The 72,089-nt window shown below is 41.3% G+C and overlaps 2 protein-coding genes across 2 annotated transcripts; both read left to right on the forward strand.

Annotated features, from left to right (window-relative positions):
• Nucleotides 1–9,982: 9,982 nt before the first annotated feature.
• LOC131251968 (metacaspase-9-like) lies at nt 9,983–12,601 on the forward strand. Its single transcript, XM_058252944.1, has 2 exons — nt 9,983–10,405; nt 11,919–12,601. The coding sequence occupies exons 1-2, from the start codon at nt 10,048–10,050 to the stop codon at nt 12,431–12,433; spliced, it is 873 nt and encodes a 290-aa protein (XP_058108927.1). The 5' UTR covers nt 9,983–10,047; the 3' UTR covers nt 12,434–12,601.
• A 32,233-nt stretch (nt 12,602–44,834) lies between these two features.
• Nucleotides 44,835–48,109, forward strand: LOC131251048 (metacaspase-9-like). The gene is made up of 2 exons (XM_058251510.1): nt 44,835–45,254; nt 47,390–48,109. Exons 1-2 carry the CDS (start codon nt 44,906–44,908, stop codon nt 47,989–47,991), a joined length of 951 nt encoding a protein of 316 aa, XP_058107493.1. The 5' UTR covers nt 44,835–44,905; the 3' UTR covers nt 47,992–48,109.
• The last annotated feature ends 23,980 nt before the right edge of the window (nt 48,110–72,089 follow it).

A 72,089-nucleotide genomic window follows, 5' to 3' on the forward strand; every position in this document is an offset into this window, starting at 1 on the left:
GAAATTTTCGCTGCTAAAAGTGGAACGAATATTTTTAGTAGCGAAAATTTTCACTGCTAAAAGTCTTATAAAGTTTTTTTAGCGACGAAAGTTTTCATCGCTAAAAGTGGACCGAATATTTTTAACAGCGAAAATTTTCGCTGCTAAAAGTCTTGGAAAGTTTTTTTAGCGACGAAAATTTTCGTCGCTAAAAGTGGAACTTATATTTTTGGCAGCGAAAATTTTCGCTACTAAAAGCCTTATAAAATTTTTTTAGCGACGAAATGTTTCGTCACTAAAAGTGGAACGTATATGTTTGGCAACGAAAATTTTCGCTGCTAAAAGTCTTATGAAGTTCTTTTAGCGACGAAAATTTTTGTCGCTAAAAGTGGAATGTATATTTTTGGCAGCGAAAATTTTCGCTGCTAAAAGTCTTGTGAAGTTTTTTTAGCGACGAAAATTTTCGTCGCTAAAAAGATTACCTTTGGCGACAATTTAAATTTTTCGTCGATAAAACCCTTTTACGCCGGTGTTTTAGAGACAAATTTAGCGACGAAAATTTTCGTCGCTAAAAGTGGAATTTCTTGTAGTGTGAAGTGTAGTTGTGATTGACCATACTTGCGATCTAACTGATATCACTGTGTATCTTTTGTCTTACGAAATTTGACAACCTTATGTGTACTAAACATATAAGCACTTACAATTAACTTATTTAGCAATATTTAAAACGAGTCCGAAAATCAACTTCTTAGGGCTACAACCTATCGAATCAACTCATTCCAAGTCAACATTACATGTCCTCTAAAACCCTATTATGCAACAATAACCAACCAAGGCATTCTTGAGTTTCTGATTTCTAAGTTCGAGTTCAAAACTTACCAAATAATCGGAAGTTCACTCCTAATGTCCAATGTCACTAGTTTCAAGGTCCTAACTACGTCAATGAATGTAATATGGAAAGTCCATAGCCCACAGTCTAGTTTAATTATAAATTCATGCTCTAATACCAACTTATAACCCCCCGAATTTCAGGAGTCGAGAACGAACTCAAGCCTAAATATTCCAGATGTCACTTTTGCTTGGTGGAAGTATGATTTAACTATACTTTTAACCTTCTAAAAAATTATAGAACGAAGTTAAATAATGAAATATACTTTGATCTAAATGTGTCTAAAACAAGCAACAGACTAAAATAAACAAAGTACATCTATCCAGAGTATGAGAGTCCACAACAAGGACCCAATATACAGTTCCAAAATAAATAAATAAAAATGTGTCATGATCATAATTTATATATATATATATATATATATAAAAGAATTCCGCCAAATCCGGCTGAGCAGTGAACCGAATACAACTGCCTGTCAGATAACTGGAAGTAGAACTCCTCTGAGTCGATGTACGTGTCCTCTAACGCAATCACATCAACAACCCATGCATCTACAACAATGTCTGGTTAATGTATTAAAAAGCCATCCTAAAGTGGGAGTGAGTGATCAACTCAGTGGTTTCATTAATTCTAAGTTGCACATGTTATCAACTCAATTAGTATAGGTAATAATAGAACATGTAAACAAACACTTCATATCTAATCTTATTAGGTGTACGAATGTTATAAATGATGCATGACCCTTGTAATCCAACAGTCACTTATAAGCAACTTCAACACCTATTTTGCAAATGCCAACACTCTCTCATAATGTGACTTTAATTCTGATCGCAATAATCTATTTTAATCCAATGTGATTGACATGTATGATTATCCATGTACTTATTAAATTCTATTCAATTAGCATATTGGGGAAGCTAGAGTACCATCATTTTATCATGAGTCTCAACTGGATCATTAGGCTTGGAGTAGCCATAACGGCTTCTCAGCCATGTCCCTTGATCTGTTTTGGATTCACCGCCCTAATCAATCACACATAGTAGACAAATTATTTTCATCATTGATCATGGACACTATGGGGAGGCTCATCACCCCAGCATAGGGCGACAACTCAAACACGGTATCTCATACCACCATGCCAGGTTCATGAGTCTTGTAAGATCATAAAACTAATGATTATAATTAGATTTATTCAAGGGAAATGGTGGAGTAACGCCCAAAAAATCGACACATGAGTACATAGACTCCGATCCCAAGTTACAGGGTGTTAGCTTAATAAAATACATGTGTCCTCATTCAGATTCACATTTATTTCATACACAAGTAATCAAAGTAACACATTTCAACTTAGCGAAACCAAAGCGAGCTAGAGATTTCGAAATCTAGAAATATATGGCTAAGACACAAAAGTTATAGTTCTAAAAGTGGTAACCACTCATATGAGAATTATATGAATCATAATAATTGCAATAGGAATAGAAGAACAACTACGAAGTGAGAAGAAGCTAGAGATCTACTAGGTGCCCCGCGTAACCCCCGACTGGTCCTATTCCTGAGTTATCTACATATGTCGAATAGGAGGCATCAAATGCCAACATAGTGAAGAAATATGTCTAAGAATGTTACATGGGACATTTTAGTGAATAGAAGGTTCATAACAAATATATATTCATACATGTAATATACTTAAGTATGTTACCTTTAATGCACAGATACTAAGCAAGTTACATATATTATTACCATAACCAAGTGCAAGTAATGATAACATAACAAACAAATAGTTTTCTGATTTACTTGGTAGGTATATTAATATTATGATGAAATGATGCATGCTCCTTACAATCCAACACTCCCTCACAAGTGACTTTAACACCTATTTTGTAAATGCCAACACTCCATCACAAGTGACTCCAACGCTAAATAGCAACTTATCCTATGATATGAATGATTAACCAAGTGATTATCAGTCTCAGTTCATCCAACAGGTTAGTGAATATAAGATATCATTGTTATATCATGAGTCATTATTCGGATTGATTCACATAGCTCATTGCGGCACGTGACGACTCTTCACCAAGTATCCCTTGATCCAAACTAAAGCACTAATATGGTACGAGTCATTACCCTACACCGAGTATGAACAATCAATTCAGAGGTACTGGATTTTCACTGATAATTAAATCAATACAGAGGAAAGGGCTCATCATCCAATTCCATTCATGCCTGGTCGTTTGAATAGTACTCTAACATGGAACTATTGGCTGGGTAATTTGACGGGGGTTATTTAAATAACATTCTATCACCTTAATCAGTACTCACTGGTCACTATGGGGAGGCTTGTTACCTAAGCATATGCCGACAACTCGAATATGGTGTCCCATGCTACCATGATCGGCTCATGAGTCTTTGTGGGATCGTAATGCACTAATAATTATGATTAAACTAACTTAATGGTAATGGTGGTATCACATATTCTATTGAATGTTATACAATCACCAAGCATCTCGTGTAGTTCTAACTAATGTCGATTGTTTGTGTTCAACTTCAGTCTGCTGTATAAGTCTAAGATAACCTCCCTAAAGCGAGCTATCTACATATTTAAATAATTTGCGAAGCTCAATCTATCACTATAATAATTCAAATTTATCCATTACATAAACATGATCGCAAGAAAATTCAATACGTCACCATAGTATATCAATCAAATACATGTACAATTCAATGTAATTCAATTTACATTAACACAATTCAATTATGTTAACATTTTTTTAGCATTCGACATCAAAGAGTTCTAATATTAAGAGTTTAATATCATTCAAGCATTTCATTGAGCATGTTATATTTTTCAAATAGCAAACAAACACATTTTATTATTCTAAAATATTAGATAGAAGTTTAAGGGTAGATCTTCACCTTAGATTTGAAAATCCTCGATTCGGATGCGGCTCTAGCGTCAAAAATTTAGAAATTTTGCTCCAAACCCTAATTCATTTGTAACTTCATCGTTAGTAGTGTGAATTATATTTTAAATATATTTTAATTAAGGGTTAAGGGTTTTACCTAACTCAGTTTGAGTAAACCCCAACTCGATTCGATGAGTCGGGGGTCCGGAATTGGCGTACCACGGTATTCACACAGGGCTACACCTAAATATGGCTTCCACAATAGTATGAGTCGTTCCTATTCAATTGTTGAAACCTTAAGTCATAGCATAAACTAACCTATAGTTAGGGTTTTTAAGATATGATGAAATGAAAGAGGGTTTCTAATCTTAGTGGCTCAAAAATGTAGGAAATTAAAGATATAGGTAGAAGGGTAACAAGGGAACCTCTTACCTAGCAAGGGGTGACAAATCAAACCCGAAATCATTGAATTTTGGCCATGGAAGACGTGAATCTGTGTGTATAGGCGAGATCTTGTAAGATCCAGCGAGCACGGGGATTAGACGGTGTGATCCGACACTGGACCCCACCATTTCTACCATTTCTTCCCTCTTCTCTTCTTCTTTTTCTCATATTTTAGGGTAATTTTATATGGGGAGAGGGGTAGTGAAATAAATGGGTATTTATAGTGTCAGATTTAATGCAAATGGTCATAATGGATATGTACTTACTATGAGAGGTAGTTTATACCTTTTGAGGCCAACTGGAAGATGTACGAGTCGATCTATTGCATAGGATTTTTTTCTAAGTGACAATTTATGCAAGACTTTAATCGCCCTGTATATCAGAATCATCAATCAATGGTTATGATCAAAAGTCAGTTCGACGGTTATTAATCATCAATCGGAATCATAGCGTGGACTATTCGTAATTAAAGGAAATGATGATTAAAGTCTAATCACCCTAATCAAGAACCCTAATTCAACTATACTAGAAACTACCCGAATTAGTATAATATACTAAAAATAGAAAATCATAATTTAATCATATAGCATGATTTCATGATTTCTATTGTGATTAGAATAAATTCCTAAGAAGACACCGAATATAAGAACTATAAAATGAAAAAGATATGTCCAGCCCATTAGCGACATGTAGTTGAAGAAATTTTTATTTTCAATGGGTCTATTGATTATATTTTTTCTGGTAATTTTAGTTACTATATTATTATTTTTTAATTTTTATAGCAATTCATCATCAAATTTAATTTATCCCCACCAAATTTCATTCTATTTCCAAAAAATTTATTAAAATTCTAAAAGTAACAGCTGTCTAAAACCTATGATTTTTTGTATAATTTTTAAAATATCCTAAAATCAAATTCTTTTTATTATTATTTTTTTTTTATGAAACTAGAATTATTAAGCTTCCTTTTAGTTTTGAATCACCTCAATTGGAGTTGTAAAGAAGAAGATACATATTTTTAAAGTTAACTATCTAAATGAGGGTTGACCCTCAATTTTGGGGGTCGACCTTCGACTTTTAGACTCTTTTTTTTTCATTCATAAAATTGAGGTTTTTGTGGACCCAAAATCACTCCTGATGATTTCAAGTACGAGCGAATACACACACGAATATGCACGCAAATTGAGAAATTAAAAGTAACGTCCAAGGACATCCAAATCTCAAGTTGGCAAAAACCTAGGGCGTTATAGGTGATATCCTAGATTCAATCAAACGTTATCATACATTATGAATATAATATGATCAATCATGCATTAGGCCAATCTGATTGACATGAGAGAAATCCAGTGTAAATGGCATTAGGTGCAAAGAATCCTGCGTAGTCCAGCTACCGTTGGTTGTTCGCGTTCAACCTCGGTCAATTAAACAAGCCTTGGGTGGCCGACCTAACACGGGTCACCCCCTAACTTGAACAATTTGCCGGCTAACTTCACGTCAAAGACAGTTCTACTCATTAAGCTAATAACTAGGTAATCATTTAAGCAATCTCATAAAGTTAAGCACGAACCCTAAAATCAACATTCTTATTCATCCAGCCATTTCATTGAGGATGCAAATAATCGATAGAAAGTAATAATAAGATTTGAAGAAATAAATATGTAACAATGTTATGCGATAAAAACCCTATTCAGAATAAGGGTTCATTAACCGAGACCCTCAAGTGTTGATAAAATGTAGCCTATGAGTAATAGTCCCCACCTTGAGATGGTTCGCTCGACTTAGAACGCTCCTAGGATTAAGGTTTTAGGGAAAGATTACTAAAACTTTGAAATACATATAAGCCTTCATAAGATTTGAGAGACGACTTATCTTAAAATATCTAAACTTGGGAAGTATGACTCAAATCTTACCTAAAATTGCCAGCAAAAAGGCTCCTACGAAGTATTCGAGAATGGCTAGCATGTAAATTGAATAGGAGAAAGTCAAACCCTCTCTCTCTCTCTCTCTCTCTCTCTCTCACTTTTCTTCTTCCCCTCTTTCTCTCTTTCTCTTTGAAAATTAGGGAACAAAATTCATACGGGCAATAGTACCAGAATTGGTGCAAATGGCCCCAATGGCTAGTTATTAGCTATATTACCCCTATGGAATATCATTTTTAACCACTAGGACCCACCAAGAGGTTTATGTGCCAATTTAAGCCATGGGGTAGTTGTCCCACTAGGAGATTCATGTTTGGATACAACCATCTGACGACTGGATATGCCAATTAACGAGGAATGTACAATTCAGTTCGACAATAACTAAGCATTGATCAAGGTTACAATTATATGAATGTATGTAGGGTAATAATTTAGATTAGTTTCCTAAGTTGATCACCATCAAACGGTCCAAAAGTCACAACTTTAGCGAAGAACGAATGGTGAACATTTCTCTTAACTTTAGGTTATCACCTAAGGCAATCGTACACTCCCATGCACTCGACCTTTGGGACCAAGTTGAGTTATCCTAAACACTATCTCAGCCCAATATCCGCGATGGACATCAAGCCCGATACGAGGGATGTCTAGCGGACCACGAACATATGGTCTAAAGATATTTCGATTAATCGGGGCATTTTTGGAATAAGTTGCACGTCAAAATTTCTTGCAGGTGATAGTTAGTATTGAGATTAGTTAAGTTCATGACGTTACCCATTCACGATTAACGAAACTGGGTATTCAACTTTAATTATCCTAAACCTTCAAATGCTAGTGTAATTAGGGCATTTAGTGGGGTTAGTACCAACTTTTGATGGTTCTACTCGTGGACATATTACAGTTTTCGTACTAAATTTTACAGGACATTACATACAGTTTCATGTGATACGGCCCACCTGCACATCAAATTTGATTGATATTTTGAGGTCTACCTTATATCGACCTTAAAAAAGCAATGAACCGTGCGAATCAAGCCCCACATGTACCAGTGAGCCCAACACATTTTTCAAGTAAAAAACAAAAGAAGCCTCTGCAACATAGTTACATAGGTGTTTTGCTTCTTCTTTTTTGTTTTACATGTGTGAGGTGCACTAAAGTGCACTGTATATGTGCACATCAATGTTACATGTGTGCATGGGTTGGTCCCATGATAAATTCGAACCGACCATCATGTGGGCCCCATGCATAAATCCTATTATAATAAAAAAATAAATAATAACAATATAAAAATAAAACACTGATATTTTTGTGAGCCTTCTCTTTCTCTCTCACTAGCACCCACCCTCTCTCTTATTTTCTTATTCGAAGTCCCTATAGAGAAGCACGCCCCTCTCTTAATAAGGGAGGACGGTTCCTGTACCGAAAGGATAAGGAAGAGGAAGTTACAACCACTGGTATCAATCCTTCAACTTATTTTAAAACCACAAGAGTCTCAACCATTAAACTAATCAATTAATTATATTAAAATATGGAATTATAAATATAAGAACTAACACATTTGTGTGAGTATGAAAAAATAAGTGTTATTACATCACCCGAGTCTTCTCATATCCGCCATTCTTGCAGACCAGATAGTCCGCGACCTGACCATTTGCCATTACTCTACCGCTCAAACGGGTGCAACCCTTACTCAAGTGCCATGTCGACCCACTGTCGGCCCAACTAGCCCTGATTACAAGAACCCATTTTGTTGCCCTTATTTAGGGCCCCTAGTCCTCGTTGTTCCTTTGTATTTCTTTGGGCTCTTGGTTGATAAGAAGAGAGTTTTCTCACTTGCTTTTCTAAAAAAGTTGTTGATTTAATTTTATTTTATTTTTTAAAATAATTTGATAAATATAAAAATAACAAATTTTAATGTTTAAAATACTATTAAGATGATTAAAAACTTTAATATTTCAAATCATATTTTAAAATAATTTCTATAGAGAAGATAATGAAATCTGCAGGTTTTAAAATATATATATATATATATATATATATATATATATATATATATATATATATATTTGATGATGATATGGACCACTGGATGGATGATTAATAATTTCAATACATAAAAAAGATAATATAAAAAAATTATAAATAATTTCAATACATAAAATGATAATATATCTAATTTCTAAAATAAGTTAACATGGGAAAAAAAAAAGATTCCAAACTTAAATAAATAAATAAATAAACAAAAAAAAAAAATCTATAGAGAAAAAAGATAAAGAAATCAGATATTTCTTTAAATAATTGGATGATTCAATTTTTAGTTTTCTTAAAATTAAAAATTTAGAAGTACTTTATAAAGAGAAAAAGATAATAAATATTATTTTGAGAATAAATTTATTATAAAAAATATATTTAAAAAAAAAAAAAAAAAAAAAAAAAACCTGGATTCAGTTTTCATAATAAAACAGTTTTTAATAAAGAAGACGTGGAGTCGGACCACAAGACTTTTAGATCCTGCTGTCTCTCTCAACTAAGTAATATTGTTAAATTTAATAACAGAGTAAGAATGGATGCGGATTGCATCCTACCTTGGTGTGGACGGAAAAGGAAGGGGCTCTGTGGGGCCACCATGATATATGGGTTTTATCACCCCTATCATCCATTTTTCCATGTTATTTTAAGCTCAAAAATGAGGGTGATCCAGGACTCAAATGGACCACATCACTGGAAGGAAGCAGAGGTGATAATATCGTCCACTGTTGAAATCTTCATGGCCCACTATAATGTTTAGATTTCTTTTGCACCTTCTGGTGTAGAGCACGTGTCTACGTATGCCTATGCGCCCAAAAGCACCAGTGAGATCTACCATAGCGCCGGGAGCAGATTGCCCGGTGTACCACACACCACCTAACTAGCTGCTGTGTTGAGGTCACCCTAAGTTCTGTGGTTCTCACTCTCAGGTATATATTTTATCAAAACTGTCCGTACATCTGGGGAGTTCGTTATAAGGCTTGAGCCAAAATAACGCAGATTTAAAGACCAAGTGAACCACGCTACAAAAATCAGTGGGGATTGAATGTCTACCATTGAAAGCCTTTTGGTGGCTACAAAAGTTTTGAATCTATAAAATTTGTTTTTCCTGTTCATCCAAGTATGAGTAACCTTTTGAACTGATTGGATAGAAAATAACTATTATGGTGCGCGTTATGAATGTTTTAACGGTGAGAATCATTCTCTCCGCTGTTATTTGTTGTGTGGTCCATTTAAGTGGTATGACTCATGTTTTGGATAATGCTCTAAAATAATCTCCGCACGTGGGTGAACGGTGTAGATATAATAAATGCATGATAATTGGCTGTATAACTTTGGTATCCTTTGAACCGTTGAACAGCTCAGAGTTCAAGGCACGCTTCTCACGACAGGTAAACACACCACCTAAGTCGGTGGTGTGTGGTACACCAGCCCATCCCTTCCCCCTAGCGCGGTTCATTTTCCTTATTTTATAACCGTCCTTTTTCTAAGCCATATGTGAATTGGTTAGGATGGCCTAAGAAAAGTGACTCTTTAGGTTGATAAGAAATCTATGGTGGGCCCTAATAAATAAATTGATCAAATTGTAGATTGGACCTATGCACCGTCCATATTAAAGGGTGATGATGATGGGGTTGTAAATGCCAAATTGATATAAATTTGCCTGGTAGCACACGAAATGTATATTAGACCTAATGGATGATGGTTTACATCAGTCAATTGGATTCCATTTAAGTGTCTATGTCAATAGAGTCGATGACAGGTGAAGGCATTTAAGTAATTTACCAATGAGAATGGTCTATATAAGCTGATATTGTTAGAGATATGGATCCGGAGAAGGTGTGTACTAGATTTTAGATCAGTGCATTTTATCAAAGTGAGGAAAATCATGGCGGTTACGAATAAATTGGCCCTGTTGGTGGGATGCAACTACACCAACAACCACAAGGTACCGGTAGAAAACAAGCTGCATGGGTGCATTAACGACGTGAATGCCGTGCAGGCCCTGATCCGTCAACGCTTCGGCTTTCAGGACAAGAACATTACGATCTTGACCGAAGAGACGGAGATGAAGCCCACGTCTTATAATATTATGTATCAGCTTAAAAGCTTGATCGATGCAGCTAAGCCGGGAGACACATTGTTATTCTACTTCAGTGGGGGTGGGGCGGTGGTTAAACACACGGTTAAGAATAAGATCACAGACATTCCAGCGATCGTTCCTTCCGATCTCCATCCCATTACAGGTTAGGATGAATGAAATTTGAGATATGTTCTGAGAGTGGATGCATAGTCGGCGTTCCACCGTCCATTCCCAAAGGACAAAAGATGGTGTGATATTTTCTATGGGAATATACGGTGGCGATTGACTATACATAGAACGATGGTGTATAAATGATTTCTCTCGTTTCATGTTTAGAGTTCTGTATCATTGACACAATGGGCTCACAGTACATGTGTGATTGCGCAGAATCTCAGGCGTGGCCACTAGGGGTGTACACCGAGTCGAGCTGGCCTTAGCTCGACTTGGCTCGGCCACTAGCTGACCCCTGCTCGAACTCTGCTTGGCTCAATCCTCAAGCCTGACTGCCCAGCTCAGCTCAGTTCGATCAGCAGCTCGGGCCAATTCGAGCCGTGTTCAAGCCTTTGCGACATTTTCACATACACATGTTGCATGGGGACTTTCAATTTTTTTCTCATTGTATGTAAAACAACAGTAGCTGTTTACAAGTATTTCAACAAACACCTTATAGGCAACATCAAAATCAAGAAAAAATGTTATTTGTTTCATATATCAAAGTAACTGAGTCACCAAACTAGTTTGATTCGAGTTGAGGTTTGATCCAAGTCGAGTCGAGCTTAGGCAAACTCGAACTCAGTTCTAAATTTTTTTGAGCTCAAAAAATCAGCTCGACTCGGCTCGAACTCAACTTTGAACTAAGTCGAATCGAGCGAGCTAACCGAACTAACTCGGTTCGTGTACACCAGTAGGGGTGGGAACCACCCGGGTGGGTGGGACCCTGACAATAGGGCTCACAGTGATTTATGTACGTTAAGTCCACACCGTCCAACCATTTTAAAAGCTCACTTTAGTACATGATCCCAAAAAAGAAGTTGACCCATATCTTAGGCGGACCACACCATAGGAAACAGTCTTGATTGAATCCACACCATTAAAAACTTCATGGATTCCACTGGAGTGTTTATTTTCCATCCAACATATTGATAAGGTCACGAAGACCTAGATGAAAAGACCACACAAGTATCATCTTGATCCAAAACGTTTTTTAGCCCGCAAAAAGTAACTACACTGTTTCCTGCACCATGGTTCATCTGAGTTTGGTTCTGCTTCATTTTTTGGATCATGCCCTACAACACCTGTTGTGGCGCACACACGAGCTCTGTTATGGGTGTGACCTACACTCCACCCCCATCAATGTGTGCCTTCTAATGTTCACCGTACATCCCAAAATGCAGCCCCGATACAAAACAACGATGGGCCACACCGCCTGATGAACGGGTTGGATGCAATATACACACCATGGTGAGCTCCATGCAAACCTATGGTTGGTCGCCCACCTCAGTTGTGGATGGGGCTGATTTTTTACCTCGCGTTCTAACTTAGATCCCAGACTCACAACACAACACGTACAACAGGTGTTGTAGAGGATTGGATCCGTGCATACGTTACACCACTCGTGTTTGAAATACCCTTTTTGTAAAAATACTGCAACTAACATGAACCGAATCCCCTTCCAGTTGATTTCATCCTGCCTAAACTCAATCTGTTGCCGGACGGGGCATTCTTCACCTTCATATGCGACTCGTCATACAGCGGCGGCCTCTTCCACAATGAAGTTCAGATTGAATCCAATGTCCGTGATCCCGGGTCCAACTTCCGCCGGAAAACCATTCCCTCTAATTTACTTCAGTCTCACAATGTTTTTGAGAACTTGGCAGCAGGCATCTCACTCAACAATAAGTTCCTGTTCAGCAGCTCGAAGGCGAACGAGGAATCGGTGGAAGTGTATCCAAACGGCGATGAGTCAAAGGCAATCAGCGCATTCAGCAATGCGATCCAGACATTGTTGAACTCGCCCCAAGCAGTGAATCCGTCCGTAGCAGGGAATCATCTCAATGCGCTGTACAACATTTGGGAGGTAGCTGCATATACTAAGGCAGTGTTGGGCATTCTAGGGTTCGATCAACACCCGTACGTCAACTACGGTGACAATACTGCGGCTGCATCTTTCCTGGGCGGCTATGTGGCCTAGTGGGTGATCTGCACGTTGTCTATCTATTGTATGGAATAAAGATAATTGTGTGTGAAGGTTTGCATATTAGTTTTCTACCTAGGTTCTCCAAGCGTGTAGCGGGTACTACTCTGCACGTTATCTAGCTGTTGTGTGGAATAAAGAGAACTCGCATTTGAAGGTTTGTATATTGTTGTATATCCACTTTCCTCAAGCGTTTAGCGGATAGCCTGCACGTGTACACATTTGTGTTGTGACTCAAAGAAAAGGGCAAACGTACATGAACTAAATCACAAATATCAGCTTGATCACATTCAATCACCACTGTTAATTGCGGTGTGGTGATTGAATGTACAAATTATGGTCCCAGTTTGCATGTATCTTGAACCAAAAATTACATTTATTTGCAATGGTCGGTGCCACAATTAAGTCGATTTCATTTGAGTTAATGGCTGCCACCTGTATATCAAGCATGCCAAAGTATTAAATAACTCTCCCCTTTTCATTATATGATGCAATCCATATATATCTTAAACATGCAACAAATACAGACCCAAATGGAATTAATCATCTTAGCTTGGAGAATTCGAGCATGCACTCAGCAAGCACGAGGAATAAACGAGGCTAGCCCCTGACTTTAATCCAATACTAATTACTTCAACTAGAAAACTCTATAACAACAAATAAAATCAATTTTTTAAGGTGTGTTTGGATGCCATTCAGTTTAATCAAGAGGACAATGACAATAAGTAATGATTTTTGCTATTATCATAGATGAGGGATCACCTAGCTACCACCACCTGCAGGTTCAATCAACCTACCGCCCTTTTTTACAATCATTTTCTATTGAATATATGGTATTTTCAACAGCAAAAATGGATGCAAGAAAATTTCTGACTGTGTGAGAGATTGGTTGTATTGTACTTCCAGCCACTATCAGGTGATACAACCCTTTTCTCTAGACATCCTAATTGACATTCCTAATGCAATCTCCAGTATATTATGACACTCATTCATAGGCATAGATCCATTTGATTGCAGGGATGGCGGACTCCTTACATGACTATATAGGACACTAATATCTTGCATAGGGTCAGACATATCAGAAGAGTTGCTGCTATCTAGAACGTCATCAAACTCACCCGGCCGTGTATGCAAAAGGAATAGAATTTGCAGAATTTTCCTACGGGAAATGGTATGCTCAGATCTGAAATGGCTATAATTGCATCTCCCAAAGGATTCAAGCAATAGGAGTTGTATGATCATCAACCTGATACTACCGGAACCACCACTAAAGCCTTTTCCGGTGGTCAAGTAAGCGCAGTAAAGGTTGCGTCGGTAAAAGCTTTGCCAGCGGTCAGGGACCTATACTGGCGGTTGTGCTGGACGTCCCTAAATCGTCAGTTTTTGCTGTATTACCAGAAAAGTAGTCAAATGCTATGGAAAAAATTCGTAGCTAAATATGGCTACGGTTATAATCATTGATACCGTAGCCATAGCTTTTTAAAGATATAGTTACGGGTTTACTCCGTAGCCATAGAACTTATGGCTTCCAATAATCCATAGCCATAGACCAAAGCTTTCTCATCAAAAGTTTAAAAATAAAAATAAAAATACAAAGAAGAAAGAAAAGAAATCTTAGCGATTATGCGAGTGAAGCACTCAACTGCTGCAAGGGAATGGAAACAAACCCGTTGTTTAGGAGATTCTTCAAGGGAAGAACTCAGCCTAACCTACAAAACAAATCTTAGCCATTATCCACTGTTCCAAGTTATTCCATAGATACATATGCTCCAAATATCAATCTTATGGTAAGAGATGATTACAAACTTGTAAAAAAAAGTTCCACATGAATTTATATCCAAAAGAAAAAAAGACAACTTTTAGTTATCGTGAAACACAATGGAACCACATGTTCCCACTTCCAGCATTCTGAAAACTTCCACATGATTTCATTAAGAAAATTTTAGATTTAACCAAGACTTGAAAAAAGGAAAAAAAAAAAAAAAAAAAAAATCAATTAAGTCACAATTCAGTCAAGACTTGTTCAAGATTCAGTCCACTTGACTAGTCAAAATTCATAAAACTTGAAAAAAGAAAACTTGATGAAACTCAGACAAAACTTGAATATGCTCGCAACGTCTCCAAAACAAGAAAACCAAGATAGGAAATAGAGATTAAAACATTACAAAGAACAACAACCTCACTTAGAACCATAGATTTTCTATCAACAGTTTCATGTTTTATTTTTTCACCATCCACACATCTCTTCTACTCCATGAAAAATTCTACTATCACCCAAATAAAGAACACTAAGTGAACTGCCATACTGATAACTAGTAGTATCATATCCATGAAAGCTTATGAGCATGCAAGAACCCAATTTAAAGCAAGAGAGATGTTTTCAAAACAGCACAAAAAAGAAGATTTTGTGGAAACTAAGCATAAATAGCACATGGAATTAGAATCGCATTTGAACCGACATGTTAACGTTCTTCTTTTATTTCCCATGGAAAGAAGATTTTGTGCAATATAAAATCTCCTTCATATGAGCCTGTTAGCAGAACTGTAACACCTCGCACCTCTGGTACGCAGGTGTTACCATTTAAACCTATATCAGTAGGATTTCAAACTCAATTAATAGGCAATTTTGATTCAACTCATACAGGAAGGGGCTTCCACTCATCATTGAAGTCGTCCATTAGAGGCTCTATGAGCTGAGAAGGACACTACACCAGCTATGAGGGTAAGCCATGCTGACCATCTCAGATCAAGTAGGCTTAAATCATTGGTCGTAGAATAACTAGGCACTGATAACTTGGAACTGTCAAACCACCGACTTAGGGTCCACGTTTCAACCCAACCATTGAATCCACCCTAGACTCCTCAAGGGATGGGAGTGCATGAGCTTGGGTAGGTGGCCGACACTGACTATCCTGATCAGATATGGGATCCCACAAAGGGGTGGGCAGATAATTGTACGTCCCTACACAGTGTCGGGCTATTGGAAGCAGCCCTGAAGGAAATAACCGGGCCAGAGTGCACCAAGGGCCCTTGGAAACCACTTTAACCCTCCACAATCCAACCTGAAATGGTCCGACGCTCGGATCGGTTAAAAACTATGATTGGACGATGAATGGCCTACCCAGACTTTGGGTCAGCCTGATCAACGGCCCAAGGCCCACTAGAGGGGGCTCCCAAGGCGAATGGACGGAGTGGATTTATCACAAACATCACGGTGGACCCCACACAAGGTGGGGGTGCACAACACATGCACGTGCACGGGACGGCAGTGGCTGGTTGACCAGCGCTGACCCGATTTTTATAATAAAAAAGGGCGAAAAACGGGCGATCTCTCGACTGTTTAAAAATTCAAATCGACGAACGTCAGTTTTCTAGGTAGGCCACCTCGGCCAGTACCTGATTGATCTGGACCGTCCATCGGATTCGTGGGGCCCGGCCGACCAAAACCCTACAGTCTGACTTGACCCATGCATCGCGACATCGATTCAGGATCGGGACCAACCAAAACGATGTGAATGGCTAAGATCATCTGATGGTGGGCCAACATGTGGCCACACGAGCGATCTAAAATCGGTTTGGCCAAGCAATCCCAACCGTCCACTCGCCCGTTAGAGAACACACCCTCCTATTGCCAAAAACAGTCGGGCAACCGTCTACTGCAAGAAAAGCAAAAGGGGGCTTTTCCCTTTCGGGAAATGAGTGCTGGCGCAATTCTGGCCATTCCTTGGGCCACGTGGAGCAATCCCAGCCCCTCCCTGTAGGGCGGTACGAGATGAAGAAGAGAAACACCTCATCTCACGAGAAAACAACGAGAATTGGAATATCTCGTGAGATATTTCGAAACTCACTTGAATGGCCCAAAAAGTGGGCCACCCCGCAGTGATCAGCAGTACCATCTGATCCGCTCAAACGGACCAGATCATGTTAAAATACCCTAGATGGTGATTTGTCATTGATGGCTACTTCATCTTCTCCGATAACCCATCCGAACCATGATCATGAGATGGACCTCACCAGGGCTAAAAATGCACTTTTCTGGTGGGCCATTGGTAGTAGAAATCCATCCCCAGAATCGGATGGACCCCATGCATAACGGATCTTCGATAATGGCCATTGCAAGTAGACTTTTCTTCCCAACCGTTGGATGATCCTCTGCCACGTCTATAAAAAAAAGCTATTGTTGCCCTCGGGATTCACACCAGAGCTAAGGGAGAGAAGGTGAGAAAGGAGGGAGGACGAGTGAAAGAGAGTGGGAAGCAAGTAGCTGCGCGACTCGGTGCCGCAATGCACCAACTCAGCCCACACAGTTCGAACCGAGTTGGGTCAGCACGGACATAGCACCATGATTAGAGGGGACAGGTAAGGGAAATCTAAGGAAGAGAGAGAGAGAGAGAGAGAGAGAGAGAGAGAGAGAGAGAGAGAGAGAGAGAGAGAGAGAGAGAGAGAGAGAGAGAGAGGAGGGAAAGTAGGGAGGAGTGATGGGGAGAGAGTGGGAGTTGGTCGCCAAGTTCCTGTGGGCCCTACCAGGGTGCATCAGCGAGTCAGACACCTAACTGACTTTGTGGGTCATCAGGAGAGGACTGACCCGATCACAGCCCCACCTCGAGCAGCAAATCAACGACTGGATCTCCATTGATGTGCAGTTGGCCATAACGGATCAATTCGAGATCAACCGTGAGATCTTTAGAGCGACGCTGTTGGGCCTCCTTGCAGCTGTGCAACCTTCCAGACCCAGGAGCCAGAATCGGGACCCATCTCCAACAGGTAACAGATGAAACTCCTTAAGTCAGGCAGGCCCTGACTTGTTGCAAGTGTTGGGCCAAGCTCTGGCACCTGAGTCGGTCCATGATTGAGTTCAAGCTCAGTTGGCGACGCCTTGCACCTCTATTGTGGGCCACAAACAAGTACGAAATCAGGCCTTCATCAGGCCATGAATGGGGCTGAAAATGTCCCTCAGTAGGGCCTTCATTTGGGCTGCAAATGTCCCATCATTGGGCCTTGAATCAAGCTGAAAAATAGGCCTCAATTGGGCCATGAGATGAGTTGAAAACTGGCCTCAGATGGGCCATACAAAGAGCTGAAAACAGGCCTCAGCCGGGCCATGAAATGAGCTGAAAACTGGCTTCAGGTGGGTCGTGGACATGGGACTAAAAAATGTCCCTCACATGGGCCTATTGCTGAGTTGAAATTGGCCCTAAAACTGGGTCGAAACGAGTCCCAGAAATAGGCCAAAATCGGCCCACGTCCAGGCCAAAAACCAAGCATAATGGGCTTGTGCAAAGCCCAGGTCCATGGAAGTTCCAGTTAGGCCGTCTATTTTTGGGCTTGGATGGCCAGCCCAGCCCAACTTTGGGCTTGTTCTTGGACCTAGTAGACTAGGCCCAGTTAGGCCCAGTTCAGGTCTTGTTTATGGAGGGATTCCAGGCCCAAATTGGGCCACTTGTTGGACCAAAATCTGGTGGGCTTGGTCACTCTAATGCAGGCCCAAATAGCCCTATCCATGGGACCTTTCAAACCCACATAACTTTAACGTATTGACCTTGGGAATATTTTACTAATACAGACTATAACCTTAGGAGGTTACTTGCGTGATTTGGGCCGCAAGGTATATACGGGAACGTGGATCAAGGACAATAATACAACTCCACAGGTGATGACTTCTCCCCTTGAGAATTTCCATCTCTAAACTAGACTAAGGATAGTTTTTATAATAACTACGAACGATAACCCAGAATTGGTTTATCATTCGGTTAGTTTACATGAATACCTGTCTTAGAAGTGATTAAATTACTTGATTAGTTTACTTGAACACATGTCTTAGAATTGACTAAATCTCTTGATTAGTTTACTTGAATACATGTCGTAGAATTGATTAAATTACTTGATTAGTTTACTTGAACACATGCCTTAGAATTGATAAGTTATAATCATATGAATGTTAGGCCTTGATTACTTAGGTGACTCATCAATTGTATAGATACATGAGTTCTACTTTGATTATTGAATTATGCCTTAGTCACTTCAGATAGTTCGCTACTTAATCTCCATTATTGTATTGGTTGTAAGACACTTATGACTCGAAATCTCCCTAAGGGAACCTCTATTTAAAGAGAGTCCGTACTTAGGGTGTAACGAGATTGATTGTGGTAAGACTAGACCCTCAACATGGAAGTTATGCTAGTGGCAATTTAATTCATGGGATTTACCATCTATGGAGTGATTCCACCTATCTGGCTATGGAATGGACTTTTCAACATTTTATCGGCATTGTTGATTCGCTTTTGAATTATACATACTGACTCATTTTAATTGCTATATTTAATATCTTCAACACTTCATTCATATACAACATACGATGGTAGTTTTCCATACATTGAGAATTGATTGGCCACGTGTTGATGGGTTCTATCCACACCCTAAGGCGATAGACTCATGGGCCGGGGATGGTGGTCATGGGATACTATGCCCGAGTAGTCGACCTACGCTGGGCGATGAGCTCCCCGTAGTGACCGTGAGCTTCATTAAATCTGTTGATTGTAATTGGATTAATAATAGTCTGGCTAATCATGCATACATGACATATTGACGATGACGGGTAAATATTTTTGGATGCTGTAGCACGTGCCTCCGAGTTATTGGGGTATCACTTCGCTAGCTGTCAGACTATTAATTATCAATTTACGTACGTGATGTACGATAGACAGTCAATATGTGGTATGTGATGACGCATGTAATGTGCTTCGCTAATGGCTAGCTTTTGCATGGGTGACGAGCCCAGCTGCCGAATGGATGAGCATCCCCAGGTCGATGACTGCATTCACGCATCCATGCATATAATAAGATTGCATTTGTTATATTTTGTTTTGCCTGGTTGTGTTCATGCTATACTTGTCTAAGGTGGTGGTGTGTAATCTTGAGGGGAATTCACACTGAGTTGGCCACTCACTCATCAATGTTCAACCGTATAGAGGACGCAGGTGCAGGTGTGATCGATTATGGCATGGATCTCGGGACTACCGCGGCTGGAGCAGATGAGGAGTTGTACAAGGAGGAGCCACATCAGGAAGCGGCTGAATACTTTGGACTGAACCAGTAGATTTAGATGTTGTTGTTTGTTTAGTATACTTAAACTTGAGGTTTTATATTTAGGTCCCCAGCTGAGTGGACCAGGATATTATTCTTATTTTGGTTACGGCTTATACTACGCTTGATTCCCATTATTTGCACTTTGATTTTATATTGATTACCACTTAATGATTGGTTAACTCCCGGGTTTTCAAGAAGCGAGTTGTATACTCGGGTTCTGAAAACTGGGGCGTTATAAGTTGGTATCAAAGAGGAGTCTGAGATAGCCAGGCTATGGGATCAACATACAAAATTCTTAAGGGATTAACTTAGGTGAAACTTAGGAATTTTTCCTTAGGAAGTAGCTAGGATGAACAAACATAGAAACAAAATACTTAGGCCTCCTCAAATATTGGTAGAATGACACAATTGAACCTATGAAGAAATTTTCACTATCTAAGAGGAATTTAGAGTATGAATTGAAGTCTTAGGTTCCCTAAACAAGAACTTAGGATCCCTTAGGAAACATTAAGTTAGTCGTCTGAATCTAGAAACAGAAACCTTAGTTCCCTTAAATTATGACCAGGAGTATTGGTTAGGCTTAGGAATTAAATTTGTACGCTATAAAAAGTCGAATGCTCACCATAACGCGAATGCGGCAAGCAAGATAGCAGACCCCTAACCATGGTATTATTTTGTTACTAGACTAAAATCGCTTTTTTCTAATGCCTAAACCATAAATTTTTGACCTCATAGGGAGCCATGCCACCCGTTCTACGATCGCAGCGGGCCCACACGATTGACATTCACCCCCTTCCATCGACAGAGCACCAGCGAGAGCGCAGTCCCATGTACACACCAGGGCTCCCTCCTGGAGTGGCAGACCGGGACATTGAGTCCAAAGCTGTAGGAGACTCTCTCCCCCTCAGGCTATTCCATCAGGGCTACCCTCAGAGTACTTCGAGCAGAGGATGCCTTCAGCTGATGCACCTACAGATTCACAGACCGGGGCCGCGGCTTTCGCAACCTTCACACAGATGGCCACGATCATGCAGCAGTAGTAGGATAAGTTCGCACGGCAGCAGCAGGATGTGCACACACTGATGATGGAGACTCTTCGAGACAAGGACCGCAGGGTGGCATCCCGAGATAGAGATGTCAAGGGCGCAGACATGTTCGATCGCTTCCAGAGGCTGCGACCACTGACCTTCAGGGGAGCACCTGACCCAGTTCAGGCGGAACATTGGTTGGCGAGGATCGCCAAGATGACGAAGCCACTGGAGTGCTAAGACGCTCAGATGGTGGTCAACTTGGCCACATATCTGCTGAAAGGAGAGGCCGAGAATTGGTGGCAAGGAGTATAGGGAAGCGTGTCATCTGGGTACGCTTGGACGTGGGCAGGCTTTAGGACGAAGTTCCTGAAAAAGTATTTCCCACGATCATGTCAGAATGAGGAGATCGTGCAATTTCTGAAGCTTAAGCAGGGAGGCATGGCTGTCGCCTAGTACGAGGGGCGATTCGACGAGCTCTCCCGATACGTGCCCAAGGCCCTCGAGGATGCAGAGTATAAGTTGCAAAAGTTCAAGGAGGGACTCAAGCCAGGGATACAGTCATGGTTGTGTACGTGGGATTTTGGGGACTTCCCGGACTTGGTGGACAAAGCGATGAGAGTCGAGAAGGACTTCGAGCGCACTATCAGGTCACATCCCCCAATCCAAGACGCCCCAAGAAGATCGAGACAGGCACCTCCTGCTCCACCTATTCCAGAGAGGAGGTTCAGGTTGCTACCTGCGAGAGCTTCGCCCATGCCCCCCGGCAAGAACTACGACTACTGTGGTAGAGGAAACCACATTGCCCGAAACTGTTACAAGAAGATAAGAGATGAAGGCATTCCACTACCGGAAGACCATCCCCAGCAGAACCCAATGGCAGCCAGAATAGCGCCCAGGCCCCCACAGCCCAGACAGGGACCCCCGGCTCAGCAAAGGATTCCCCCAGCTCGGATGTATGCAGTTGCCGCTACGGAGGCCGAAGAAGACCCTCTCCAGACCATTCACGGTACCGCTCACATCAACAGTACCCCTATACTCACTTTGTTCGATTTTAGTGCAACTCTGTCTTTCATTGATTCTGCTATCGCATCTCGACTAGAATTGAACACAACTCAAATGCATGCCCCCTTACTCATAGCATCCCCTATGGGTAAGTTCGTAAAAACTGATAAAGTATGCAAGGTGTGTCCCATAACTCTCACAAATCGTGAAGTAACAGTGGATCTGATCATCATGCCCGTCAGATGGTTTGACGTCATCCTTGGGATGGATTAGCTTACATTGATACGAGCAGTTATGAACTGTTGTGATAAGATAGTTACTATATCCGTCCCCGGGCAGGCCGCCTTCACCCTGAAGGGGAGGGATAGGCGCGAGATGTTCGAGAGCTTGTAGGCTCTAGGTGAATCCAAAACAGTAAAAGCCACGATCAGTCAGATACCAGTAGTGCGAGACTTCCCGAGGTGTTTCAAGACATACCAGGGCTGCCCCCTAGGCGAGTGGTGGATTTTTGTATTGATCTCAAGCCAGGGACTACCCCCATATCACTGCATCTGTTTCACATGCCTCCTTGTGAGATGGAGGAGCTGAGGAGTCAGATTGATGAGTTACTAACCCAAGGCTTCATCCACCCCAATGTTTCTCCCTGGGGAGCGCCAGTTTTTTTCGTGAAAAAGAAGGACGGGTTGATACGTCTCTGTATAAATTACAGAAGGTTAAATGATGTGACGATAAAGAACAGATACCCCCTTCTGCGCATCAACAACCTATTCAATCAGTCTCGTTGTGTGGCCTCATGTCCCCAAGTTTGGAGTAGGTCCAAGCTCTAGGTGGGCCACGCCATCAGCCCACATGGAGACTACATTAGTTGTTAAACATGTTACCGAGAAAAATCAGTTATGTGCATTACACGTGAGATTTTAAGTTTGATTGGGGTGAAAGTGGGGTCCACTGTAAAGTTTGGTGAGCAATTCACTCCGTTCACCATGGCTGCAGGATTATTTTATGATATAGGCTCGAAGATGAACCAGATCTGAGCCTTGAGTGGCCCACACATTGTAAAACATTCGAGTGAAACACACGTAAAAATTCGCATGCAACGCTGGTTGTGTATTAGAGGATTTATAAATACAAACTTTCCCTTCTCCTTTGTTACGACTTCTGCTGTCCGTATCTTCAAACTACACCATGCAAATGAAATGAAATTTTCACCAATGCTTGTTATTTTTCATGCTCTTTCTAACGCTTAGGTTTGAGCCTCGATTGCCTATAGATGACTTATATATCTTTTTAACGGACCATACCGCTCTAGGGTCTAAAAACTATGTTTTATACATCTAATAGGGAAGTTAGCCGGTAATCTTAGCATACACCTTAAGATTTTCAAAATGACCAATTTATCATAATATTCGGGTGCCCCGTTTGGTAAATCTAAACATGATGGATGGTTAGATGACATGCTAAAAATATGAAGACTTGATGGTTGGTACTCTAATTGTGTATATAAGTATATGTACGATTAGTTTTGTAAGCAGAAAAATATAAAGTGGATTTCTAGAGTTATTAGGCATATAAGTCAATGGCATTTTCATAATTATTGTTGATTTAAGAGTTTTGTGAAATCTAATGGTTCTATGTGGTTGTATATACCTATCTAAACAATTCTTATAAAATGCCTTACACCTAAATCATTATGGATGAAGAGTTATTTGCCAATTTCATTTAAGGGAAGGTACATATGTCAAATCACTTAATGGGTGGTCTTGTTTTAAAACCAACAGTCAGATGGCCTGATCTATGAATGAAGATTATTCCTAACGGTCAAATTCATGTTGGAGAAAGAATATAAGGTTAGGATTGCTAAATTGGTATCGTACACATGTACATAATAAGTTATATTTCATTATAACACTCGAGGACTTTAAATACTCGGTATTGAAAAGTTCGGGGTGTTACAATCTACCCTCCTTAAATATAATTTTGTTCCCGAAATTTATTTATTTGATCTATTTACACTGATCCGTTATGTTTAATATCTCACTATATTCTTCGTAAGGTAGATGCATACGTCTAGGTGTACATGTAATCGGCTGCATGGAAATTGGGATGCTTCAATCTACCCCTCTTAAATAAATAATCTCGACCTCGAGATTTGGTACTTGAATTAACTCGCGCAAGCCTTACCTGATAAGAGTTCACAATTCTCTAGTCCCGATTCATTCTACATCCGTAGAAAGATCTTTGTTTTGCCTTGAAAGTCAGAGATCCTAACCCAACTAGACAACAATGGGTAGGCCAAATCATCCATTCATTGTTGAATTTAAGCTTTAGTGTCACCATGAGATGCCCAAGATCGTTTCATATTGACAATTTGTCACTTTAAAAATTTTATCTTCCAATCCATACCTCCAATTTATTCAAAATTTGGAACCAAAACCCCTGCCTTATTCTTGATACTCCAGAAAATTTTACGAGGCATGATTCAACGGTTTGGGAGGTTTAGTACGAGGAACCTAGATTCAAATTTTTTTAAATTTCATGCCTAACTTATCGTTTCCAATTGGGGCACCTGAATGTGGGTTTCTAATTCCTTAACTTCCTAATGCATTTAAGAAATAGTACTAAGTATAGATATTCAATTCAAGATTCTATCCTAGTCGTGTAAAGATTATGATGGTCCACTCCCCCCATGCCTAGTTAATCTCATTCTCATGATCTGATACCAACTGTAACATCCCAAAATTTCACAGACAGAGTTTATACTCGTGTCCGAGAAAACCAGGTGTTAATAATGTATAAATTGGATGCGTTAAAAACGCACCCTAATTTTTTTTCATTTGAATTACATCCAGTTATATTCATGAAGGTAACATTCACAAGAATAAAATCAACTATATTGATTATATTTCATAAATGTAAAGAGAATAATCAATTGCCTTCTCAATGGAAACTTATTACATTTATCGAGTTCACAGAGGAAGTACAAAGCTAAATAAATAAACTATCTTCACATTCTTTTAGTAAGGTCTTCTATAGGGAGATGGTCCTCTAAGTCTTTAAATCTATACGTCACCTGCATAATCTATATGGTTGGGAGAGGGTTAATGCCCTACTTATAGTGAAGGTTATCCTTTAAGATTAAAAGTAATTCAAGAGATTCGTGAAAGCAAGATAAATGTTATGATACGTCAAGTATTCCACACTACAAGAGGTATCAATGCACAAGCAATCTATATGAGATGTATGCCTAGCAAAGTATATGTGGTGTATCACTTTTAGCGATCGGCACAATATGGATTACGATTAAAGTTATCTGACTCGACCCGCATCCCATAATATAGATATTCGCTGGCATGTCCAATGTTTAACATAGTTTTAGGTGGTTGTCCCAAGATGAACACCACACATGACCAGGTGAATCTCGCAACTTGGATTGGAGGGAATAAAGCGACAACCAACCCCCCAAAACTGAAAAGGGAGTGACTAAGCGACATCCAGTTCCCCAGGTGATGTCCTGCGCCATTGAGGAGCCTGTTGCCACATGTATTGATCAGTTGTCAATTGTCTATGATTTCTCTGACGTGTTCTAGGAGATTTCGAGGTTGTCACCTCGTCGCATATTGAGTTCCATATCGATCTTGTGCCCGGTACCGCGCCTATCTCAAAGGCCCTGTACCGTATAACACCGATGGAGTTGAGGGAGCTGCAGCGACAGTTGGACAAGTTGTGTGAGTTAGAATTCATTTATCTGAGCAGTTCACCTTGGGGAGCGCCGGTACTCTTCGTCAAGAAGAAGGATGGCTCATTGAGGCTCAACATAGATTACCGTGAGCTCAACCGAGTCGAGATCAAGAATAAGTACCCACTCCTGAGGATAGATGATTTGTTTGATCAGCTGCAAGGTGCACAGTTCTTTTCAAAGATTGACAAGCATTCCGGTTGTCATCAGATTCAGATCCGAGAGGAGGACATCCTGAAGACGGCTTTTAGGACGCGTTATAGTTATTTTGAGTTTTAAGTCATGTCCTTTGGACTGACCAATGCACCCGCGGTCTTCATGTAGTGGATGAACGAGGTCTTCTGTCCGTATCTTGATCAGTTTGTTATGGTCTTTATCGATGATATTCTTATACATTCGAGGACCCATGAGGAGCATATGCAGCATCTGGAGATCGCATTGTAGACCCTCCGTGCCCACCAGCTATATGCGAAGCTGAAGAAGTTCGAGTTTTGGCAAGAGGAGGTGAAGTTCCTCGGTCACATGGTAACGAGTGAGGGTGTCGCAGTGGACCCCTCGAAATTTGAGGTAATGCACCAATGGGGCCAATGTCACGCCCCGAACTCGGAAACCGGGCTCACAAAATTCCCGATCGCCGAATCCGGCGCCGACAGCCTCCGTAGAACCCCATTTTCGGATCCCGGCACCCATTCACCAGGTTCCGATCCTGGAATACTACAAGGAGGATTTCAAGTCATCAGTCTGATTCATAATGAGCATAACAAAAGCATAACCCACAAACAATAACCACAAGAACACCACCACAAAATCCACTAAGATCAAAAACTTTTGAGTACAATGCGATAGAAAAGGAAAATACAATGTGATAAAAGAAATAAAACTCCAGAAGCTCGTCTGCACGGTCCAACTACGGCGAGACTATGGCTGCGACTGCGTCCTGGCGTCACCTGCACGCATCAATCGTGCATAAGCTTATGGAAAGCTTAGAGGGTGGTGTAAGTGTGTGCGCAATATAAACGTGCTCAAAATGCAAGGTCAGAGTGATGCGGAATCATGGTGATGAGCACATGAATGCAATCACCCTAAGGCTATGCGGTGCAAAATATGAATGCTATCGGCCATACACAGCCATGCGATGCGAGATGCAACTCAAGCATGCCAATTCTCAACATGTATCAGTACAGTTTTCATTCTGGATAATCACCGGGGTTCAATACACTCCAAATGGCACTGTCGCTCTCCTAGCCGCACAGTCCAAATGAGCGTAAGAAACCTCACTATCCGCCTGACCAATAGTCTGTCAATACCTATCCGGCACGTCGATAGCGGACCCATTCGCGAGCTGGTCAAACTCGGCCTAGTATTGCCCCCTACCCTCGGGCGAGTAAGGCCACACTCCTTTCCAACCGACCACGACACAGTGGGAGACGCGGCCTCCTGGTATTCGGCCCTCGTGCGCTCATATATCCACTCGGTCTCGACATTGGAGTCATCCTCTGGTACCATCGGGTTTAGGGATTTTCACCCAGGGACATCTATGGTGCCCGTATGCTAGAATCAAATATTTCCGGTCTCCAATCCTGCCATCCACGATGTATCTGTGGAGGCTATGGCCCTGATGTCGCTAGGGCATATAGTAACTATAATCACACAAATGCAAGTGCATGAGTCACATTATCAGTCATGCAACAGTATGTATGTACCATGCACTTATATGGGGCAACTCCGCCTATCAGGGAGCCCATAAACAGTCTGCCCAAAGGCATATGCTATGATCGGTCACTCCTCACGTCAGGCATACATATGATGCGAATGATCATGAACCATGGATCTATACTAAACATGCATATAGGGATGGGCTCTGCGTATCACAGAAATGGGCCTAGACGGCCTGCAGAGTATAAGTATGAACCTATCAGTGGCCTTAAGGAGTGTGACAATGCGGACATTTAACCAACATTGTCCTTACAATGTGGACGTCAAACCAACATTGTTCCCAAGGCTTAGCCCGCCATAAAGCACCATTACACAAACCATAGGAAATCACACATTGCAATGGACTAATATACATCTCATTGGGCCTCGACCCATAGTGCTCAGATACATCAAATGGGCCATCTTATATGGGCCTTATATAAGTCAAGTGGGCCGCATTAGTGGGCCTTATGTACATTGCAATGGGCCATAACCCATGAGCCTTTGAAAACATCACAATGGGTCTCGTAACATGGCCCTTATATATATATCAGAGTGGGCCTCGACAACGGGCCACCAATACGTCGAATGGGCCTAACCTCATGGGCCTTATATATATATCAAGGTGGGCCTCCCCAACGGCCAGAAATACATCGATATGGCTCCACCACATGGGCCTAGGGCCCACCATAATATTTATTTGAAATCCAACCTATTCATAAGGTCACTTGGACCTTGGGTAAGGCCCACTGAAATGTTCGTTTGAAATCCAACTTATTCATAAGGTCACATGGGCAAGGGAGGAGGGGAACAAAAATTTTCAGCTTGATCTGAAACTTCTGTGGACCCAGAAAGGGTTTCAATGGTAGAGTTCAATTCACACTGTTTCTTGTGATGTGGGCCGCCCGAGCGCTGGATTGGCCTGATTTTTGAGGGGGGTCCATGTCAAATAGTGGCCCACCAAATGGACGGTGTGGATACAAAATATACATCATGGTGGGGCCCACGGATGGAGCCGTGGGTCCCTGCCTCTTGGCCGCATAAACTTTCTTCCATTCCGCTTTAAAACTTTTTTTTTTTTTTATTATATTTTTTTTGTTTTGGGGCCCACTGAGATGTGATTAACGAATCCGGCCCACCTAATTGACCGTTCAGACCAAGTTTCAGATTCATCCAAATTTCAGGTAGGCCCCACCAAGTGTTTTTATATGTTTTGGCATGTCTTCACATGATTTTTGATGGTATGGCCCGCCTGAGTTTTGTTTATGGCTGATTTTTGAGGTGGACGGCTAGTCCATGGGGAACCATCAAATGCACGGTGTTGATGTCCGAAACACATCACGTGGGGCCCATCGCTGGGGCCGTGAACCCCAGCCCGGTCGCCCGTCCGTCACCCGCTGGCAGGGCCTGCTGCATGCGCTGACAGCAGCAGTAATTGGTAAGTGTTCTTTTTTTTTTTTTTTTTTGGAAATCAATTTTCCACGGTTTTCCTGGGGTAGGACCCTCATCAGGTCGATCCGATCCTGCCACTGGTCCCTGTAAGTTGATACCATCACATAGAGTCCAATATTGGGCTTTTTCAGATGTACAGGAGCATCAGGGAGCAAATCAAAGGTAGGGACACTGTTTCCTATGGTACGGCCCGCCAGAAAATGGGATCAACTTCATTTTTCGGCTCAACGCCTAAAATGAGTTGAGGAACAACATGGACGGCTCGGATCTTACATATACATCAAGGTGGGGCCTGCATGAGTGGCCCACCACTCCTTTCTTCTCTTTTTTTTTTTTTTAAAAGTCCATTGTTGCAACGTCCAGCGTCCAGGGACGCTGGACGGTTTGTATATATTCACAAAAATGTGGTGGGTCCCACGTGAATGTGGCCCACCAATATATATATATACATATACATTTAATATTTACCTTATATTGTATATATATATAAGTACATATTATATTATATATTATATACATATATTATATAAAATATAACATACATATATATATATATACATATAAAAAGATGCATTGGACCCATCCCAACAGTAGAGGGTGCGGATCATCACCTATAATAGAGTGGGCCACACCGTCTGATGTAGATGGACGGAGGAGATGTAACACCTATCGGTGGGATCCACACCATTACAAAGAAAGAATGAGAGAGAGATAAAGAGAGAGATACACGGTGAGATAGAGGAACCCCGCCACTATGGGCCCTCTTGATTAAATCACATACATCCAAATGGGTCTCACCAACAAGTGGGTCCTAAAATTTAAATTAATGAAAAAATCACCCACCTTATCTTCCTTCTCCTTGCTCCCTTGGACTCCTTAGCTCCTTACCTTCACTTTTAATGGAGATTGATGAAGGATGAATGGTTGAGATTGGAGATGAGAGGGTGGGCCACACTTGAAGTTGAGAGGGAGTGTTGGATGAGTGAAATTTCTCATGGGATTTGGAAAATTGCTAGAGAATGAGAGGGAGAGATAGAAATAATGGATGGAGGGATGGGTGGAGTGATGGTTGTAAGAAAGAAGTGATGAGGGGTATGGTTTAGTTTGAAATTGGTGGAGAAGAGGGATGGTTGAGGTTGAAAATGAGAAAAAGAGGAATGGTGAGGTGGAAAGATGGTGGACTTTTGGAAAAAGAGGGAATGGGTGAAGTACTTTGAGGTATGGTTGCATTTATGGTTAATTAGTGGGACTAATTGTGTAGAGATTCCCTCGAAATCCGCAACGCGCGGTGTTTCTTCGAAGTAAACGCTGATCGGCATCTTCTTACCTGGGTATCGGTTCGGTGCGCAAGTCACGGCGTTGGAACCGCGGCGACGACGCGATCGTCAAGACATAAGTTTCAGATCGAGCCGACGTCGGTGCGCGGGACCTGGCTTAGGATCGTGCGCAAACACCGAATTCGGTGCGAAGGTTGCCGAAATTTGACCGGAAGGACCGCGGAAGCTAACAGAATGGTACGGATTAGGACACGGGTCTTACAGCCAGCCCACGACTGCGTCTAAGATCCGTAGTTTTCTTAGTTTGGTGGGCTATTATCGGCGTTTCATTGAGGGCTTCTCCCGTATTACAGCCCCTTTGACCAGGTTGACTCGAAAGGGCGCAGATTTTGTTTAGACTGACGCATGTGAGCAGGCATTCATGGAGTTGACAGACCGTCTGACATCTACTTCTGTTTTCACTCTTCCCTCTGGGAGTGATGGATTTATTGTATTTACCAATGCCTCACATATTGGTTTAGGTACTGTCCTGATGCAGCACGACAGTCCAGTAACCTTCGTGTCTCGTCAGCTCAAGGTCCGTGAGCTAAACTACCTCAAGCATAATTTGGAGCTGGCAGTAGTCATCTTCGTACTGAAGGTGTGGAGACACTATCTCTATGGGGTCAGGTTTGAGCTCTTCTCTAACCACAAGAGCTTGAAATATCTATTCTCTCAGTCCGAGCTAAACATGAGGCAAAGGCATTAGATGGAGCTCCTGAAGGACTATGATTTTGACCTCTAGTACCACCCAAGCAAGGCGAACGTGGTGGTGGATGCCCTCAGCCATCAGCCACGAGGCCTGGTGGCACACATGATAATTCAGGAGTGGAGGATGCTCGAGGATATAGTAGAGTATGACTTCGAGTTTGATCTGCAGTCTTCTATCGTTTAGCTATCAAGCCTGTCGATTCAACCCTCTCTTATCGTGAGGGTAATCGAGACTCAGCAGATAGACGAGTCATTACAGGATTACTGAGCAGAGGCAGCATCAGAGAGTCAGACAGATTGACAGATTAGATCTGATGATGGACTTCGCTTCAGAGGTCGATTATGTGTTCCGGATATTCCTGAGTTGCTCAGAGATCTTATGACCGAGGCACATCGATCGCAGTTTTTTATCCACCCCAGCTCGACGAAGATGTATCGTGATATGAAAAGATAGTAGCTTGGGGGGAAAATGAAGTGTCAGATCGCCAAGTTTTTTGCTGAGTGTGACACATGCCAGCGTGTCAAGGCCGATTATCAAAGACCCCCTGGTCCATTGCAGCCATTGAGCGTCCCGATGGAAGTGGGAGCACATATCTACTGATTTTATCATGGGTTTGTCGAGGACTCAGCGCGGTCATGACGCCATCTGGATTGTCGTGGACCATCTGATGAAGTCAGCACATTTTCTTACAATTCGTGAGACTTGGCATTTGGACCGGCTCGCCAGACTGTTTGTTGATGAGATCATGAGACTGCACGGTGTTCTTGTCTGGATCGTTTTAGACCAAGATCTTGAGTTCACGTTTCAGTTTGGGGGAGCTTTCAAAGAGCAATGGGCACTGATTTACAGCTCAGCATCGCGTATCGTCTGCAAACTGATGGATAGACCGAGAGGGTCAACCAGATCCTTGAGGATATGCTTTGGGCCTGCGTGATTAACTTTAGAGGTAGCTGGGATGAGCATCTCCGATTGGCTGAGTTCGTATATAACAATAGCTATCAGGCGACTATTGGCATGGATCCTTTTGAGGCATTGTATGAGGGACCATGCAAAACACTAAGTTGTTGGACCAAGGTTGGAGAGGCGCATCTCCTAGGTCCCAAGCTTGTGCAGTAGACGTCAGAGGCTATCGATATCATCAGGCAGAAGATGTGCACAGCTCAGAGTCGGCAGAAGAGTTTTGCTGATCAACGGCGTCGCCCCTTGGAGTTCGATGTTGGGGACAGAGTGTATCTCAAGGTCTCACCTATGAAGGGCGTGGTTCGATTCGGAGTGAAGGGCAAGTTTGCCCCAGGATTCATAGGACCTTTTGAGATCACTAGGCGCGTTAGCGCCATGGCCTATTAGCTTGCCTTGCCATCTCAGTTGTCTGGAATCCACAACATTTTTCATGTCTCTATGTTAAGGAAGTGTGGGTCAGACGTAGTTCCTGTTATTGATTGGCAACTGTTGGAGGTTCGTGAGGACGCTTTTTACATTGAGAAGTCAGTTCGTATCCTTAATTGGAAGGAGCAGGTCCTCCAGACTAAGGTCATCCCCTTGGTGAAGGTTCAGTGGAGTCACAATTCTGCTGATGAGGCGTCTTGGGAGCGCAAGACTAAGATTCAAGAGCGCTATCCCCATCTCTTTGATGATCAATTATATACTGTATCTTGTATGCTATATCTAATTATTATATGATAAATGTCATATTTTCTCTTCCTAATGAGTTACGTCTAGTTGCAATGATAGTGTGAATTTCGAAGACGAAATTTTTATTTAGAGGGGAGAGCTATAAGACCCGTATCCTAGACTGTACCATTCCATAGGCTTTCGCGGTCTTCCCGGTCGAATTTCGGTAACCCTTAACCTGTATCCGACGTTTTCACTCGATCTTAGGCCGAGTCCTACATACCAAAGTCAGCTCAATCCGAAACTTATATCTTAGCGATCGCACCGTCGTCGCGGTTCCAACGCCGCGACTCGCGCACCAATCCGATACGCAGGCCATATGGGCCCGCGTTCATTCCGAAGAAATGCCGCACGTTGTGAATTCTAAGAGAATCTTTACAATCTATCCCATCAATCAATCAATCAATGTCAAGTACATATCATATCACAAGTACAAGTCAAGTACAAGCAACCCATCTCTCTCCCATTCCCAAAGCAACTCTCTCTCTCTCCACCCATCCCTTTCTTACAACTCCATCACTCCACCCATCACCCATCATCCCATCCCTTTCCACCCATCACTTCTCTCTCCCTCTCATTTTCTCTCTTCACTCCCAAGCAACAAAATATCACACGTCCAAGCCTTCCAAGAGCAATCCAAGTGTGGCCCACTTTTCCACTCTCTCATCTCTCATCTTAACCATTCATTTATCATCTACCTCCATCAAAATTGAAGGCAATGAGCATAGGAGTCCAAAGGATCAAGGAGGAGTGCAATAGGTGGGTGATTCACCGCTGATTTTGAATTTTAAGGGCCACTTGTTGTGGGACCTACTTGATGTATGCATGGTATAAGGGAGGGCCCAATAGTGGCAGGGTCCCTCCCCTTCACGTTTCTCTCTCTCTCTCTCTCTCTCTCTCTCTCTCTCTCTCTCTCTCTCTCTCTCTCTCTCTCGTGTATGGTGATGATGGTGTAGAGGTGTGTGGCCCACCTAGTGTGTGTGTGTGGCCACCACGAAGTATAGATTTTATCCATGCCATCCACCTTCGTGGGAGCCACCTGATGGATGTATTGGACGGAAGGAAGGAAAAACACAAATATCAGCTTGATCCAAACACATGGCCCACTGGACGTGAGGCCACTATGATGTAATATCCACACCGTCCGTGGGATCTGGACGGTGGGGCCTACTGCACGTGTGGCAGTCCACACCGTCCAGTCCACTGGACTCTGTTATGTATAATATATATATATATATATATATATATATATATATATATATATATATAATATTATATAATATAAATAGGGAGAGAGGATTGGAGTGGGTGGCCCACCATGTGGGACCCACCCTGGTGCATGTAATGTATATATACTTCGTCCATCCATTTGATCCAGACCGTCTAGAGGTCTGGATGTGGACGTGATCCACCAGATGATGTGCATGTTTTATATGGGCCAGCTAGCAGGTGTGGGGCCCTACCTTGATGTATATTTTGTATTTGCACCGTCCATTTGGACGATTCCATGTGAGCCCTGACCAGACATCTAGACCGTCCATTCATGTGGGGCGTACCATGATGGATGCATCAGGACCGTCGGCTGACACTCCCAACCTCCCACACGTGTGTGTGTGTGATATATGTTATATTATAATTTAATATTTTATATTAAATGAGGGGCCACTCCCACGTGGGACCCACCTTTAATATGGTATTTGCACCGTCCAGATGGATCTGGACGGTGAGGATAAGCTGCATTCTGCCATTGCACAGATATATAAAATATAATATTATATTATATAATATATATTATAAAATGGTATTGCATTGGTGGGCCACTACGTGGACCGCACCATGATGAATGGTTCTTTCTGCACCGTCCAATTGCTGGACGGTGCAGCGGATATGATATCCAGACCGTCCATCCAATGGACACGGTCGTGGATCCCCACCCTTGATGCATGTGTTTCATCCAAACCATCCATGCATTGGTGAGCTCATCCTTGGGCTTGAGACCAAAAATAAGACAAATCTTATATCAAGTGGACCACACTACAGAAGACAGTGGAGTTGAACGTCTACCATTAAAACCCCTTTGGGTTACAGCAGCCTTGAATCAATATGATATTTGTTTTTCCTCCCTGTTTAGGTTTCTGTGACCTTATTAACAGTATGGATGGGAAATAAATACTATGGTGGGCCCTCCGGAATTTAATAGTGGAAATCATCATCACCACTGTTAAGTGTGGTATGGTCCAGATGATCCTTTGGATATGATTCATTTTTTTAAATAATGCTATAAAATGATATCTAATCAATAGGTGAATGGTGTGGCTGGTTTGGGCCCATTTGTACTGGCCCATTTGATTCTGCCCCCTTTGAATTGGCCCTTTTGATTCGGCCCATTTGAATCGGACCAATTGATTCGGCCCATTTGTACTGCCCAATTGATTCAGCCCATTTGTACCAGCCTAATTGATTCGGCCCCCTTTGATTGGCTCATTTGATGCAATTAAGGCTCATGATGATGTACATTAGGCCCTGGTGCGAGGCCATGGGCCCACTGTATGTTTGGCCCTATATGGGCCACTCCTTGGGAGCAATGTTGGTTAAAGGTCCACATTGATGGGTAATGATGGTTGGACGTCCACATTGTGACCTTCCCTTAGGCTTTGTTAGGCCAATCGTCATCATTCTCTAGTGGGTTAACCCAAACGCTTAGGCCCCATTGATTTTAATTGATCTATTATCGGTCGTCCATTTATGGACCCCGCCTTACATCAAGGATGATTATCAATGCTGATTATCGCTGACGATTGTCGATACCGACTACCATTGCTGATTATGAGTTTGTGACAGTATAGCATCATGATACATGTTCATTCGCATCATTTGTATGTTTGTTATGAGATGTGACTGGCCATTGTATATGCCATAGTGCAAGTGATTTATGGGACTCTCTGATAAGCGGAGTTATCCCACATGAGCGCACGGTATACGCAAGATTGATGCATGATTGGACTGCATGACTCATGCACTTTGCATTTGTGTGATTGTGATTACTGTATGCTCTAGTGACATCAGGGCCATAGCCTCCACAGACACATCGTGGATGGCCGAATTGAATACTGAAAATACTGTTTCTAGCATCGGGGTGTCATAGATGTCCCTGGGTGAAAATTCTTAAACCCGATGGTACCAAAGGATGACTTCAACATCGAGACCGAGTGGATACATGAGCGCGCGAGTGCCGTATACCAGTAGGTCGCGTCTCCCACTATGTCATGATCTGTTGGAAAGGGGTGTGACCTTACCCGCCTGAGTGAGGGGGCAATTTCTAGGTTGAGTTTGACAAACTTGAGGAATAGGTCCGCTATCGACGAGTCGGGCCCGATATTGGCAGGCAGATAGTGAGGTCTTTTCCACTCACCCAGTTGTGCATTTGGATAGGGGTGGCAAGCTGGCGTAGAGTGTACTATACCCCGATGATTATCAAGAATGAGAACTGTACTGATATTTGATGAGTTGTATTGATATGTGGATTTGGATGAGGATTGGCATGCTTGATTTGCATCTCACATCACATGGTCTTAATATGCCCGATAGCATTCATATCTTGCACCGCATGGCCTTGGTACGGCCTATTGCATTCATGTACTCACCAGCATAATTCTGCATTACTCTAACATTGCATTCTGAGCACGTTCAGATTATGCACACACTTAGACCATCCTCTAAGCTTTCTATAAGCTTATGCACGATTGATGCGTGCAGGTGACGTCAGGACGCAGCTGTAGCTTTGCCGCAGTAAGAGCATGCAGTCGAGCTTCAGGAGTTTCCATTATTATCATTATCTTGTATTTTCTTTTATATGCTTTGTACTAAAAGTTTTTTATTATAATGGATTTTGTGATGGTGTTCTTGTGGCTATTGTTCTTGGGTTGTGCTTATACTAAATCAAAATTATGTTTGAAATCCTCCTTGTAGGATCCTAGGATCGGAACCTGGTATATCGGTGCCGGAAGCCAAAAATGGGGTACTATGGAGGCTATCGGCGCCGAATTCAGCGATCAGAAATTTTGTGACCCTGGTTTCCGAGTTGGGGCGTGACAACAGTGGAATTACAAAGCTAAATAAATAAAATATCTTCGCATTCTTTCGGTACGGTCTTCTATAGGGAGATGGTCCTCTAAGTCTTTAAATCTGTACATCACCTGCATAATATATACGGTTGGGAGAGGGTCAATGCCCTACTTATAGTGAAGGTTATCCTTTAAGATTAACAGTAGTTCAAGAGATTCATAAAAGCAAGATAAATGTTATGATATGTCAAGTATTCCACACTACAAGAGGTATCAATGCACAAGCAATATATATGAGATGCATGCCTGGCAAAGTATATGCGGTGTATCACTTTTAGCGATCGGCACAATGTGAATTACGATTAAAGTTATCCGACTCGACCCTCATCCCATATTATGGATATTCGCCGGCGTGTCTAACATTTAACATGGTTTTACGCGGTTGTCCCAAAACGAACACCACACATGACCAAGTGAATCTCGCAACTCGGAATGGAGCGAATAAAACGACAACCAACCCCCCAAAACTGGAAAAGGAGCGACTAAGCGACGTCCAGTTCCCCAAGAAAAATCAGAAAAGAAGCGACTAAGCGACATCCAGTTTGCCAAAAACAGAAAAAGCAGCGACTAAGCGACATCCAGTTCCCCAAAACTGATGTGTCACGTATATAGAACGATTTACATACACCAGTTGTTGCACTCTCACCCGAAAACATGGAATTACGTGTCGCCCCAGGGCCGCCACCGAAAGCGCATTACGTCTACGATATTTAATTGATCGCTAAATGAGGGATTTCCAACATAGTACTTGCATCAAGAGAATATAAGATGAATCGTAAAGGATATAACCTGAATCATGAATAACATGAACTGAATCATGGAGGTTTTGGAATAGTAAGACACATGCTCAAGCCTTAAAGATAGACGGCACGAGGCCAACATAATAAAAAGAAGAGTGACAATGGTCAACTCAACGAAAGAAGAGTAGCAATGGCTAACTCAATAGATAGAGGAGTGGTAAGGGCCAACTCAATAATAAGAAGAGTGACAAGGGCCAGCTCAATAAATTTGATAAGGCAGGGCAAGGCTTACATCCATGGCCTCACATAAATTCAGAGAAATCACTTGTATTTGGCATTATGCCATAATCCCAAAGGGCCAATAGTTGTAAGGATATTAACCAAATCAATTGATAGGATAATTCCCAGAAAATATAAAAATGAAAGGCGAAATAATTCATATCATTAAAGGCATGAAAATGTAGGATGATTCATATCGTAAAAAGCACGAAAGAGGCCAATAATTGATGGTGAAACATATAATAGCATGGAAGATTCAAAGTGATGTGTAAAATGCCTGATAAAATACATGTAAAGGCAAGATCGAATTCATGAAGACAAGAAAAGGCGGGATAAAATTATCAACTTAAATTAGCGTAAGCCTAAAGGATAAAATCCTCACCTTTAAAGTCAAATTGTCCTCATCCGAGGTTAGGTGTTCCTGCATACTCCTTCACTTTCAATCTTATCATATCTACAAGGTTTACAAGGTTAGTATTAAATCTAGGGTTATGTTTATGGCCTAGATATAGGGCTTAATTAATTCCTATTCCAGAAAAACTTGAATCAAGACATTAGATATTACACACTTTACCTAAACCAGGCCCTGACTCAACCCTAGGACTCGGTGAGTCGACTCATCGCACCATCTCTCTCGCTTTCTTTCTTCCCTTTCCCTTTTCTTTCTTTTTTTCTTCTTCTTCCTTTTCTTGCTGCCTACTGGATGCTGCTCACACTCTCTCTCTCTCTTGTTGTACCTATGCACAACAAGGTGCAGGGTTTTTATACAAGTCCCAATTATCCAGAATATTCTAACGTAAATTGTATGCGGAAGAGGTTTTACGCTAACAGGTTGCGAAAGACGTGCATAAAGTCTGTTTTATACAACCTTCCTCTTCTTTCCTCCTTTCTTTTCTGTCAAGATTAGGGTCATTCCGAATGGGGTCCACAATCGAAAGATCGTGGTTGCATTCTTGGGTGTAAGAACGTCCCTGATCAGGTGGTGGCCCTGCATCAGATCCTTGATTTGCGGTGGTTTTGTTTGGAAAGACCAGGAAGTCATAATCTCTTCGAAACCTTTCTTCCTACTCTGCCATCGTGGAAGGGTTCGGATTCCCCCTCTTTGTGGTATGGATGGTTCAGATCTAGTGCCATGATCCACATTTGGCTGTCTTACGTAGTGGAAGTTTGAAGTGCGAACGGATTGTCGCAGTTTGGGTGAGCGTCCGGCCAATCCGGAAATCCTTAGCGTGACCGGATTTTCTCCAGCCTTTCTAGAATCTCTAGGATGGTTGGTTTTACCTCCCCTGAGATTTGAATGGCTAAGATCGAAGGGATCTTCCTTAATTAGAAGTTCCAACTGAGTTCTCTCTATATATCCCGTTTTTATCGTTCGCTATTGCACCAAGCAGAATTAGTATATTTTCCGTCTAATTTTCATCATTAGGTGGGGTCCACTGGTAATCTTTCAGGAAATCCGATCCGTTCACCGATTTCATCTCGTTGTGTGGCCTCATGGCCCCAAGTTTGGAGTAGGTCCAAGCTCTAGGTGGGCCACGCCATCAGCCCACGTGGGGACTACATTTGTTTAACGTGGAAAATCAGTTATGTGCATTGCACGTGAGATTTTAGGTTTGAGTGGGGCGAAAGTGGGGTCTACTGTGATGTTTGGTGAGCAATCCACTCCGTTCACCAGGGCTGCAGGGTTATTTTATCCTATGGGCTCAAAGATGAATCAGATCTGAGCCTTGAGTGGCCCACATGTTGCAAAACATTCAAGTAAAACCCACACTAAAAATTCGCATCCAACGTTGGCAGTGTAATAAGAGGATTTATAATTACAAACTTACCCTTCTCCTTTGTTATGACTTCTGCCATTCGTATCTTCTTACTACACCGTGCAAATGAAATGAAAATTTCACCAATGCTTGTTATTTTTTACGCTCTTTCTAACGCCTAAGTTTGAGCCTTGATTGCCTATAAATGACTTGTATATCTTTTTAACGGACTATACCGCCCCAAGGTATAAAAATGATGTTTTATACATCTAATAGGGAAGTTAGCCGGTAGTCTTAGCATACACCTTCAGATTTTCGAAATGACCGATTTATCATAATATTCGAGTGCCCCGTTTGGCAGATCCAAACATGATGGATGGTTAGATGACATGCTCAAATTATGAAGACTTGATGGTTGGTACTCTACCGTTGTATATAGGTATATGTACGATCAGTTTTGTAAACAGAAAAACGTAAAGTGGATTTCTAGAGTGATTAGGGTATAGGTCGATGGCAATTTCGTAATTATTGTTGATTTATGAGTTTTGTGAAATTTAATAATTCTACGTGAGGTTCTACGTGGTTGTATGTACTTATCTAAACAATTCTTATAAAATGACTTACACCTAAATCATTATGGATGAAAAGTTATTTACCAATTTCATTTAAGGGAAGGTATATATGTCAAATCACTTGGTGGGTGGTCTTGTCTTAAAACCAATGGTCAGATGGCCTGATCTATAAATGAAGATTATTCCTAACGGTCAAATTTATGTTGGAGAAAGGATATAAGGTTAGGATGAGTAGATTAGTATTGTACATATGTACATAATAAGAATTAAATTTTATGGTAACACTTAAGGACTTTTAATACTCGGGTATTGAAAAGTTTAGAGTGTTACACTAGTAGTTAGTGTCTCACCAGGTGTACCAAAAACTGTTAGTGTTTTGTACAACTTGTGTATATTAAATATTTATGGCAACCAAGTAGTTTATAATCCTAAAGGGCTTGCCAAAAACTATTACGTTGCTCTATTTTCGACTGTATGTGGGCGGGTGTGCCGAAATTAAAATTACGACTCAATTCAAACCGAACAACTATAACCCCAAGTGCTAAGATAGGCAGACACGTAGTGTATAACCAATATCTGATGAGATCGGTCGCCTATTCATCCACTAGCTCAATGTGTAAATAAGTTCAGACGATATTCAGAAGATGGGGTTCGTCCTTTGAAGATGGGTTGTACCTTTGCCTTCCATATGAACGAACTTTTCAATACAGATAAAGTGAAATGAGAAAAATGATTCTTACAGTCAGTCGTGAATAAGAGCTGCAAAACACTTTTCAAATAAATAATTGAATCTAACGTGCGAGCATAGAATCAAATTATAGCTAAAACTACTAGCTACTCGATTATCACTATAGATTATACTAAGGAATGTAAACAATAAGGTGAAACTAAAAGATTACACTAATAAATGTAATTGGCTGGAAAAGTAAAGTGTAGTAAAGTATTACACTATGGACAGTAAATTGAGTAGTAATTGAAAAGATAATTAAAAGATAATGTTTGGTTTGATTGGGTTGGTACAGACGATTTTTTTTATTTTTTTTATGTCATTCCTCTACTATTTATAACTTTAATATGGTTATCTGAATCATTCCCATGTTCTGACGGTTGCTATAACCGTTTGGTACTACTACCTTCTGCATGTTTCCCACGTTCTAAAAGTTGCTGGCAATTGATTCAACATTACTTGGCTTTTTGGATGCTTTCCACATTCTAACAGTTGTTGTAACCACTCCAAGCCTTCTTATTGACTCAATCACGCACATTCTGCTCGGTCGCTCGATCGAGTTCCCTGGATGACCATCTTCCACTTGATTGAGCTCCTAGATGACCATCGACCATTTGGTTTGCTTTTTGGATGACTATCAAGCGCTTGATTGATCTCTTAGATGGCCATCAATCTCTTAATTGATCCCATAGATGACTATCAGATGCTTGTTCGAGATCTTGGATGACCATTGACCGCTTGCTTAATCTCTTGTATGGCTATTGGCCGCTCTGTTGATTGCTCAGTATTCTTTTAAAATCCTGCCAAATACTTCTTGTCTTATTATTATGTTAGTTGTGATTCGTAAAAAGTATTCCTTCATCTTTGGAGATCTTTAGCCTACAATATATTTTCATTGTTATAATACTTGTACTTTCTAATTAAATATTTTAAGACCAGTCATTAAGGTAAAACAATTTTTACAATACCAGCACCATTAGAATCACCAAAGAAAAAGCTATGAGTTTCTGTTCACTGCACATGAATCAAATACCTTAATACATATGTATATTATTCTTTACATATTTAAAACGATTTACCGAACTGAAGAAGAAAAAAAACAAGAAAAAGTAAGAGCCAGTGCGGCTTGGGTTTGTCCGGGGTCTCATGACCTAACCGGCTCTGCCTATTTTCGACATCTTAGATTCATGAAATCTAAAAGCAAGGATCGTCTGACGGGAAACTCTAATCATTTACACGTGCGAATGGTTTCCACACGTGTGAAGCGAGTGTCGAAAGTATCATACTCTCCCGAGTTGAATTAGCATTTACGTGTTGTGATACTACGGAAAAGGAGGTAGATCTTACTGGTGCACGCATCCACCATGCATATAGTGCACGCGCGGTAATCCAGAACGGTCCAAAATCTGGCATCTCCCTTCCACGTTGAAGAAGCAAAACTCACTAATGGGACGATCATAGCCTTCCAATCAGTGAACATTTAGCCCTATTGAATCTGGACGGTTCACTCTTTTCTTTTTGACTTTTAAATTACCACCAATTGATGGGACCACCCACTTCAATATGGAGCGCTCAACATTTTCTTCTCATTTTACAGTTGCTTAGTATCCGTTGATCAGTCAGGATCCATCCTCTAGAATGATCTTTTTGCTATGACCTATCCAAAGTGGACCACGATTCAGGCGGTCTGGATGAACTGCTGTGCCACTGCGTGTACGATATATACTTATTTCTCATACAAACCGTTAGGGTTGCACACGGTTCGGTTTGGTCCAGTTTCGGGTTGAAACCGGAACCGAACCGTTCCTTACGGTTCTAGGATTTTCGGAACCGGAACCGGACCATTAGCACCCTAGAACCGAACCGGAATCGGACCGTGAAAACTAGTTCGGTTCCGAATCGGTTTCATGGTTTTGGGCTTTTTATAATCCAGCCCAATTGCATGTTCTATTTTATAATTTAGCCCATGTCCATTCGCATTATGATCCATTTGATGAATGGTTTAAATATTATATATGGTGTGAAAAAATATATTTATGAAAACAATCAAATGGTGCATTGTAAATCATAAATCATGAGTTAAATATACAACTAAAATATATTGTAAACTCACAGTTATAGATTCGGTTCTACGGTTCGATTCCATGTTCAGTTCCATGGATCGAATCCGTGGTTCGGATTCACAGTTCTGATCCACAGTTCGGATCGGTTCTACATAACCCCAAACTAGAACTGAACCGAACTAAACGGTTTTTTAATTTTTGGAACTGAAACCAGAACCGATGCACTCTAGAACCGGACCAAACTGGACCGTTTGGTCGGTTCCGGTCTGGTTCCACGGTTCTACCAGTTCAATGTGCACCCCTACAAACCGTCCTTAGCTAATACACCATGACTTCTTTTTGGAGGGGTTTTGATAGTGTACGGTGCTACCGTAACCTACAGGTTTCCACCGTCCAATTGCAGCTTAAATGATTATCTGAACTGTTCATTTCTGGACCCTAAGATACCAATGGATGCGGATTGCCTGCATAAGGTTTCCGCAGGAAGTTCGTGTGTTGGGCAGCTTGGTGGAGCCCTCTGTGATGTTTTCGAGTAATCCACCCGGTCCATCCATTTTTACAGCTCATTTTAAGATATGAGACAGAAAAGGTAAGGCGGATCCAAAACTCAAGTGGGCCACAAGAGAGGAAGCAGTGGGATTGAATGACCACAATTGAAACATTAGAATGGCCACAAAAGATTTGTATCATGTTAAGTTGTTGGCTGTTTCAGTTCATCCCCGCGGGAATGACCTTATAAACGGTTTGGATGGCATATAAAGATGGTCCCAAGAGTATTTCAACCGTCGGCATTTCTTTCTCCACTTTTTTCCTTTGGTGTGGCGTCCTTGATTTTCGGATACACCTCTTTTTTGTTTCATATTCTAAGATGAGCTTAAAAAACGGATGAATGGGTTTGATTTATCACACACATAACGGTGGGCCCAACCTCAACGTCCCAGCCAGCCCAGGCCATCCTAAGAATCATTTGTTGAACGGCTGACTGTGTATGAAGATGAATAATCAATGGCTTATAAAAATTAGGATAATCATGAAGCATGAGAGTAAGATAATGGGAAAAGAACATGGACGGTTCAGATCATTCTAATGACAAGATCCACGGTTGGAAACCTGCGACTGTACTCAAGCCAAGGCAAGCAGCTGTGGGCAATTTCGGTAATTTCCCAAAATGCAAAGGTGTTTTTTTTCTTTTTTTTCTGCTCTCATTCCATTGCTTCAAGCAATTAGGTTGCTTCAACGTTAACGAGAAGAACAAACAAAGATAAGCAGAAACTGTTTCTTTGGCTTCCACGCAAGGCTTTAACAGAAAGGAAGGGTTAGCAGACTGCCATAGCACAAAAATAACCTTACGCCTTCAACATAATTACAGGAATGCCACCAATCATTTTGATACTCCCGGCTGTTATGTACATATGAAGTGGACCATGTCATCAACGATGAGAAATCTCTGTTTCCCAGAGGATCCGGACTCGATCGATCGATCTGAACTGTCTATTAAGTCCGGAACATGATTTATTGGATACCATGCAAAACTGACACTAATTGAATGATCCAATCTATCTGTGATATCTCTGGACACGGATTTCTTGATAAAGACTTTGGCATGAACTTCCTACAACAGGAAGCTACGTAGCCCACCATGATTTTTTTGAGAAATCCATCCCTTTTGTTCGTTTTTCCAGATCATTTTAGGAGATGGAACAAAACTGACCCAAATCCAAAACTCAATTGGCCTGCACGACATTTACAGTCAACTGTTAAAACATGTGTGAGACCATAGAAGTTTTGAATCAGGCAAATTTTTGTGTTTATAGTTCATCCTAGTAGGAATGACCTTATGAATGGTATGAATGCTGTATAAACATCATGATGAACCCTAGGAAGGATTAAACGCTAGGAATTTACCTATACACGTTTTTCTAACGTACAGCCTACTTGAGTTTTGGATTTGGATCAAATTAAGGCCCATTTACTAACATGATCTTCTAAAACTGATGAACTTGGTGGATTTCCTAAAAAGATCATGGTGGGGCCCACCTAGCTTCCCGTCGCAGGAGTTCCCTGCCCAATTTCTAGCTATTCTTTTTGTTGAGCGGCATGTGATTTGGTTAAGATGGTTTAACAAAAGCGTCTCTTTACAATCAAAAGAAATCTATGGTGGGACCCAAAAGATAGGTTGATCAAATTGTAGATTGGACCTATTTTGTGAAATTGATCTGAGCTGTCCATATTAAAGGAAAATGATCATAGGGTTATGATTATCAAATTGGTGTAATATTTTCATGGTAGCACATGAAATTGATATTCTTCCTAATGGATGGTCTAGATCACTCGACTAGATTACCCAAGTGTCTATATCAATAGAGTAGATAGTAGGAGAGGGCATTTAAGTAATTTATTAAATGAGAATGGTCTATATAAGTTTCCAACGTTAGATAGATACAGCTAGAGAAGTGTATACGAAATTTTAAATCAGTGCATTTAATCAAAAGAAGCGAGAAAAATCATGGCGAGGGTAAAGAAATCGGCTGTCTTGGTTGGGTGCAACTACGCAAATACCCGAAATGAGCTGCATGGGTGCATAAACGACGTGCTAGCAATGCAGGCCACACTCATAGACCGCTTTGGCTTTGAGACGGACGATATTAAGCTCTTGACCGACGCACCTGGCTCGCGGATCATGCCTACGGGGACGAATATCAAGAAAGTGCTTGGTCAGATGATCGATGGAGCTGGGCCAGGAGATATCTTGTTCTTTCATTACAGTGGGCACGGGACGCTGATTCCATCACATGGGCATGGGCCCAACAAGAAGGATGAAGCGATTGTTCCTTGCGATTTCAATCTTATTACAGGTAGGATGAAGGAGAAGTGAGAAATGTTCAGAGAGATGGTGTATAGTCGGCCTTCCACCGTCCATTCCTAGATGATCTCAAGATGGTGTTATATTGTCAATGAGAGACAGTGCACTTGATATCCATTCGGGAATATACGGCGGGTGATCGAGTATACATAGAATGATGGTGTATACCTCTCTCTCTCTCTTTCTCCATGTTTCAGAGTTCTAGATTATTGAGCCAATGCTCCCACCGTTGATTGGTTGTCCCATAATCTCCGTAATTTTAAGAGCACAGCCGTTCGATCGGTTAGTGGCCAATTCGCCATTGAACGTGGACCGTCGCTAAACTTCTGTTTTTCGGGCACTGATCAACGGGTCGAGATCTTCAAATATCGAAATTTCTGGGACATCAATTATCGGTAATTGGACCATTGGATAAACGGTCAGGATGAAAGATCCGCCGGCCCGCATGTACGGACCTACACGTCCCTAAAAAGGGAGCTGGATTGCGTGATGACACCAGCACCACGTAGTTACGTGGTGTCAGGACTCCTTGGAGCCCACCGTGATGTATGTGTTTTATCCACTCCGTCCATCTGTTTTTTCAGCTCGTTTTAGGGGATGGGCTCAGAAGGGAAGCATCTTTAAAGCTCAAGTAAACTACACCACAGGAAAACTATAGGGATTGAAATCCTGCCGTTGAAAACTTCTTAGGTCCAGAAAAGTTTTGGATTAAGCTGATATTGGTGTCCCCTTCATCCAGATCTGTCTGACCTTAAGAGCAGTTCGGGAACATAAAATAAACGGATATGAAAAAACGGATGGATGGAGTGGATCCAACATATACATCACGGTGGGCCCCACAGAATCCTCAAATCGAATCACGCTATCACCCCGCAATGCGCGTCCAGACTCGAGAGGATGCGTGCGTAACACCACGCGTACGTTAGACTTACCCTTGATAAATTTATTTTTATAAAAAAAAAACACTGCAACCATCGCCCAAACGCGCGTAGTCAGCTCGTGTACACCCATTTATGTGCCGTCATAGCACATAGCCCAAGATCCACTCCACTCAACAGACCGTGCTGGGTGGAGCCCACTGAGATGCTTGTAAGAAATCTGCCCTGTTCATCCGTTTACTGAGCTCGTTTCAGAAAATTAGACCAAAAACAAGGTGGATCCAAAATCAACTAGGCCACATGAGAGGAAACAGCGGAGATTCAGTGAGCACCGTTGAAACAAACTTATGTCCAAAGATTTATACCAGGATTTTTTTTTCTTTTTTCTTTTTCTTTTTTGTGTTATCACTTCATCCAAGTGGGATTTTCCTTATAAACGGCTTGGATGGCATAAAAACGTCAAGGTGGAGCCTAGGAAGGTTTCAACAGTAGAAATTTCTTTCTCCAATTTTCCTTCTCATGTGACCCACTTGAGTTTTGGATCCACCTCATTTTTTACCATATCTTTTAAATCTCAAAAAAAATGGATGGACGGTATAGATTGCTTATAAACATCACAGTGGCCCCACCCAGCATCCTTGCATAGGAACTTCCTGTATGTCCATGTTCCATCCCAGGGTAATTTTTTAGTATAGATCCGACGTACCATTCACTTTTTTTCAATTGATTCGAAAAAATTTTAAATCAAGTAGACCTCTATTCATACAGACAAACTCAAAAAGACGAAAATACCTATGCTTTTTCGAACTGTTTTACCCTAACAATTATGAGTATTTTCATCAAAATTTCTACTTCCGTATCCTAAAAATTCACTTTAGTGAAATAAGATTTTGGACAGTGAAAAAAAAAAAAGGCATAGTTCAGACTCACATACAATGCTAACTTTTTCATGGAAAAATTACCCAAGTGCTCTGCCCACTAGCCAGGTGACCCACAGTTTACAATGAAATCCCAATTCAAATTTTTTTTACCCATCCAATATCGTAGCCCACCTCCTTAATGGCTTAGATTTATTTTTGGAAGACAACATCTACAAGGTCCGATCCACATGATGGACGGACTAGATATTTCAATTATCAGCCACGCGATTGTACATATGGTAGAGTGTGTAGATGAAGTTCCATCTACACGCGTGAGGTTAGCAAATCCGCAACTAACTTAACTAACGCTAACCGTAATCCCCTTTCAGACATTGACTTCCGGCATCTAGTCAACCGATTGCCGAAGGGAGCAAGCTTCACCATCTTCTCCGACTCATGTCACAGTGGCGGCCTCATCGACAAAGAGAAAGAGCAGATCGGACCCCATGTCCATGATCATGGGCCCCACACTAACAGCGGGTCCCACCACCGTCCGAAAACCATTCCCTTCGATTCGATCCTCAATCACCTGACCAAAATCTCCGGCATTCAGTCCTCCGACGTCGGCGCGCACTTATCGGAAGTCTTCGGAAGCGACGCGAGTGCGAAATTCCGGTCACACAGCTTGCAATCGGGCACGTCTAATCGGGTAGGGCCCGATGATGGGATCCTGATCAGCGGCTGTCAGACGAACGAGACGTCGGCGGATATGGATCCGAACGACGATGGATCGAAGGCGTACGGCGCATTCAGTAACGCTGTCCAGACGGTGTTGGAGGACCACAAAGGGGTGATTAGCAATAGGGAGTTGGTTACACGTGTGAGGGAAGTGTTGCACGTGCAAGGGTTCAAGCAGCACCCATGCCTTTACTGCAGTGACCAGAATGCGGATGCGACTTTCCTGCGGCAATCCACAAGCTCGAGCGTGTAGGGTTGGTTAGCACGTGTGGTCCTTGAACCCATGGAATCTTCTGCAAATCATTACAAAGCACTTCTACAAGATGTTCTATGTAAATAAAGATAATGGAATTTGGAAGTTTTCCTATTAATCATCTGCGGAGCAGATTAGGTGTTATCCTTATTACGTGGGGCCCACTTGATGAATGTGATTTTATATCCACACCGTTAATCTGTTTTTTTAGCTTATTTTTGGACATAATCACAAAATTTAAGCAGATCCAAATCTCAGGTGTGCCATACCATTGGAAATAGTGGTGAAGGACCATTAAAAACTTTGTGTGGGCCAAAAAAGGTTTTGTATAAAGCTTAGATTTGTTTTTTTGGTTTTCGTGACCTTATCAACAGGATGGATGGATAATAAACATTACCGAAACATTACGGTGAGGCTTAGGAATTTTTTAACGGTGGGACGTTCATTCACCACTTTTTAATATGGTGTGGTCCATATGATATTTGGATCTGCTTCAAAATAACAAAATAAACTAAAATTACCTAGAAAAACAGATGGACGGCATGGATTAAGAATACATATGTCAAGGTAGGCCCCATGGTAAGGGCCGCATCTTCGTGGGTGATTCCCGGCCGGCCTAATCCGCTCCCGTGAATTTATGTCTCCACGTGTCGTACCCGTTGATTTTTTGCTGACATTAACAAATAGACATGCAACCAGACTATGTTAGAACGCAAGACCTGGTGAAGGGGCGAAACGCAGCCCATTCCACCAACCAAACAAAATAGTGAAGGTTTAAATACGCCTTATATAAGTTGCTATGATTAAATGAGTAACCCGGTAGATCCTTATTGACTTTATCTGAACGCTAATTACTCACACATTTATTAGAAGGGATGTTGACATTTTGTCACTTTTCAAAGGTCCAATCAATACGTTTTTTCAGAAAGATTTTTTATTTTTTTATTTTTTTATTTTTTTATTTTTTTTTTAGCCAATAATCATTCCCCGTGCAAAAGAATAAGCTGATCTATGGAAGAAATTTTATAAAGAATTACTTAATTAATATAAAATTTTCATCATGATATTTTTTTTCAAAACCACATTCAAAAATTTAACTCATTAATCTATATTATTATTATTTCACTAACTTTACGATGACTATTTAGGTGGGCATGTGAGCAATGTTATATTTAATGTCTTAAATTTAATCAGATTTTGTATAGATTTTCTGTGCAATTGCGAAAGTGTGGGATTTATTTACCATTTTGTTTATGATTCTTTTCGATTTTGTTTGGAATTCTTCCTAAAATTATATATATATATATATATATATATATATATATATATATATATATATATATATATATATATATATGTGTGTGTGTAAACGGAATTGGAATGTATTTTAAGGGGATTATAAGGCATTCTAAGGTTTCTAAAAAGATTCTAGGGTTTCGAGTGATGGAGAAAATGTGAGGTTTGAGGATTGCTCAAGCCGAATAAGTCATCTATCTTTCTATTATGTGCTTTCATAATGGAATTTATGTCACTTTGTGTTGTGATTTTTTCCCGAAAGGATTTTCCATGTTAAATCTTTGTGTACTCTTGTGTTTGCTTGGTGCTCTATGATTGTTATCCTAGATCCATCTCTATGTGATTCCGCAGCACAAATTCATCAAGTAGTATTAAAGCTATCGTTGGGGCACAGGTCTGAATCTGCAGGATTAGCAATAATGGGAAACACCAAGTTTGATATTAAGAAGTACTCGAGTAAAAATAATTTCGAGTTATGGAATATTAAAATGATTAGTCTATTAATTAAGAAAGGCGAAGTTAAGGTTTTTGAGGAGCGAAAATCGACTATGAAAGATGATGAATAGGAGACTCTTGATAGTAATACTTTAGCTTCCATCCGTTTATGTCTTACGAATGAGGTTCTCTATAATGTTTTAAGGAAAAAAATGACGGCTAAGTTATGGGCGAAGTTAGAGGATATATATGCAAAAAAAACTCTTCTGAAAATCGCCTACACTTGAAGCTACATTGGTATAACTTTAAGATGGCAGAGAGTGGAAATATGGAGGCCCACATTAGCAACTTTAGTAAATTGGTTTGCAAATTGCTGGATATGGAGGAAGTGATCAAAGATGAGGAGCAAGCATGTATGTTGTTGAATTCTCTTCCGACATCGTATGAGTCATTCAAGGTCGCGATATGCACCACAAATAAAAACCGAGTGTTGACACTGTTATCTCAACCCTTCAAGGAAAGGCCATGGGAAAGCTAAACGGCGACATGGGGACATCTTCCGGTGCACTGTTTATAAGAGGCAAGAATTCTAAGCAAGGTACAGGATCTTCAAGACCTAGATTCAAATCCATGGGCAAAGGTAAAGGAAAACTAAAGTGCTGGAACTATGAGATGACTGATCACATGAAGAAGGATTGTACCAATCTTAAAGCGAAGAAAGAAAATTCAGATGCTTCTTCCAAGGAGGCAATGTTGTCACATCTGATGAAGAGACAAGTGGTGGTGATGTACTGTCTGTGTCCATAATCAAACACTTGCACAACAATCATGGAGATGAGTGGATCCTCAACACAGGAGCGTCATATCACATGACTCCTCATCGGAGTTGGTTCACCAATTACAAGGAATGCGATGGTGGATAGGTCTTTATGGGCAATGACAATGCCTGTAATGTTGTGGCAATTAGTATTGTGAGCATCAAGATATTTGATGGGATAGAGCGTACCTTAACTAATGTCAGGCATGTTCCTGATATGAAGAAAAGTCTGATTTTTCTCGGTGCACTCGAGACTAGAGGGTGCGAATTCACTATAATTGATGGTGTCCTTAAGGTTTCAAAAGGGGCAATCGTGATCATGAGAGCGCAAAAGTATGAAAATCTTTACATGTTGATCGAGAGTACTTTAGCAGGTGGAGCGGCAACAACTATTTCAGATTTCAGGTCTCAACGTATGTGGCATGCTCGTCTGAAACACATGAGCTAGTGGGATATGAAGGTAATATCTAATCGTCGTTTCATTCTAGCTTTTAAAATTTTTGATTTAGATATATGCGAGCATTAGATATATGATAAACAATCTAAATTATCTTTTAAAATTGGAAAACATGTATGTAAGGGAGTGGTTAATTATGTGCACTCTGACGTATGAGGGCTATCACCAGATGTTTCCATTAGGGAGTCATCATGGTTTGTTTCATTCATTGACAACTACTCTAGGAAATTTTGGGTTTACTTTATGAAACGTAAATCTGAAGTTTTTACCATATTTAAACAATGGAAGGTAATAGTAAAAAAACACTCAGGGCAAAAATAAAGGTTTTAAGGACTGACAATGGTGGAGAATTCACTTTCACTAAGTTTAATGAATATCGCGAGGATGAAGGGATCATTAGGCATAACACAGTGTGCCACACGCTCGAACAAAACTGTGTGGCTGATCGAATGAATCAGACTCTCTTGGAGAGGGCCCGATGCATGTTAAGTAATGCTGCATTGGGTAAGGACCTATGGACAGAGGCCATAAACACGGCCTGCTATTTGGTGAACCGGTCTCCTTCTACGGCAATTGAATGTAAGATACCAGAGGAAGTATAGAGTGGTCATAAGCTGGACTACTCAGATTTGCACATATTTGGTTGTGAAACTTACTATCATATACCGTTAGTTGAGAGAGATAAGTTAGACCATAAAGCCAAAAAGTACATTTTTTAGCTATAGTATTGGTGTAAAAGGTTTCAGGTTATTCGACAAGGTCACACACAAGATCATCACTAGCTGTGACATCAAAATCGATGAAAGATCTCTATTCCGTAAGAATGATCAGGATGAGCAAGAGGAACCTAAAAGGTTAATCGTGGATGTCCAGATTGATACAAATGATACTCAGGCAGAGACAGATGTGCAGACAAAGGTACGGGATCAGGTGGAGCAGCCACCTGTGAGAAGAAACCCACCGCGTGACTGCAAGTTACTGACAAGATACAGGGATGATTCTAATATTGCATATGCCTTTGTTACAGATGAGTGGGACCCGTCTACTATTCAGGAGGCTCTCAGTGAGCCTGATGCAGAAAAGTGGAAGGTGGCTATAGACGATGAGATGGACTTGCATAAAAATCACACATGAGAGCTGGTGGAGCTTCCAGTTGACCAAAAAGTGATTGGATGCAAGTGGTTATTTAAAAGTAAACAGGATATATACAAAGCAAGGTTGTTAGCTATAGACACCCCACCCAGGCTAGTATCTTGAGAAAGCTAAGACAATCCGGGAACCATTATCATATCTTAAACAAAACCCTAACCCAAACTCTATCCTTAACCTTAAACCTAGCCTAAATCCTAAACTCAACCTAACCCTAGCTTAAACCCTAAACCATCACCCAAGCTAAAAGTCAACTTTCATATGGAATTACCCATGTAGTTCATATTTACCATTCTACTAAGCTAAAAGTCAACTTTCATATGAAATTCCCCATGTAGCTCACTCTATTTACCATCCTACCAAGCCAAAGTCAACTTTCATATGGATTTATCCATGTAGGTCACCTTATTTACCATTTTTACCAACCTCACCAACCTCCAAGAGCCAATAAAAGTATGTCATATAGCATTCCTCTCCCCTCAACCAATCTCAAGCTGTCATGTCAGCATTTACCCCTCTCAAACCCAATAATAACCATATTGCCATTGGAGAAGGCTAAAAATAGTCCTCTCCTCTTCACATTTCACACACACTTCCCATTCTTAAAATTCAAGTGAGGGAGAGAGAGGGAGAGAGAGAGAGAGAGAGAGAGAGAAGATAGCGAGGGTGAGAGAGAGCTCCCAAGCCTCCAAGATCAGATTTTTCTAGTCATCTCTTAGCCTCCTCCTAACCTTCTTAATCCCAAGTCAAATCCGGATTGATCATGGTGCAACTCATGTCTTAGCCTACTCAAGTTCAAGCCAAAAATCATTTTACTTTATGTAAGCATTCATTATGACATTTATTCCCTTCTTAACTCCCCTGCTCCTCTGGATTTCTAGTGAACGTAAACCTGTTGTACATTGGATCCTGTCACATCGAAAATTCCTAGTAATCTAGTCCTTTTTTCTTTACCTTTTTGCATAAACATCATCACATAAGCTCTCTAGACACATTGTGGACGTATGCTCTGTGGCTTGCCAAAAACTCGGATCTGGCTGCATCAGAAATCCACATGTGCCTATTCCTATCTCGACTACATCATCCAACCCTTGAGATTGTTTTATCACACTGAGTAAAGACCGTACATTTGTACGGGCAAAGAGGGTGCCTAACCCCTTCCCTCTTTGTAACCGAGGTCTTTTACTTGAAATCCCGGATCACAGATCAGGAGTCAATCTAAGGTAGGAGAGTCTTCGAATTTCTCCAACCTTAAAATATTCCGCAGGTTCTAGCCGACTGTGGGATTCTGAGATTTATTGGCTAGTGACGACTCCAACATCCACAAATCAGCCTAGTCACCCCCACCATCAAAACCAAACATATAAATCAGTATGGGCGCTGATTTCCATCGTCCATAGAATGGCAACTCCACTGGGGACATGCTGAGCGCACTAGCAGAGACCCAACTCGAAAGCGTGTGGTATTCCAATCTCAAGGGACATTCATTATTTCATTCATAGAAAAAAATACATAACAGTCATAAGACAAGCAAACAAACTAACTAAAAAACATCAATATTTGGCTTACACTTGTTTGGGCATCAATCGTAGCCACGACCACTCTATCCCATGTCGCTATGGCTACCCATGAAGAAGAACCGGCAGCTCTGCCAGCTCTTGAAGTATCAACATCGGCACCGGTCCCAACACCGATACCGACACCTCCGGTAACTCCAACAAATTTGCCAGCTACTACGGTCATAAATGAGATGACCCAAAATCTCAAAACATTACAGGAACTATTACTTTGCCTGATACTAGGCGTTATACTAAACATGCAGGCAACACAGCCTAGTGTGCAAAATAGTTCAATCCCACAAACTCCTTTTGCTTTCTCCCTCATTCCTCCAGTAAATCATGTTCTCCCTCTTCCTGCAGAATCAGCCCAACATACAAACGGGAGCAACTCTCCCTCACATCTTCCTCCTAATAGGAGATCCAATCAATTCTAAGGGACAAAACCCCTCTCGACTGGTCCCTCCGAAATTGAAGAGCTCCGAGAGTAATTGCAAGATATGCAGAGGAAGCTACGGAAGCAGCAGAGGGTGGATCTCCCATCCACCAAGTTCAGGGATCTTTGTCCCTTCCCTGATGCAATGGTACCTCAAAATTTTGAGGTTCCAAAATTCAAATGGTATGATAGTACGAGGTGTCCAATGGACCATTTAAGAACATTCTGTGGAGAGCTTAATACTATAGCAGGTAACGACGGAGCATTGATCCGTTTGTTTCAAAAATCCTTGAAAGGCGATGTGTTAGATTGGTACACATCATTAAACTACTATCAAATTAAAACTTGGGAATAACTTTCCCAAGCTTTCATTAATCATTTTGTGTACAATCTTAATGTAGCACCCAAAAGGACGGATCTTACTGCCTTAAGGCAGAGGAATAATGAGTCATTGTCAGCTTACGTTAGACAATGGCGGGTAATGACCGCTAGAATGAAAACACCCATTAATGACGAGGAGCATATCTACATGATCATCCACTCAACAAACCCGAGTATCTTTGGATACCTTGTCTCGTATCCATATGCCAACTTTACCCAACTCATCCGTGATGGGGAACAAGTCGAAGCCAGAATAAGGGCTTGCATGATCTCCCCTTGGTGGCCTCATCAGGCATCCCCAGTACAACGGATAGTGGAAGGAAGGTCTATTGGATACGAGAATGATAAGAGAAATGTTCCTGACCTCCATCTAACAGAAGAAGACAATCTCGTCGCCTCTACCCAAGGTACTCAATTCGCTTTTCAAGAGGGACAATGGCAACAACAACAACAAAGGGAGATTCCTCGGTACCCCAATCAAGGTCAGCAGATGAGGATGGCCCAGGAACCTAAGCAGTTTACACCGATAGCCCAAACGTACAATGAGGTACTAGCCACGCTAGTCCAAAGGCAAATACTTACACCACTATTGCCTAGGCTCCCACCAAACCCTCGGCCACAAAATTATAATGAGAATGAGTATTGTTTCACCCTGAAACATGTGGTCCAAGATCTGATTGACAACCAAACGATTGTGGTTACCTCTCCTGCAATTACCACCACCAATTACACCCTCCAGAATTCCCTGCCACTATCAAGTAAGCCCCATCTCATTGGGCACCCCTGCCACTAATATCATTCAGGGAAAATCGCCTTGTCATCCAGTCCAATGCATCCATTCAATCATTGCCAGTCCAACACCAATACTACCAAGTCTACAAGGGGCACACCCTGCCAGTCCAATTTCTTTGCTCTTAAATATGCAAAGAGCATCTTCTGTCTTGCAAGGGGCATCACCTACCTATCCGCCCACTACTCCAACAGTCATACTCCAAGAAAATGTCCCTTCCTCCATCAACATACCGCATGCCCTAACAAAATTAGGGCCCAACTTCAATTATGTGGTAACATTCCAAGAAGGATATTCTGCCACTCAAAGGGATTTGCCTAGCTCTACTTAGTCTTCAATCCTCCAAGAGAAGAGTCTAGGACGAATGGTTCCCGCCTCTAGGAGAAAGGTCGAGGAAGAGATTAACATCGAGATCTTGATTAGTCCCAAAGCATCAACAATCACTTTTCAAGTCTTTGACATCACAGCTCCATTTCATCTCCTCCTTGATCAGTCTTGGATCCATAGAGTTAAGGCTCTCTCTTCAATTCTTCACCAAAATGCCAAGTACATTTTCAGAGACAAGGCGCAGACCATTCTGGATGATCTTGGACAAATCTTTCCGATAGAAGCAATCAATCGTCAAGAGCTAGATATCCCGATCATAGACATAGTCTTGAGTTCGAGACTGTAAGTTGCACGCCTCTTGCATGTCCCATCGGATCAAACTATGCCTTCCCTCTAGTCGAGCGTCAACATTTTTATTATTAGCTCGAATATCAAGAGAATGCAGGCATGAGAGAACTGGAATATCTACCTCCTATGGGTGAGATAGCAAAACACAAATGTGCCAGAGCAAGGTAAAATTGGCAAGAGGAGGATGATCCCTTCAGCCACACATCAATCAAATCCATCAGAGAATGGATCATCTATCTGGTTGGCAAGCCAAGATCCACCATGAAGGATCAAATGAGCGAAATGAGAAAAACTAAGCTGCTTGAAAATGACTTGGGCAAGGGGCAAGAATTGCCCCTGATTGACTGGATCACAGTCCGGGTCCCACTCGAGCTAGAAGAATTCAAAGAGTCACAATGCATTGGGGATGAGCTGAGAAAAGTGACATCCAACACCAACTCAAAGCTCAATCCTGAATTCATCATGACATTTGGGTACGATGATGAGGGCCCACCTACTGATCCATCTGGCCCTGCCTCTTGAGGGGAGGGAGTGCAAGGCAATAGTTAGTTCACGATCCCCAAGATGGCATAATAAAAGAAAATAGTATTTGGCTCCTCGAGCCGAATCAAGCAATCTCTAGTTCACATCGCTGTCTTTCTCAAAAAAGTTTAAAAAAAAAAAAAAAAAACTGAAAAATTTCAAAATGCCAAAAACATTAGATATTTTTTAAATCCCAAAAAAATCAGATACTTGTCAAAATCTAAAAAAAAAAAAAAAATCAGAAAATTCCCAAAAGCCAAAAACGTTAGATATTTTCGAAATACGAAAAAAAATTTAGATACTTGTCAAAATGCCAAAAAATCATATATTTGCCAAAATCCAAAAAAATCAGAAAATTCTCAAAACATAAAAACAGTAGAAAATCTTTCAAACTCACAAGAAATAATGTGTCAAATGCATCTGTTATAACACCCAAGTTTGAAATTGACTCAAATGACTTCGATCTGGAGTTAGATTTCAAACTCATGGGTTTGAATAAAGCCTAAGATGTGAAAAATGATGATCCGACTCTCGAGCTAGAGGATTCCCTCCGAAAGTTCGAAGCAAAGGCCAATGCCGTCGTAAACGATTTTAAAATTGTGAACTTGGGATCCCCTGAGCTCCCTAGAAAAGTACGCATTAAGAGATCCTCGCCTCTTGAATACAAGCAGACAATGACAGAATTCTTAAGGCCTGGGGCTATCCAACTTTGGGTTCTCTTATGAAGCCTTACCAAGATCAAATGAAGAGCTAGTCATACACCATCTGCTATGAAGCCTGAAGTCAAGCCCACCAAAGCTGTCAAGATCATGTCTGAAGTCTACAATAGAATCCACAACTTACGCATAAAGGAACATACAATGTCCAAGAAGAACTTGTGATGAACGATGGAGATAAGCTATTGCAGCATGTCAGGAAGTGCTTCAAGTATTTAAAGCTTGCATAACGGATCCATGTGCATGCTTCGAGTCTTTATAACCTAACAACACTCTAGCCCTTCTTCATTATGGGGTGTGGACATCATCGAAAGAATGAACTCAAAGGCATCCAATGGTCATGAGTACATTCTCATGGCAGACAAAAGCGGGCGTCGACAACATGCTACATTATCGGTACGAATGAAAAAGAGAAGTCAAGGAAAACGATTGGTGGTAATCTCGATACAACTAACTACATTTTGCAGACATAAAGTGCATGACGATCACTAGGACCAACGACAAGCAAGTTTGAAAGAAAGGTTAGCAACATGGTAATAATGCATATCTTATCATTGTGCCTATTAGATCTAGGGGGCAAGTCCAAGCTATCATAGGATGATTCACTGATCGTTTGCGAAGTTCTTTCAGGAGATGCCCTTTGTCTCACCATCATTAGGGGCAAGGATTTTCTAGAGCCCATCAACGCCAATAACGTGAATATCTATCACGGGTAATCCTACCTGACTATGTCAACAACTACAATCGAAAAGCTGAAGTCAAACAACAAGAGGTTAGCATCATGAGGTACATTCCATCATCATTCCTTCCTTCCAATAAGTGTTCCAAAAAATAAAGGGTAAAAAAAGACAAAAAAATGGACGAATAAAGCGCATAATCCAAAAAAAAAAGAAAAAAGAAAGAAAGAAAAGAAGAGTCGAATCCAATGAGTGAGAACACATGTCACCAACCCATATCCCCTCAGGATCGTTTACACCAATGTCAACAGCTTTACGGTCGTGATTGAAGACAAAGTTAGGTAGCTCACCAATTGGCCAGCAATGAATGGAGTCTAGCCTCCCACCTCTGTTACTTTAAAATAAAAAGAACAATCAAAAGAAAAGTAACATGCCTAAGGAAAACGGGCAAGGTGAAAATCCGAAAGGGCGCCTCGAGTAAAAACAACGGGCATGTAGCAGACTTAATGAAAACCTGAAAAGGCGCCAAGGATAAAACAAAAAAAGCACAGTTGCCAACGGGTAGGTAAGAACAAAAACTTGGGACGTGGTGAAAATATGAAAGGACGCCACGGGCAAAAATGACGGGAAAGTCGGTCGTGGTGAAAACCTGAAAAGCGCTACGAGCAAAAAATGGTTAGAAAAGAAACACGAAAAAAAAGTGCAGGTACAGAAGAAGCCAAGGCAACAAGCAAAGCAAAGAAGCAGAAGGAAAAAATAAGTCTCGAATCAGAATTCTATCAGACTCTACCCAAATTCAAGAGGCATGATCCTAGTATGTGCTACTCTCAGGGAATCGGGATCCCTAGTAAACAACTCAAAATACCAGATCCAATGTGGGCTAAGTTCAATATTCTGATTCCACCATCCAGACACAAGCACACACATACATACATGGCACAAAAATTCTCATTTTATTTTCATTTTCATTTTTCATGTACAATCTCATCCCTTCAAAAAAAATTACAAAAATATGCAACCCCAGTGAATCCAATCTCGATTGTAACAGTTAGAGTACGAAATGACAGATCAGATCCTTTTAAAAAATCACAAAAATACTTCTTTGATATAGTTCCAATCAAAACTAGATCAGTCGAAAGTCCCACGAGTCCACAAGTGGAGGCAACAGAACTATCTAGACTTATTTTTTAAAAATTCACGATAAGCCCAATTAATTCATTAGTGGAGGCCATCTGGCTATTCAATCCAGATCACTGCACAATAAAAACAGGACGACGATGCCCTCCCACCAGATTGGACGAATCTTTCAAAAATCTAAAAATATTTCAAACTGTTAGCCCCACTAGCTCATCAGTGGAGGCAACGCAACTGTTTACTTAACTTGCACAATAAAAGCCAGATGATGAGGCCCCCCACGAGATCGGACGGATGTTTTTTCAAAAAAAATCTCACTAGACACCGTTAGCCCCATTAATTTATTAGTGGAGGCCATCTAGTTTTTCGATCCAGATAGTACAATAAAAACCGGACGATGATGCCCTCACGCGAGATTGGACGAATGTTTCAAAAAATCCCAAAAATATTTCAAATAAAAACCATTAGCCCAACCAGCTCATCAGTGGAGGCAACGCGACTGTTTACTTAACGTACGCACAATAAAAGTCGGACGATGACGCCCCCGCGAGATCGGACGAATATTCTAAAATCCCAAAAAAAATATTTCGAATGAAAATCGTTAGCCCCGCCAGCTCATCAGTGGAGGCAACGCGACTGTTAATTTTTACAAATAAAAACCGAACGACGATGCCCACCCGCGAGATCGAACGGATATTTTCTAAAATCCAAAAATACTTTCAAATAAAATTCCCAAGGAGTCTAGTTCTAAAGGGAATAGCTTTCAAACAAAATTTTCAAAATACGCACGAGACACGCAGTACACTGAGGAATCTTCTATATTCTCCAGTTGTAGTCAGTGCAAACAATAAAATAAGATTCGATCCCTTCCAGTTTTTCCGAAGGACAGTCGAATCCGTACATGATGCAAGTGCGGTTGGCTCGATCACTATATCTGGACAGCTGTACGAGACGAATGCGAGTAAAAATGATTGGATCTATCTTTAGAAAGAATAATCAAACTCAAATTGACGACGATCCATTGTAACCAAAGTATCAGAATCAGAATATTGCATGGTAAAAGACTACCCGTACAAACCTAGTTCGGGATGTTCAGAAAATTTGATCGACTCTAAGTCGGCATAGTTAGTTCCCCGTAAGACCACACGAACGCGGAGGGCAACTAACCACTTTGATAATCAAACGGAACGAATACTCCTAGAGTGATTGCATAACAAAGGAAATGACAGATTAAATAGTATAGGAATCCTCATAAAGCCGCAACCGACACGCAGAGGCCTACTTTTCAGACTTACCCTCCAATACTATTAACAATCTAACGTGAAAGGGTTGTGATTAGTGACCCGTAATGTTGCATCAACGCGCAGGGACAATCACAACGTTTTCCTCAAACCCTCATGATATGTGCGAGTCATCTCTTTTCCAAACAGTCAACTGATAATGATACAATGGCAGGCAACAGATTCGAGCCACTACCTCTTCTGACCAGAAGGGTGGGGTGTCCACTCGCTTTGGCGCTTGGCTGCTCACAACTTCAGCCAAAGAGAGGCATCTATAAATACCCCACCCAGGCTAGTATCTTGAAAAAGCTAAGACAATTTGGGAACCATGATCATATCCTAAACTAAACCCTAATCCCAGCTTAAACCTAACCCTAACCCAAACCCTAGCCTTAACCTTAAACCCAGCCTAAACCCTAAACCCAGCCTAACCCTAGCTTAAACCCTAAACCATCACCCAAGTTAAAAGTCAACTTTCATAAGGAATTATCCCTGTAGTTCACCATATTTACCATCGTACTAAGTCAAAAGTCAACTTTTATATGGAATTACCCATGAAGCTCACTCTATTTATCATCCTACCAAGCCAAAGTCAACTTTTATATGGATCTACCCCCGTAGGTCACCCTATTTACTATTTTTACCAACCTCACCAACCATAAGAGCCAATAAGAGCATGTCATGTGGCATTCCCCTCCCCTCAACTAATCCCAAATTGTCATGTCAGTATTTACCCCACTCAAACCTAGCAATAACTACATTGCCATTAGAAAAGGCTATAAATGCCCTCTCCTCTTCACATTTCACACACTTTCCATTCTTAAAATCTAAGTGAGAGAGAGAGAGAAGAAGAGAGTGAGGGTGAGAGAGAGCTCCCAAGCCTCCAAGATCAGATTTTTCTAGCCTCCTCCTAACCTTCTCAAGTCAAGCCCGGATTGATCATGGTACAACCCATGTCCTAGCCTACTTAAGTTTAAGCCAAAGATCCTTTTACTTTATGCAAGCATTCATCATGACATCTGTTCCCTTCTCAACTCCCCTGCTCCTCTAGATTTCTAATGAACGTATGATCTGTGACCTGTCGTACATCGGATCCTGTCACATTAGAAATTCCTAGTAATCTAGTCCTTTTTTCTTTACCTTTTTACATAAACATTATCACATCTACTCTCTAAACACGTTGTGGACGTATGATCTATGGCTTGCCGAAAACTCGGATCTGGCTGCATCAAAAATTCACATGTGCCTAGTCCCATCTCGACTACATCATCCGACCCTTGAGATTGTTTTATCACACTAAGTAGAGACCGTACATTTGTACGAGAAGAGAGGGTGCCTAACCCCTTCCCTTTTTGTAACTGAGGTCCCTTATTCGGAATCTTGGATCACAGACCATGAGTCAATATAAGGTAGGAGAGTCTTCAAATTTCTCAAACCTTAAAATATTCCGCAAGTTCTAGCCGACTACGGGATTCTGAGATTTATTGGCTAGTGGTGACTCCAACATCCACAAATCAGCCTAGTTACCCCCACCATTAAAATCAAACCTATAAATCAGTGTGGGCACCAATTTTCATCGTCCGGAGTAGCGAATGGTTATGCTTAGAGAGAATGAATTGACTTCACAGAGATATTTGCGTCGGTGGTTAAGTAGGTGTCTATCAGATTCATGTTGGCACTAGTTGCCCAATACGATCTTGAGCTGGAACAGATACATGTCAAAACTACATTCCTGCACGGGGAGTTAGAAAAGTAGATCTACATGAAGCAATCAGAAAGCAATGAAATTAAAGGGGCAGAGAAAAAAATTTACAGGTTAATGAGGTCGTTGTATGACCTAAAACAGTCGCCTTGGCAGTGAAATAAGAAATTTGATTCTTTCATGTTGAGTCAGAAATTTACTCAGAGTAAATACGATCACTATGTCTATTACAAGATACAGAGTGATAAAAAAATTCATCATCCTAGTATTGTATGTTGATGAAATATTGATCGCCAAACATGATATGTCTAAAATTGATGTACTAAAGACTCAGTTATCAGGGACATTCGATATGAAAGATCTGGAGGCTGTGTAAGACCCGTATCCTAGCCCGTACCATTCCATAAACTTCCGCGGTCCTCCCAGTCGAATTTCGACAACCCGCGACGCGTAGATAACATTGGCGCACGCTCTTGAGTCACATCCTGTAAACCCGAGCTGACTCAAAATGAGACCTATGTCATTGCGACCGCGCCATCGCCGCGGTTCCGACGACGCGTCTCATGCGTCAATACGACGCTCAGATTATGAGATCCGGCCCGTGCATTATCTAGGTCATTGATCGCTTGATCGTGGGACACACCTACCCCTGTTGTTGTACTTCCCTAGAAAAAAATAATTACTATGATGTCACCCTACCCTAGGGGTGACATCACCCTACCCTACCCTAGCCATAACTCCTTACAAGCAACCACCCCTTCCCTTTTTCCCCAAAAGTCAAAATCATTAATTGCCTAGGAACCTTCCCCTCTCTATCTCTCATATCTCTCTCCCTCACTCTTTCTTCCTCATTTTCCTTGGTAAAAAAAAACCATGGACGTCCAACCATCTCCCACCTTATATCCCCACCAATCCAACTTCTAGATCGTCATCTTCACCATTGATAGAGCTTCCTAGAAGCATTGGAGTATATGGGAAGAAGAAGAGTAAGGTGGGTGATTCTCCTTCTCTCTCTCTCTCTCTCTCTCTCTCTCTCTCTCTCTCTCTCTCTCTCTCTCTCTCTCTCTCTCTCTCTCTTCTTCCTCTATTTTGTGGCCCACTCAATAAGATGTAATGTGTATTTGTCCATCAAATGGACCCCATGGCCGTCCAAGCTATGTGGGCCTTATCTCGTGGGTGATGGAAAACCACAAATATCAAGTTAATCCTGTCAGGTGGGCCACATCCACGTGGGACCCACCTTAAAGAATTTTCATATTCACTTCGTCCATCCAGCGTCATCCACGGACGCTGGACGTGCTTCACACAGCGGCAAAAAAAGAAGAAGAGATTTTAAGGCTTTTGGGAAGGGTTGCCTATGCAGGCCCCACCTTGATGTATCGGTCTAATCCACACCGTCAACCCCACTCCCCAACTCATTTTAGGCATTGAACCAGAAAATGGAGTCAATCTGATAATCGAGCGGGCCATACCATAGGGATTAGTGGGGTTAACTGTTAAAACTCGCCTTGATGCTTTTATCCACCACAACATGCTGCATATTGGACTCGATGAGTCTGTCTCGAGCTATGAAATTCAATGGCTGGATCGGATTTATCTTAGGTGGGCCCCACCTACTAAAAATCGTAGAAAAACTTTTAAAAAAAAAACACTGCATGCAGCACTGCTGCTGTCAGAACGCAGCAGACGCTGCCTGCGGTTGGCGGACGGCCAGCGAGCTGGGCCTCACGGGTCCAGCTGTGGGCCCCACCGTGATGCGTTTCGACCATCAACACCATGAATTTGATGGGTCCCCATAAACTAGGTGTCCATCCTAAAAATCATCCTTATACGGGACTCAGGCGGGCCACACCATCTAAAATCATGTGAAAACATGCCTAAACATATAAAATCATTTGGTGGGGCCTACCTGAGTTTTGGATGTGATTGAAACTTGGTTTGGACCTCTAAGTTTATAGGACACATATAATGGACGGAGTAGATCTGGTTAATGTGGGTCCCACCTAGGATAAAAGAATAAATAAATAAATAAATAAAAATATATACATGTATACCTTGACGTCCAGACTCCTGGACGTCCAACGTTAAATAGGGAGGCCCCCTTAGCCTCAATTGTGAACCCTACCATGATGTATGTTCTACATCCATGCCATTCATTTAATAGGTCCCCTTTTATGATGCGTTGATTCCAAAAATAAGTCATAAAAAGTTCTCAGATGGCCCACTGTATGCCAAGCCACATGGAATCAACTGCTGGGATCCACATGCAGCTTGGATCCACCTGAAACTCGGTTTGGACCCTTAAATTGGTGGGACACACGCAATGAATGGGTTGGATTTCTAAACTACATCACGGTGGACCCTAGGACCACATACCCGTACCAAAAGTTTGGTGGACAAATAAACATTACAGTGGCTCAGTCCATGTGACCTGACCTTATAAACAGGTTGTATGGCAAGTAAATATTGCAGTGGGCCCCTGGCCCATGTAACTTTATCAACAGAATGGATGCAAGTAAATATTACAGTGGGCCCCTAGCCCATGTAACTTTATCAACAGATTGGATGCAAGTAAATATTGCAGTGGGTTACATGATCGTGTGACCCCATCAACAGGTTGGAAGAAAAATAAATATTGTAGTGGGGCCCAGGTCTATAAGACCTTATCAACAGGTTGGATGCAAATAGATATTATAGTGGCCCAGGTTGGATGATAGATAAATATTACGATGGGCCCAAGGTCCACGTGACCTTATGAATAGATTGGATTGCAAATAAATAATACAGTGGGCCCTAGGCCCATGTGACCCTATGACTAGTTTGGATGGAAGATAAACATCATGTTGGCCCCAGTTTGGATGGGCAGTATGTTGGGCCCTAGGTTTGGTGGAAAATAAACATTTTGGTGGGTCTTACTTAAGACCCATTTATGTATGTGTTGTGTCCACAACTGTGGACCTCCATCATGGAACATGTGACTTATCTATACCTTCCATCCCTATGGGACCCACCATGATGCATGTGTTTCATCCAACCGTCCAACCATTTTTGGAAAATGATCTTTTTTTAGGTTTGGGACGAAAATAAGACAGATTTATTTATCAAGTAGACCATAGTGCACGGTGAGGATTGAACGGCCATCTTTGAAATCCTTGAGATCTTATGATTAGATTGGATGAGAAATAAATGTTATGGCGGGCCTTGGAAATTTTAGTAGTGGAAATCATTATCACCACTTATATTTGAGTGTGGCTCATTTGATATACACGTGGCCATGTGGTGTGGCCCACTTACCATATTTATGGCCCATTGTTAAGGCCCACCTTGTTATATATGAGGTCCCTGTGATGCGGCCCATTAGATGTATTTGGGGCTCATGGGTCGAGGCCCAATATGATGTATATAAGGCCCCTTTCAATGTGTGATTCCGCCATGATAAATGTATTGTATATCCGCACCATCTACCCATCTTGATGGCGCAGGGCCCGCTTGCTGCATGTGCTGGGCCTGCCTACACTGTACAGGCCCACCATGCTGTGTATACTTCACCCACACCGTCCACTTGTGCGGCCCGCCTAGATGTTCGTATTTTGTATCCACCCCGTCCATAATGTTGGGATAGTGCTGGACAATGTTTGGTTGGCGCCGATTTACATGGATATGTTTGTACAAGTGCTGATCATCATACGTGGGCCATGGGTGTAGTGATACACATGTTATACCTACAACTATTGAAATGATTTTTGGTGCGGTCCATATAAAGAGGCCCACCTTGATGTATTAGTGCGGCCCATTGCGACGTATTTCTGGCCCGTATGTCGTGGCCTATTGTGATATGTTTCCGACCCATTTATTGAGGCCTGACTTGAATTGCATGAGGCCCATTGGTGCGGCCCAATGATGCGACCCACCGTGATGTGTATATTAGGCCCAATGGTACGGCCCAATGTATCGACCCACCGTGATGTGTAGGTCCACGTGCTGTATGTGTAAGGCCCACCTGTGATGACTATTTGAGGCCCACTTGTTGGATATTTGGGCCCACCTTATGTTTGACTCTATGTGGACCACTCCTTGGGAGCAATGTTGGTTAAATGTCCACATTGCTAGGCAGTGATGGTTAGATGTCCACATTGTGACCCTTCCTTAGGCCTTATCAGGCCCATTCTCATCATTCTCTTAGTGGGTTAACCCAAATAAGTGGGCCCCATTTACCATGGACGGATGGCTCCATGCTACCAGATTTGATATAACCACGGCCGAGGGCTGATCTTTATATTATGGTTGATCAGATGTTCATCTATGGACCCAGTCTTGTCTATGTGACTGGTCGTCGGTGTTGATTATCGATGCTGATTGTCGGTGCTAATTATCGATGTAGATTATCGGTGTCGATTTGTCGAGGCCGATTGTCGAGACCTATATGATGTATATGTGACCCGTAGTTGAGGGCCATTGTGATATGTATTAAGCCTATGATGCATGGTCCATTTGATGTATTCAAGACCCATGTGTAGGGCCCACATGTCCTGTATTTGAGCCCCATGGGCAAGGCCCATTGTGATGTATTCATGGCCCATGGGCAAGGCCCATTGTGATATGTATTAGGCCCATGAGCAGGGTCCACCTGTTGTGTATATGTGGCCCTTGAGTAAGACCCATTGTATTGTATATTAGGCCCTTGTGTGAGGCCGTGGGCCCATTATATGTTTGACTCTATGTAGGCCATTCCTTGGGGGCAATGTTGGTTAAATGTCCACATGGTCGAGGTCGATTATCGATGCTGGTTGTGGATACCGGTTGTGAGTATGTGGCGGCATAGCATCATGATACATGCCCATACGCATCATCTGCATGTTTGTTATGAGAGGTGGTTGATCATTGCATATGTCATTGAGCATGTTGTTATGAGACTCCCTGATAGGTGGAGATTATCTCACATGAGCATGTGCAGGACTGATGCATGACTGAATTGTATGACTTATGCATCTCGCATTATGATTACTGTATGCCATAGTGACATCAGGGTCGTAACCTCCATAGGCATATCGTGGATGGCCAAATAGGACACCGAAAATGTTTAGTTCTAGCATACAGGCGCCATAGATGTTCCTGAGTGAAAATCCCTAAACCTCCGTGGCCAGGAGATACCCTAACGTCGAGACCGAGTGGATACATGAGCGCCCGAGTGCCGAATACCAGGAGGCCGCGTCTCCTACTGTGTCATGGTCGGTTGGGAGGGGGTGTGGCCTTACTCGCCCGAGGGTAGGGGGCAATACTAAGCTGAGTTTGACCAGCTCGTGAATGGGTCCACTATCGACGTGCCGGATAGGTATTGGCGGACTATTGGCAAGGCGGATAGTGAGGTTTCTTATGCTCACTTGGACTGTGCGGCTGGGAGAGCGGCAGTGCCATTTGGAGTGTACTAAACCCCGGTGATGATCCTAGAGATGAACTGAACTGATATGTGGATTTAGTGAGTAGGAGTTGCATACTCATTCATGCATTCATTCATTCACTATCCATTCGGGTTGGTGGTGCGCAACTATTTGTTACGAGTGCTTTTGCAATGGCCAGGATTTCGGTTGGGGCGCGCGACTAACCTGAGATCAGGAGTTTACCACATTAAGTCTAACTATCCAAATTTAGGTATGGGACTAGTTTGGATAGAAGTCCCTTGTGATGGACCCCATAGCCTGCGATACTATGTACCATCATCCCGACTTTACACTCCAGCATGGTCATTCCATTCGTACCGCATATTGCATTACATCCACAGCATATGGTATGGTTAATGCTATTCATTTTACTTATCAGGAATGTATATTGCATTGCATCCTCTGCATCTGATATTTGGCTCTCTACGACTCTTCATTTGCATACTGATTTGTATTGTGTATTTTAATATTGTATGATTTATGCACTTATCAATATTTCTGCTTACTCTGATAATTCATGATCTTGTTCGTATATCTGTTTATTCTGATATTGTACGATTTATGAAGCACCAGTATTTTCAGTCTTGTATGATGATGGCATTGTATTGAATACTTGGCACTTATCTTGTGCACACACTTATACCACCCTCTAAGCTTTCTATAAGCTTATGCACGATAGATGCGTGCAGGAGATGTTAGGTTGCAGGATTGTTGAGCTTGGAGCGTGCAGCGGTCTTCTGGAGCTTGATTTTCGATTTATGTATTTTCCTTTCAGCATTGTACTCAAATGATTATATTAGTGGATATGTGATGATGATGTTGCCTTTGTGATTTGGGTATGCTTGTGGTTATGCTTATTATGAGTTGAATGTAAAAAAAAAAAAAAAAAATCCTCCTTGTAGCATCCCAGGAACGGAATCTGGCGTATAAACGCGAGGAGCGGAGAATGGGGTACTGCGGAGGCTGTCAGCACCGAATTCGGTGATCGAAAATTTTGTGAGTCCGGTTTTCGAGTTTGGGGCGTGACAGACTGTAAAGAGGGTTCTCTGTATAAATATTCATAGAGACAGAAAGAGGAGTAGGGTTTAGTTATCAGAGGAAGAATACTTTGAAAAAGTACTAATCAAGTATGAGATGGACCAAGCAAAGCCGGTGAGCGTTCCCCATGTGTCTCACTTCAAGCTTTCCTCAGAATAATGTCCTAAATCAAATGAGGAAAAGCAAGTTATATCTCATATGCCTTATTCGAATGTGGTTGATAATTTAATGTATGTCATGGTCTGTACGAGACCAGATTTTTTGCAGCAGTCGGTGTCGTGAGCAGATACATGTCAAACCTCGATAAGCAATATTGGCAAGCAGTGAAATGGCTACTTTGATACATTCGAGGTATGAAAGACTACGTCTTAACTTTTAAGAAGATAAGGACAAAGTTGGTAGGGTATGTGGATTCAAACTACGCAGGTAGTGTGGATTCCAGAAAGTCAACTTTAAGATAATCATTTGTACTAGCAAGTAGAGCAATTAGTTAAATGTTGAAGCTTAGTAAAATGTGACACTTTCCACGACCGAAGAAAAATATATGACAATGACAGAAGCATTTAAGGAAGGTGTTTGGTTAAGAGGCATGATAAATCAGTTGGAACTTCAACAGAAGGTTGTGTCAGTTAATTGTAATAGCGAGAGCACTATCAATTTGGTTAAAAATTCTGCTTATCACTCTCATACTAAATACATTGATGTTCGTCACCATTTTATTCAACATATGCTTTAGGAAGGAGGCATGACTCTGGAGAAGATTCACAGTAGCGTGAATCCAGCAAACATACTCACTAAGGTTGTTCCTACAGAGAAGTTCAAGTTCTGTGCAACTTCTCTGGGCTTGACACGTAAAAGGAAGATGGAGTGTGCACGAGAAGTATTGATGAAGCTATGATGTGAGGCAGAATAAGAGAAAAGGAAAAGGAGCTACACATTTGAAGATTGAAGACATGGCAAAGATTGTTGTATTTGATGTCTTAAATCTAATCAGATTCTGCACAAATTTTTCATGCAACTGTGAAAGTGCGGGATTTGTTTTCGATTTTGTTTATGATTCTTTCCGATTTTGTTTAGGATTCTTCCTAAAACTATATATATGGGTGTAAACGGGATTGAGATGTATTCTAAGGGGATTCTAAGGCATTCTAAGATTTCTAAGAAGGTTTTTGGGTTTCAAAGGGTGAAGAAAATGTGAGGTTTAAGGATTACTCAAGCCGGGTAAGTCCTCTATCTTTGTAATCCGTGCTTTCATAGTGGAATTTTTGTCACTTTGTGCTGTGGTTTTTTCCCGAAAGGGTTTTCTACGTTAAATTTTTATGTTCTCTTGTGTTTACTTAGTGCTCTTGAATTATTATCCTAGATCTATCTCTGTGTGATTCCACAGCACAAATCCCAACAAGTAATAAGTTGCCTAATTCAGGGGCAAACAATAACTTTTATGTAGATTCTATCTTGACTTGTAGGTGTGGCCCAAAAATTACCCTTATTCATTATCCAAGTGCACTACATTATTGAAAATAATGTATAGGCAACTGTCACCTTCCAAATTGTTTCCTTTGAAATGGCTCACCTGAACCATGGATGAGCCTGAATTTTAATCCCCATGGATAAATTTTTATATGGCATTTAATGATTAGTGTGGATTTCATATAATCATCACAATGGGCTATGTGAAAATCAAGGTTATGCATCTCTCTCCCAACTTTATTTTTATTTCTCTCTTAAATCACAAGGTAACTTGATTTTTTTTCTCATGGTGAGATTATCATTAAAGTAGATCTTACATAAACATTATGATGGGCCCCACAAAAAAAAAGTCATGGTGTACCTCTCTCCAACTATACATAAAGTATTAGAGAAAAAATATAATTTTATAGGACACCACTCTTGATTTTGATGGGCCCACCGTAATGTTTATGTAACATCCACTCCAACTACCAGATATTTAGCAAAATATTAGGCATAGAGAAAAAAATAACCAAGTTGACCGGCGATTATGGTTAGCCATATCAAAGGAAATAGTTGGAAGAGAGACATCCACATTTGATTTTTACAAGGCCCACTATGATATTATATGAAATCTAGTCAAACCAATAGATCCAACGCCTATATCCAAAAAAACATATCCATCTGTGATTTACGTGGGCCACACTAATTGAAATAGTTTGGAGTCCACCTAAATAAAAAATGGAGCTAATATTTGGGCTCTTCACCTAGCATGAGGTGATGCACCTATTAGTTAAGACAGATTTTATATAAACATTATGGTGGGGCCCACCCATTTGCTATCACGATGGCCATGATGAAAGGCAGTGGAATAATAATTATATTGATTAATGATATAGTGTTTTAAAAACCTTTTTAAAAAGGCACCGAAATGTAAATTTCACATTAATTAATTAGTAGTTTTTTCTAAAATTTTAAAGTTAAATTTCAAGAACTAAACTTGCAAAGTTTTCTTTATCTTAAAAATGTTTTTTAAAAAATCAATAATAACAACTAAATAAGCCCTAACCATTTTATACATTTTTCTTACTTTAAATTTTACTCAATTAAATTTCTGGAACTAAACTTTCAAAGTCAGGAGATTTTGGGCCCACGGCGAGCTGACAAGGTGGATGGATCGGATCACCCCACTGTGGACCTTAAGCTATGGTACCAATGGCTAAGTAGTAAAGGAAGTGAACACGTGAAAACCACGATCCATATAACATGACAACCACGACCCATGTAACATGACAACCACGACCCATGCAAACCATGACCCATATGGGCCCACATTGATGTATGTGTATAATCCATGTCGCCCATCCTTTTCGACATGTCATTTTAGGGCTAGGGACCACATAACAACCTGATCCGATGCTCATGTGGGCCACAAAATAGAAAATAATAATGACTATTAAAACTTTTTGGGCTCATTGTGATGTTTGTTAGAAGTGGACACTGCCCAAGTCATGACTTTTTGGGCCCACGACAAGCTGGCCGACAAGGTGGATGGATTGGATCACCCCATTGTGGACTTTAGGCTATGGTACCAATGATTAGGTAGTAAAAGAAGTGAACACATGAAATCCATGATCCATATAACATGACAGCCACGACCCACATAACATCTACGACCCATATGAGCCCACATTGATGTATGTGTATAATCCATACCGCCCATCCTTTTTGTCGTGTCATTTTAGGGCTAGTAACCAAATATCAACCAGATCCAATGCTCATGTGGGCTATAAAATAGAAAATAATGGTGACTGTTGAAACTTTCCGGGTTCACTATGATGTTTGTTAAAAGTCAACACTGCCCAAGTTAGGATTTTTTGGGCCTATGACGAGCTGGCCGATAAGGTAGATGTATTGGGTCACCCCATTGTGGGCCTTAGGCTATGGTACCAATGGCTAGGTAGTAAAAGAAGTGAACACGTAAAATCAATGATCCATATAACATGACAACCACAACCCGTATAACATGACAACCACGACCCATGCAAACCACGACCTATATGAGCCGACATTGATGTATGTGTATAATCTATGCCGCTCATCCTTATTGTCGTGTCATTTTAAGGCTAGGGACCAAATATCAGCCTGAT

Source organism: Magnolia sinica, chromosome 7, assembly GCF_029962835.1.
Source record: "Magnolia sinica isolate HGM2019 chromosome 7, MsV1, whole genome shotgun sequence".
Classification (NCBI taxonomy): Eukaryota; Viridiplantae; Streptophyta; class Magnoliopsida; order Magnoliales; family Magnoliaceae; genus Magnolia; species Magnolia sinica.

What these genes read in the sequence shown, in the direction of transcription:
- LOC131251968 (XM_058252944.1), top strand. Translation starts at nt 10,048, where the DNA reads ATGGCGGTTACGAATAAATTGGCCCTGTTGGTGGGATGCAACTACACC. An exon ending in CGATCTCCATCCCATTACAG is followed by an intron (nt 10,406 to 11,918) that starts GTTAGGATGAAT and finishes ATCCCCTTCCAG; the next exon opens with TTGATTTCATCCTGCCTAAA.
- LOC131251048 (XM_058251510.1), top strand. Translation starts at nt 44,906, where the DNA reads ATGGCGAGGGTAAAGAAATCGGCTGTCTTGGTTGGGTGCAACTACGCA. An exon ending in CGATTTCAATCTTATTACAG is followed by an intron (nt 45,255 to 47,389) that starts GTAGGATGAAGG and finishes ATCCCCTTTCAG; the next exon opens with ACATTGACTTCCGGCATCTA.